This window comes from Podarcis pityusensis, assembly GCF_964106645.2.
Source record: "Podarcis pityusensis genome assembly, chromosome: Z".
NCBI lineage: Eukaryota > Metazoa > Chordata > Lepidosauria > Squamata > Lacertidae > Podarcis > Podarcis pityusensis.
The window spans coordinates 43,907,496-43,979,584 of record NC_138044.1 but is presented as its reverse complement, the minus strand read 5'-3'; the positions used below and the strand labels follow the sequence as shown (position 1 = coordinate 43,979,584).

The window sequence follows — 72,089 nt, the reverse complement described above, 5'->3', positions numbered from 1 at the left end:
CTCAGCATCAGTCTCAAGACGGCAATATGGAAATTCCCATGCTAAAGAAAGCATCACACATGCCACCTCTGTGGATCGAGGAGACCACTTTCTCCCTGTCTCTGTCAATTAATTCACAGTAAGAGTTCTATAGTTCTGAAGACTACTGAAAACTATATGAAGAAAAATAAATTGTACCCTTATGTGAAAACAAGTCACGATAGGATTCCACTGAGATTGGTATGAAGAATGCACTTACTTTTACAGCCAGTGAACCTCCCTGTATTTAATGAAGGAGAAGGGAGGAAAAAGGAGGACAGCTGTAGTGATTATACATAGATTTGTTTTCTTCTTTTTAAAATATGTCTTTTATCTGAAAATTTGGCTTATTTTATTTTCTATTTCAACATTAAGAAAAAGTGTCATGGTGTTGTATCACATAGAATCAAGAATAAAATTTATTAAACAAAACAAATAAAAATGCATCACAGATTAGTGGCTCACCTCTCAGGGGAAACCTGAGTGAACAGGTGAGGCTTAATCAGGGACCTAAATATATATATGCAAAAGGCACCTGTCTCAAATTCATTGTATGCATATTGCAAAGGGCAGATGCCACTACACTCAAGGACATGGTTTTAGTGGATATAAGCTAAACTTTGGAAGCATAAGGCATTATTAATATCTCTTTCCCCAGGATCAAAATGACTAGGCAGGGTGTAATGGTTCTAGGGGTTGCTTGTGCGTAAGCAGGTGCCTATCTCCCCGGCTGGGTGCAAACACCTGGCTGGGTTGCCAAAGTGAACCTTTTCTGTCCGGACAGCCACTCACCTGTGGCTGACTCAATCACTGGCAGAATCTGTGAGTGGGCGTTTCTTAAACTTCTTCCAGCAAAGAAGTTCTTTGACGCCTAGTCACCGCCTACCCTCTCTGCGCGGAAGCCTTCTGCGCAGGGAGGGCATGGGCAACGGAGGACCCCTACTCTCCCCGCTGGTCCCAGGCAAGGAGTCATGAGACCGCCTTGCCACTTCCCCCAGCTGCCCCCCTTCTCCACTGGTGCTACGCTGATTCTCTTCCCCAGAAGATGGGCTGCTCCTCCCGATCCCCGGACGCTCTCTGGAATCCCTCTGGCTTTCGCTCTCCCCCTCCAGTAGTGATGGCAGTTCCCTGACACAGGGGTATATAAGATATGGCAGTCTCAAAGGTAACCTGTTCCCAAGTTGTTCAGGGCTCTATATGCCAATAGCAAAATCCTTAAACCTAGCCTAGTAGCAGATTATAGCCAAATGTCCCAGCACAATGGTCCTAGGTTAGACCAGAAGGTGAGACCAGGGAGCAGAAGGTGAACAGCTGGTGGAGGCATCATCATTCAAGGCTGTGCTCATTGAAGTGCTGGTGGCAGTAGGCACCAAGCAAGGTTCCATAAATGGAGCCATGCTAAGTGTGCACTAAAATCTTTCACTATCCCTCAGCTCAAGACATCACCTGCCACTTTCTGACTCATGGCCAAAGCAAATGGCTCTCTGGTTTAGAAACAAGTCTATCCAAAGAATGTAAGAAGAGCCGGCTGGATCAGGCCAATAGCCCAAGTATTACTTTTTTAGCAATCACTCATAGTTGAGTAGGATTGCCTTCCATGAACACAGTCTTAATGGTGTGTCAGTGGGTGACTGTGGAGGCCTGTTATGTAGTGTAGTTTCACCCTGGGCCAACAGGGGGATACTGTATATAGTTTTCACTCAGGTCTGTAGATAGTTTTCACTCAGGTCCGCGGCAGTTATTTTAGGCGGGAACTCTGGGCTGTTGTGGTTACAATGTTGACAGCCGGCTGCCTATAAATACAGGCCGGCTGAGCTGTTCGCAGTCAGTTCTATTCCAGCTTACCATAATAAAGAGCTACTTGAAGAAATCGTTGCCGCCGGTTGCAGTTCGGGGTGAGTGTGGCTCCTGGCATCTTCCAAAGCCTTATGGAGCGTCTCCTGCAAGGGCTTCCGGGCGTGGTACCATATTTTGATGACGTCTTGGTGTCTGCAGACTCACACCAGCAGCTGTTCGAGCGCCTCCGTGCCGTGCTGACCAGGTTCCAGGAGGCCGGGCTCAAGGTAAAGAGGGAGAAGTGCCAGATCGCCGTTCCACAGGTAGAGTTCCTGGGCTATCTTATCGATGCCTCCGGTCTTCATCCAACCACATCCAAGATCCGCGCTATCCAGCAGGCCCCCACCCCAAAGAACAAAACGGAGTTGCAGGCATTCCTGGGGCTGCTGAACTTTTATAACATGTTCCTGCCCCACAAAGCCACAGTGGCTGAGCCTCTTCACCGACTCCTTAGCACTAAGACGCCTTGGGCCTGGGGTCATCGGGAGACGGCGGCCTTCAACGCGGTCAAGGCTCTCCTTTCTTCAGACAGTGTGCTGGTACAGTACAGTGAATCCAGGCCGCTGGTCCTTGCCTGCGACGCCTCACCTTTTGGCATCGGTGCTGTCCTTAGTCACCGTTTTCCAGATGGAAGAGAAGCACCGCTCGCCTACTTTTCCAGGACACTATCTCCGACGGAACGGAATTACAGCCAGCTCGACAAGGAGGCATTGGCACTTGTGGCTGGAGTGAAGAGGTTCCATGAATACCTCTATGGCAGGACTTTTGACCTCATCACTGACCACAAGCCACTCCTGGGCCTCCTCGCCGGTGATCGTCCAACTCCACCGGTCCTCTCACCACGCATGCTGCGATGGACTGTTTTCCTGGCTGCCTACCACTACCGGCTCATCCATCGCCCGGGGAAATCGATGGGCCATGCCGACGCCCTCAGCCGTTGCCCTCTTCCAGCATTTGTGGAAGACCCGGCTCCAGCTTCATCGCTCCTTCTGATTGAGGATCTTCCGGCAGCGCCTGTATCGGCTGCCACTGTGGCCTCCGCATCTGCCCAGGATCGCACCATCAGCCGGGTGCTCAACTGGGTGTGGAGGGGGTGGCCACAAGGGCCTTTTGCATCGGAGTTCCAGCCCTTCGCAACCAGACAACATGAACTCTCAGCTCATCGCGGCTGCCTGCTGTGGGGAGACCGCGTCGTGATTCCCCAGGGACTCCGTCAGCGCGTCCTGGAGGCTCTGCACGTTGGCCACCCGGGAATTGTCAAAATGAAGGCGTTGGCTCGGTGTTACGTCTGGTGGCCTAATATGGACGATGCCATCACTGCCTGGGTGTCCGCCTGTCAAGCATGCCAGGAGTCGAGGCCTGCACCACCGGCAGCTAAGGGACACACCTGGGAGACGCCAAAGACACCCTGGTCGAGGGTGCACATTGATCTGGCTGGCCCCTTTCACGGCCGGACCTTTGTAGTGGTGGACGCCTATTCCAAATGGCTGGAGGTCGCCCTGATGCCCTCCACCACTACCGAAGCTGTCATCCGGGTGCTGCGAGGCCTGTTTGCAACGCATGGGTGTCCTGATGTTCTTGTCTCTGACAACGGACCGCAGTTCACGTCAGGCACGTTTGAGCGGTATCTTTTGGGACTGGGCATCCGCCATGCCCTAACGGCACCCTTTCATCCATCCAGCAACGGGCAAGCGGAAAGAATGGTGCGCTCGACAAAAGAGGCACTGGCGCGCCTGGACCGGGGAGACTGGCATGAGCGGGTCGCCGAATACTTGTTCGTGCAACACATCACCCCTCATGCGGCCACAGGGAGGAGTCCTGCTGAACTGCTTATGGGCCGCCGCCTCAGGTCACCGCTCGACCGGCTACACCCAGACTTTGCCGTGGCTGAACCCCCAGGCTGTGCCAACGCACCACGGTCATTTGTCCCAGGAGACCAGGTCTTTGCCCGGAACTATGTGGGGGACATCCCTTGGGTGCCAGCCACAGTAGTGGGAGTCACTGGACCTCGCTCGTACCAGGTGGCACTCGAAGACGGACGCTTGTGGCGACGGCACATAGACCAGCTTAGGCGCAGGGTTGGGGACTTGGACACTACCGAGGTGCCCCCAACTGCGCTTGCGGCTCCAGAAGAGACACGTACAGATGGCGAGGCCCCACCTACACCTCCCTCGCGAACTGCCAGCGTGGAGCCGAACCAAGCCGTTTCAGAACAGGCTCAGACCACTCCACTTGCGGAGGCTCCACCCACAGCAGCGGATCCAGGGGAGTTGGTTCCAACGCCACCTAGGGTCGCACCACAGCCTCAGCGAGAACTGTGTGGCCCTCTGGACTTGGCTACCAGTCCCCGGCGGTCTGGCAGAGTTTCCAAGCGCCCAACTTATTTAAAGGACTATGTTGTTGGACAGGTATCACTGTTGGTCTAAGTATGGGAAATGTAACCGATATGCTTTTGTGCTTAATTGAACCATTACGCGTAGTGCTGTATATAAGGAAACCATTACGATTGTAACTAACGCCTTATCTCGGTGGGGAGGGGTGTTATGTAGTGTAGTTTCACCCTGGGCCAACAGGGGGATACTGTATATAGTTTTCACTCAGGTCTGTAGATAGTTTTCACTCAGGTCCGCGGCAGTTATTTTAGGCGGGAACTCTGGGCTGTTGTGGTTACAATGTTGACAGCCGGCTGCCTATAAATACAGGCCGGCTGAGCTGTTCGCAGTCAGTTCTATTCCAGCTTACCATAATAAAGAGCTACTTGAAGAAATCGCTGTGCCGGCTGCTATGTCAACCCACGACTTAACAAGGCCAATTTTGGATCCATACGTCCTTCCAAAGTGGGGACATAGGTTTCCAGGTGGGAGTTGATCACAGTGAGGATTTGCCAAGTCTGCCTTCCTCTTAACTTGTTTCTCCCTTTCATCCTGAGTTTGTGCTTCTTCAAAGTCCATGACACCTTTGGTAAAAGCTATTCTCCAATTGGAGTGCTCGCAGGCCAATGTTTCCCAATTTTCTGTGCTTATAAAGCATTTTTTAAAGATTTGCCTTGAGAGAGTCTTTAAACCTCTTTTGTTGTCTACTGGCATTACACTTTCCATTCTTAAGTTGGGAATACAGTAGTTGCTTTGGAAGACGATAATCAGACATCTGAACAACATAACCAGTCCAACAAAGTTGATGTTGAAGAATCATTACTTTGACACTGGTGACATTTCCTTCTTCCAGTACACTGACATTAGTTTTCCTGTCTTCCCAAGTGAAATTTAGATTTTTTTCAGAGACACCAATGATGGAATATTTCAAGAAGATGGAGTTGTGTTTATAAGTGGTCCATGTTTCACAAATATACAATAAGGTATAGAGGAAGTCCTGTTTAGGGAAGTTTTTAATGTTTGAAGTTTTATCGTGTTTTTAATATTCTGTTGGGAGCCACTCAGAATGGCTGGAGAAACCCAGCCAGATAGGTGGGGTATAAATAAAGTATTATTATTATTATTATTATTATTATTATTTCGGTAGCTTATATTATGTTATATTATATTATATTATATTATATTATGTAGCTTTGTAAACAAGCATTTTGGTTTCCCTGTCAATGTCCTAGTCCTCAAACACTCTGCGCTTCAATCTGGATAAAGCTGCACTAGCGGAGCTCAGACGGTGCTGGATTTTGGCATTGATGTTGGCCTTTGTGGAAAGATGATTGCCCAGGTAGGAAAAGTGAGCGACATTTTCCAATGTTATACCATTAAGTTCGATTTGTGGCACTGAGGAGGTTGATTTGTGCTTGTTGGTGCAGCACTTTGGGTTTTTTGCATGTTGAGCCAAGCTTTATTAAAGGTTTTTGTTTTGTTTTTTATATTGTGCCCAACTAGTCCAGCATCTTGTTCTTACAGTGAACAATTAAATGCCTTTGGGAAGCTGAAATAACAGGCACTAAGAACAACACTCAACTCACTCACTTCACCAACTGGCATTCAGAGACATGCTGCTCCCAGCATTGGATGTAGATTTTAGCTATTCATGGCTAATAGCTGTTGATAACTTTGTCATCCATTAATTCATCTAATCCCTTTTCAAAGCATTCCAAGTTGGTGGCCATCACTACTTTTTCTGGCAGTGAATTCCATAGTTTAACTATGCGCTGTGTGAAGAAGCATTTTCTTTTGTCACAAATCTCCCAACGTTCAGCTTCATCAAACAACCTACTTGCCCTAACTTTATGTAGCTATGTATCATGGTACACACAAGGTCCTGTGAAGTCGTTAATCACCCAAAGCCTGCTTGATTTGGAAACATACTTACCAAAGAGAATTTGCGTATTTTCACTTGAGGGAATACTTAGCTTTAATGTGTTCGTTCATATTCCTATTGAGCTTTCATTACATAGGGCCTTATCAAATAGCTTCGCATCCCGGAGCGTCGGTTGTTTGCTTCAAAAGGCCACTTTGAAATGGAAAGGCATCATTTCTCATTCCGATTTCTGATTCTAACACTTGCTGGCAATTAAGATGATTCAGAGCATGTTCCCCAGTTCCTGTTTGTCACCATAGAAACCTGTGTTGAACAGGAAACTTGCAACATTGTTTAATTAAAGCGTAGTTTCTTTAACCCCCCCAACCCCCCCCCCCACCAAACCAGAAGTCTTAATTCGGACATGGCTTGGTCAAAAGAATGCAATTTCTCATCTCCTTGTTGGCACACGAAATGCCATCCATTGGCTTTTCATTTCCCATGGTAGTGGAACAAACTGCTTCAGATTACTAAACAAGCAGATTAAATTTCTTTCCTTTTGACTTTTAGAAATGCCTACATTTATCCCAAATTGGAGCCAGGAACACAAATTGGATATAAACTCTCTGGACTCAACATCCTTCATTGACCATTAAAATCTGTTCTATCCTCACAGCTTGTCTAGGGGAAAAATTCTTACATACAGCCAACAAGGTCCCCATTACAGATCACTTTATTAGAATTATGAGATAAAATATTCTGATGACTGGGAATAGCCTTCGTCTTTGTTTTGAGTAAACTCATATTTTATTTGTTTCATTTATATCCCTTTCTGCTAAGAGCAGGGGTCCCCAAACTAAGGCCCGTGGGCCGGATAAAGCCTGAGGGACTCGTTTATCTGCCCCGCAGCGACGCCCGCCACCTGCTGCTGCTGCCCACTCTTACCGGCGCTGTGCTGCACGGCTGCCCACTTCCGGGTCGGAGGAGCACCAGAAATAGCTTGTGTGCATGCACAATCATCATTTCCGGTGCACATGCGCACAAGCTATTTCCGGTACTCCTCCGACCTGGAAGTGCACTGGAAATAGTGTGTGCGCACACGTATGGGCGCACACTCCCCCGCCCTCCGGCCCACCACATGATCAGCGCTGGAGACATCGGCCCAAGGTGCGGCACGTTTGCTGACCCCTGGCTAAGAGTCTCAAGGCAGTATGCCCCCTACCATTTTAATCTCACAAAAATCCTGTAAAGGGACCCTGTGTCTACAAGACCCCATGTCTGTACAGATATAAATCCTATTGAATTCAGTGGGGCTTATTCGCAGGTATGCAGGGTTAGAATAGCAACCTACAATATTCTTCAGATATCTGAGGATACTTTTGTCATGCTACACTTTCCTATTATGTCAGAAACAGTTATTTCTGTGAGCCACAAATGTTTCCCACCACCAGGATAACTTGGGGTGGGTTTAAAGAGGAGATGGTGCCCTCTCTAGTGATATGTATGTATCTACATCCAGAGAGACACACCAAGAATTCTGAAGCCCATGTAGGAAGGCATCTTTCATTTTTGCTCCCCCCCCCCCAATTCCTTTGAAGTAAACTTCATCAGGGTATTTGGCTGTCTGTCTCTTAATGTGGTTCCAGTTTCCATTTATTGAGAAGGGAAGGGATCAATATGTGTTTAGAAAGGACTGTTCACCGGTGGTGGCAATAAACTGCTAGAGAAGCAACACAGACAACATGTTGGTTCTGTTTGTGTATGTGTATGTTTTCTCTCTCTCTCTTCTGTTCAAAAAATTATATCAGTCTCTGTCCTTGAGGCTTGGTTCCAATACAAAGGAGATCCAAAGAGTGGGGTTGGAAAGCAGTTCTGTCTTTTGTTCAAGGAGTCTAGCTGAGACTTCAATCTGGGTTTTTATTTTTCTAATGTAAACATTTGAATGGGGGGAACAAAGTAAAGTAGCTAAATCCCCATAAGCAGCAGTCACAGCAAATAAATCTGTAAAAAGCAGCAAAAGGATGCTTTATTTGTTGGAAATTAAAAGCTCCTAACCCCCCCCCCCCCCAAAAAAAAACCCTGCAAGAAACCTGGCACCAAAGTTAGCAAAAACTGAATGCCAAGTGAATTTGATTAGAGGTCTGGGAGCCACCACCAAGAACTCCGTATCTCTGATAATCATACACAACACAAATTGAATTATCAACAACAAAACCAACCTCAAAAGACATGGACATCCATACCAGGACCCTGAATGAGAGCTTTCTGTGTTTTTAGATATCCCACCCCATATACCTTTAAAACTTTCCCTCTTTTTTCTGGTGTCATCTGCTTTTTCAGGAAATGCTAAAACATGTTCCCAAAGAGCAGATAATTCAGCCACTTGGGTATGATCCAAAACATTGAAGATCCAACAACCCGCACCACAACTGCACAATTTTGAAGCATAGATTCTCCCTGTTTAACAGGTTACAAGCACAAGTATCCAGATATTAAGTAAGTGCCTCCTATCAAAAGGAGAAAGTTTGTTTACAGTATATTTACATGCCCATAACTCAGTGGTAAAACACATGTGCAGGGGACAGATGGAGTACACATGCACATTCAACTGCCTAACAATGTCTGTGCCACCCCACCCCCCATGCAGCCCTGGGAACTGGCAACCCAAGCTATGCCACTGGCTGTCCCTGGTCATTTTTAGGCATCTTCTAAGAACTGCATTATTCAGACAGGGCTTTGAAACCTGAGATTCTTTGCTAAGCACCTCTTACCAAAGTGGTTTAATATATTTTATTGCAATGCTGTGGTTTTAGTCTGCATATCATCTTGTGATACTGAAATAAAATAAAATGGCCTCTCAGTTATTCTGACTGGGGATGCCTGGGATTGAACCTGGTGCCTTCCACATGATGAGCATGTGCTCTACCACTGAGCTATGGTCCCATCTGAGGCCATCCAGATGTTGCTGAATTACAACTACCATCGGCCCTAGCATAAGGTTACCAGATTTTTTTCCAGTGAATTTGGGGACACTTTTTAACTTCCGACTAAATAGATGGATTTTGTCAGGGGACTGATTTGTAAATCTGCAGACTGTCCCTGGGAAATGGGGACATCTGGTAACCTTATCCTAGCAGGTATGGCCAATGTACAGGGAAGAAGGGAGTTGTAGTTCAGGAAAATCTGCGGGCCCAAAGGTTCCCCACACCTTCCATAAAAGAACATGCAGGAAAGAGAGGAGGTATGGAAAGGAGCAACATAATTTACCGAAATACATGCAAAGAATAACCAGTCAAAAATTTGGGTGACAGGTCTCTCTTTCAAGGTTTCTAGAATTGTGTTCCAATTTCTTTAAATGTTTCATTTAAAGTAAAATAGTTTTGAGAGACAGGGGGAAAGTGGATTAGCTTTGGATGGTTTCAAACAAACTCCTCTCTAAAGTCCTATTTCTAAAACTAGGTGCTGCTTTCCAGCCTCAATTTTACAGCGGAGTGGGGGAAGAGAAATGAATTTGTTCACACAGATTTGAAAACTAAATAAAGTAAAACATAAGACCAGGAATTACACATCTAATTATAAGGGATAAGTAAAATAATGATTCCTTCAAATCCCATTACATCAGGAGACCAGGGTTAAAACCTCTTGCAAGTCACAAGTGAAAATTAATTTAGGCCAGGCTGAAAGTAATCTGTGCTTGACATTTGCTTGTCTTGCAATACTGTGTGAGTGACACATTCTCTCCATGAGCAGTTCAGGATGTTAAGCATAATGGTGGTATGTCTGTCTACACACACACTCAGCGTCCTCCTGCCCATAAGTAGGCTTACGGGCAGGGTGGATAGCATCTTCACCACCATTCTTAGCCTGTGACCAGGACGCCACTTTTTACATCCCTACAATGGCCTGGCAAAGCATCACTCCAGGGTGCTAATCCAGGGATAGCCGACATGGTACCCTCTAGGTATCATTGGATTCCAACTCTCATCAACCCCAGCCTATCTGGCTCAGGGATGGTGGAAGCTGTAATCTAGCAGCGTCTGGAGTGTGCCATGTTGGATTGAAAAATAGTAATTTTAGGCTGCTGTTCTTTAGTCGTGTCTGACTCTTCGTGACCCCATGGACCAGAGCACGCCAGGCACTCCTGTTTTCCACTCCCTCCCACAGTTTGGTCAAACTCATGCTGGTACCTTCGAGAACACTGTCCAACCATCTCATCCTCTGTAGTTTTAGGTAATTTTAGGCTAGCTGAGAGTAAAGCTTGCTGTTCTCAATTGTGAGTCCCAGGGACAAAGCTGAGATGTGGCAACCATACAAGTGTGTGTTTGGGTGCGTGTGTGTGCATGAATGCCAGGACACTAGGGACAGGCATATATGCCCTACATTCTTTTAGGTGTATATACACTAATATATTTTTTTCTTTTTTTAAGAACAAAAAATCAATGCAACAAACATAGGATTGAATATACATAGTGTTGGATTCAAAGGTTCCTTTCTTCTAACAGATGGAGTCCACCCAGCAGCCAAAGACTTCCATTTGCAATGTCTGAAATAAATAAGCACCAGCATTTTATCTTTCAAATCTTAAGTTCTCCATATTTCCACCACATTTTGTGATTTATTTAGTTTTTATATATAAAAAACAACCATGAAAATTCAACAGAATTTAATGACAATGTCTCCTAAAATATACATTTGTATGCAATTTTGTATGCAATTTTCCCTAATAAATAGTTTTTCCCTCCAAAGCTATTTTCCCTATCATAATGCAATTTTGTGTGTGATTTTCACCGATATATGAATTTATATGCACACTTCACCCTGGTATATGCAATTTTGTATACATTGCTTGTACTGCAAAATTCAGAGAAGGGTGAATTTCAAAAGTTGGCTTTGTGTAAATGTGGTAGATTCACCTTTAATTTGAACTACATGTAATTTCTTCCCCATTCCTAATGTACACAGGCATGTGAAATGCTGTGCAGCCCTCAGTATGTGGTTTATATGCTGCACTTGTCTTGGAGGTCACAAATTGTACACAGGCTTGCAGTAACTGTAAATGGAGACCATGCTGGTCTTCTCCCATGGAGTGGTCCTCTGAACATGGCTGAGACCTGGTTTCTTTAAATTTAGTAGCATTGTGGCTCATTTAATCTCAGGGAGTCTCACTCTACAAGGTGATCATTATTCAGAACTGCCAATTAACCTACTTAAAGGTCACCCAGGTAATTGACACTAATCATGTCAAATCTCATTATTGGAATAATAATTTAATCATCCAGTCTATCGACAGAAGACCAGTGACTCTGAAGAGCTAATTGAACAGCAAAAGAAAACCAACATCTTAGCAAGGATAGCACTTAAAACCGAAACCAGTCAGAACCTTCCTGTTCCAAGCTATATACAACTGAGAGAAGTTCAACATTTTTAAAGCAGCTAAATACCCAAATTAGGATATGCCCAGTGGAACTTTTATTCCCAGGATTTCTTGCTTTACCATTCCACACTCATACACACCTGTGTAAAGTCTGCAAAAGATATCTGGGCATGCAAAGTTATTAAGGTGAATTAAAAGATTGCAATTGAAAACAGCATATAGCAGAGATGAGGAATCTCTGGCATTGGGGCCCAATGCAGCCCTCCAGTCCTCTCTGTGACCCTTGAGGTTCTGCCCATGATACAACCACCAGCCCAAGCTGCACCCTGATCAGCCCTGCTTTGCACCCTACAATATAACTAAAAACATTGCTCTGCCCACTTTTGTCACTGGCCCCAGTCACCAGTGCCATGTGACCCCAGGAAGGTGGCTCAGGTGGCTCCTGAGCTTAAAAAAAAGTCCATCACCCATGACATATAGGTTGTAGCTGTAGACTAGGGCAAATCTGTTTACTACCGTATTTTTTGCTCCATAACACTCACTTTTTTCCTCCTAGAAAGTAAGGGGAAATGTCTGTGCGTGTTATGGAGGGAATGCCTACGGGTGGTGGTGGGATCTGCTGCAGTCATGAGCAGAGGATCCATGGTTCCCCTTCCTTCCCTCCTCCGTGGCTCGCTTTGAAACAGCAAAGCGGGAGAAGAGTCGCTGAGTGGGGAGGAGAGAGGGACAGAAAGCCTGCTTGCTTTAAAGGAGCAAAGCAGGAGAGGAGAGTCCAGTTGGCTCCTTTAAAGCAAGCAGGCTCTCTGTCCCTCTCTCCTCCCCACTCAGCTCACTACATAGCAGCAAAGTTTTTCAGCTCGCTAAGCCGGGGAGGTGGGAGAGAAGCAGAGCCTGCTTTCTTTAAAGGAGCAAAGCGGGAGAGGAGAGGAGCCTTCTCCTCTTATACCCCTCTTCTACATTATTAGCAGCATCCTTTCTCCACACACCCCACGAGTGCTCCTTGTCCCTTGAGTGCTTTTCCTTCCCTCCCCACTTAAAACGTGGTTACAAAGCACGGATCCACATGGATCCTCAGGAGTTTTGCACTGGGTCACCCCAAATTCACCATCAGGTCACATAGCATATCCATGGCTACAGCTTGCACCAAAAAAATCACGCACCCACTGTTGCCTGGGGCCTCAGTGGTGCAAAAATGTGGTTACAAAGCATGGATCCACATGGATCCTCAGGATTTTTGCATTGGGCTACCCCAAACTCACCGTCAGATCACATGTCTGTGGCCACAGCATGAGCCACAAAAATCATACATCCACTGTTTCGTTTAGAATATTTTTTTTTCTTGTTTTCCTCCTCTAAAAACTATGTTGGGCACTGCTTCTGACCACCTCCCTCTTTTGTGCACTGATCTTCCTGTGGGCCAACTCTTCATTCTATGAGCTGGGTGGTGGCAGAAACAACAAATGCCCAAACTGGCTGAGGAAAGGGAATGTGGCCAGTAGCAACACAGGACAGCCTAGATCCTGGAGGCAGAGAAGTCCAGGGTTGGTAGGCTGAGGAGCCAGCAGAGATTAGGGCTGCTGCAGCCTGTTCCTCTGTGGCTCACCTCAGCCACCCATTCACCTCTTTCCCTCATGCTGTATTTCACAGCATCAACAATCTGTGACCAAGCAAGCTGCAGCATGATGAAAGCCTTCAGAAAACGCACACACACACACACCTGGAGTTCACCCAAGCCTGCAGATACAAGTCTTTGTGTCATTTGGACTAGTGTACATAAAACCCCAAATGAATTACTAATAGTATATGCAAGTAATTACTGTTAAAATACTAAAGGAAGGGATTAATGAGTCAGTTTTGGCGATGACATAGAAGTAATTTTCCATACCCACTCAACACCCCCCCCCCATTTTGTTTTAAAAACTTTTTATACCTTTGTTCATTGGGGCATTTATACATCCCACTAAAACAAGTAATTTGAAACAATATATATCTAGATAAAGTGTGGCATGACAAATGACAACACTGGGTGTAAATTTCTTCACTCTTGCTATGTGATCAAATTTTGTGAATGGAAGAGAGACGAGAGACAAGGGTTGTAAAGCCTAAGGACTCCATGGAAGCCAGCTGGTCATCCTCTGAATCTATTATCATGAGCCCTGTGTGCCTTCCTCCTTTTACAAGGACTGGCAAGACCAGGCGAGTTCTGCAAACCTATGATGTGTGGAAGTGACTGTGAAGTTGGCAGAGATTCAAGGGCCCCTGACTGCTACTTTCCATATATGGGCACAGGCAAAGCATGTTTTCATGTATCCAAAGAGGCAGGAATCCAAGCGCAGTGGGAAAGCTAGCCAGCTATTTATACCCATGAATCGAGTGTAGGTGAACGATGAGAGCTTGGAACTTGCAGTTGGCTAGATCTGAAAGCCCCTTAACTGCAGCGCCTCAGGCTATTATTTCCTTCCGTTCCCAAACAAGATGTAAGCATCTTAGAAAATCAAATTCTCATTTAGCCCGAGAGTCATGCATAATGTTGCAACTACTGAGTTGTGATGTAAGTAATTTTTTTTAAAAAAATCACAGTGCATTGTACACCAGTGCTTATTGAAACTGGTGCATAATGCATAAGAAGACACTGTTGAATCTGTTAACATTTTCATTTAATCTATAAGAGCATTAGAACTACCATGATAGATTAGCCCAGAAAGTCCATCCAGTCTGGTATACTGTTTCCAACAACTAATGCTTTGGGGACATTTAGAAGCACATGAAAGGAAAACCCTTCCCTCATTGTTTGTCCCATCAACTAGGACTCAAAAAGCATACTGCTCCTGAACTTCAGTTTCCATTTAGATAGCCATAGGTATGGTGTATTGTCCTCCATTAATTTGAAGATTGTTTACATATTTTTGCTAACAAATCAGTCTGCTGTAAACTAACGATTTACAAAGATTAAGATATGGTATTAAAATGGGGGAGGGAGAAAGAGACAAAAGGAAAGGTGAATGCAAGGCACAGTTCTGTTTGTTTTATAGTCCAAGAACAATTCAATTTACTTTCTTAGCAAAATCTAATTAGCTTCTCCAGGTCATTGAAATGCTACAGAGGCTGTCCTTTGCTACGAAAGGATAGGCTTGTGATTCAAGGTGATTTTGATTGAAAATAAAACTTACAAAGCTAACCAGTGCTTTTCTTTTTGGTACAAGCTCTATGCTCAACTCACAAATCAGATTCTTGGGGAAATTGGCAATGAATTTCATTCTAAAAAGTTTCCTGTGCTAGACAAACAATCTGGTGCATGTGAAACTACTCCTTTCATCTTCTTATCTTACTCAGTGCATCAGTAATTCGATATGGCAATAATTTCTGAACATTCTGCCTTCTGGAAATCCTAGTCTACTTTGGTGCTGTGCCAAAATCTATCCTCTGATTTCTCAAAAGTTTTCTTTAACTGCTATAAAATAGGTTTCCATTTCTCTGCCTCATTTTCAGCGCACTTTAAAATTTCTTCAGAATTTTTGTAGGCACCAACTTTTGAGCTTTTCTCACCAGTACAAGGTAGTCAAGGTGTGTGGGTGTGCATGTGGGTGTGTATGTGGGTGTGCACGTGCGCACACACACATCACACATTTTTCTCACCAAAAAACATTTCTCCAGCATCTGTTAGCCTTCTTGGCTGCCTACACTTCCTAAACTGAAAATGTCCTATGTGTTTTCTTTTCCCATTAATTGATAGAGAATAAATGGGAGCAGGGAACTGGAATAAACCTTTAGTATAATGCTGTCAGTTACAGAACCCCTGAGTGTAGTACAAGCTTCTAAGGAGTTTCTAAGGCAGGGGTAGAAAGCCTTTGGGGATATAGCATCAGGTCTAGAAGCTGCACAGAAAACTGGGGATAAAGCTATAGTGGGAGAATAGTAGCTGGGGGCAGATGGTAGTCTTTCTGACCCCTACCTGGAAACTCCTGAATTGTCCACATGCAAAGAATGTGCTATATTACTGAACAATAGCTTTATTTCCATTTATTTTACCCATTACTCAAGCAACTGATATAAATTCCCTTATAGCACACGTGGTATGAATTTGTTCAAGACATGTCCACCATTTGCAATTGTATGGAAGTCACCATCTCTTAATGATTTTGTCATCATGTCCATCCTCTAATGCCTTCAAAAAGCTGACATTCTGATCTGCCATCCATAAAAAGCAATCTTGTCTAGCATGGCCAATGGTCAGCAGGGATGAGGAAGAAATTTGATATGGTTCACATTTAAAGTGGACTTACCTAATTCTCACTTTCCAAAATGATACATGAACCAAAATACAGCCATCTTTTTCAATTCACACATCACTTAATTTTTTAATACAAGACATGTACACAGAAATACATATACTAGTTCAAAGTGCATAGTGCAAAGTGCATAGCACACATATTAGCTAGTTTGCAAAAAATTGTATATAGAGGAAATTTTTGCATCCCAAGGCAGGTGAATTTCATTCAATGAAATGAGAAATTGAGAGAAAGCAAACTTGATAGATTTGCCCTTCTCTAAGGGTTACAAATTATGGGAGATGCAGTCCAACAACATTTGGGAAGCTAACTCTATATAACTGACTATCTACCATTGACTTCCATGGGGGAATGCCTCTAAAATATACAGAATTTCCCCCTTAGCACTACCACCCCATCTCCACCCTCCTCAGTTATGATGATAGCATCACACCCTTAACAATCCCAGAAAGAGAAGCGAAACTAACTACATCAAGGCAATGAGATATTTTCAATGGATTGCCTGTGCTCAGTGATAGTATTGCCCCTCTTTTGAACAGTCTTTGATGCATTCCAATTTGCTTTAAAAAGCGACAGCAACCCCCTAAGTCTGCTTGCCTATTGTCTCTGCACATCAAAAGGACTTTGGGAGCCTGTGAGAAATGAGAAACGAAATATACTGCCACCTTGACGGAAGTCTGGGGAACTTACAGTCATTCACGTCTCCTTTGGCAAAGGTTGAAGTTAGCTCTCACCCACACTGAGCTCAGACATTCAGGTTCCAAAATATCCTCCTGGTGCAGATTCATTGTGCTTCAGCCTAGATTGTCTCTTGGTGTAACAACAAAGCCTTACATAAAATCAGATGGGAATGTACTCTTCTCCTCTGCTCCCCCCACCCCTTTAGGGCTATATCTTCTGAAATTCTATTATGCACAGAATTTTTGCTCTCACTGGTAGGAGCAGGGCAGGAGTGTTGATGGTGGTTCATTAAATTCAGGTCAGGTTACCTGGGATGTTTGGGGTTTTTTGTCTCTTAAACGCCTACCTGTTACTATTTTTTGTCTGCCAGAGAGTTCCCTGCCAGAGGTTGTCTTGAAAAGTCGACACAGTGTGCCCTTACAGTGCCAAGCACAATAAATCATAATCTGCCTTCTGTGCTGGGAGCTGAATCCAGATAGTAGGGCTGGGCTGGCCTTGTGAAGGTTTTGGAAATGCACAAACAAATTAATTCTTCAGAGTTGCATCAAGACCTCTTGGTCAGGAAAGACTGTATTTTTCTGATGCACTTGTCCCTTGAAGCCAAAGTGGAAATGTCTGTCCGTGTGCATGTGCATGCTATGTAGCATAGATAGGAATCTGGATCTAGCTGATGGGCATGATCCTTATCTCCCTGCAAGCCCCATGGGCCAAGTTTGACCCACCTGTCAACCAACTAATGTCAGGTGGCCTGTTTTTGCCCACACAATATGAAATAAAACTGTGCTGGCAAAGGCAATGTAGTCTCAGCAGCCACCAGATGATCCTCAGTGCTTGAAAAGCCAAATGTGCAGCATTTGCGCTTGTAATGTATCAGGCACCTGAGTTGCTCACTCAGATAATGTGTGGTTCCCAGGACAACACTGCTTTTGCAACTGGATGTGCTTTATTGGATTAGGCTGCCAGTTTGCTTAGACTTCCCAACTGGAGATTGCAAGTTGTCAACAGATTCATTAATTTTTAAGTTCAATCCCATACTTGTCCACTTAGAAGCAGGTCCCATTAAGATAAAGTAGGGTTACTCCTCTCAGGTTAGGTGGTGTAGGATTACTGCCCATGTTATCTTTGAACTGATTAATCAATGGCTAGCCATGCAATCCACTATGTGTATGCTCAGAACTAAGGCCCACTGAGCTCAATGGGATTTACTCCCCAAGTGAGTGTATATGGAATGGCACTCTTTGTTGATTAAATGTAAAGCGGTAGCCAGACTACCCAAACTGAAATAGAGATGCATTTTCAGAACACCAAGACAGTACAATAGAAAGGGATAGTGATGGCACTGAAAGATAATGTTCTGCACTATTAAAATAACAAGCGGGGGCTACAGCAAAACGTTGCAGCATGGAGTGCTCATGTTCAGGGTTCCAACCACGCAATAATTCCTTTTTCCAGGAATACCATTTTGTTCTCCCTCACCCCAGTTTCTCCCCGTCCTGGACACTCAGTATTCTGTGGCCACTGACCATGTTCAATCCTCATCAGGATTTTTGATGGTGGTGGTTTTGACCCCCTGAAGGTTTCTTTCTAAAGCTTTTCTTTTTTTAAAAAAATGCAAACCTTGGGGCATTCCTGAGGCCTGCAGGTATCTCCTACATGTGCATATTCAGTCCCCCTTTGGGCCATGCATGCATAGCTTCCCTTCAAAAATTCTGGGAGTTGTAGTTTGTTTAAAGGTATTCCCCCACCCAGAGCTATAATTCTCAGAGTGGTTTAACGATTAATCCCTCTTCACAAGGAACTCTGGGAATTGTAGCTCTGTGTGGGGAGTGGCTCCCTAACAACTCTCAACCTTATTAACAAACTACACACACTCCCCCCCCCCCCGCAATTCTTAGGGGGGAGCCATGACTGCTTAAAGTTGCATCGTTGCTTCTTTAAATGTATGGTGTGAATGTGGCGAGAGTCTCAGAACATTTGGTTCCTCATAATACATTTCCAAAATGGAAGCAGATAAAAGGGGGGGGATCCTTTGTCAGGCTACAGAAGAGGCACACAGAACTCACCCCCAGGACTCTGGAATAGAGCCCACCTAGTGGGTTGATAGCTGGGACTAGCCATTTCCCAGTTTGCCCCTCCGCCCCTTAAGTCTCATCCAGGAGAAGCACACAGATCCTGCGAAGTGACTGCTGAGCGCCAGATGTTGTGACAAAAGCAAAGATTCAGAGGCATCAACAGGCAAGGTGGGCATCTTGCCAGCTCCCTGCTCTCTTTGCCCTTCATGTCAGCTTCACACACCCCTCCCGTTCTCCCAAAGGATGCTAGTGACAACAGGGTCCACCTCTCTCTCTCTTCCATACACACACTGCAACATTCAGACTGTGTGCCTTTGCTTCTGTCTGGCATGGTGCTTGTTCTGTTCTGTACAATTACGCTGCAGGCTGTTTACTGCTAAATGCAGTAACTGTTGATTTTCTTAATAATCGTCGTGGGTGAGGAATAAAAATATCTCACCGTGCAACAATAGCAACACTGACTACAAAAGGGAGATGGGCACGCAGGCTCCTGGAGATGGTGATAGCACGTTCCACACCTTTGCAATATGGGAGGAAGTCCTTGCTGAGCACTCACAGAGAGAACTGCAGGGATGCACAAGCCTCAGTGACACACTAATGGTGACATGCACAGGGCATTAGAAGGACCAGAATAGCAATATGCTCTTTCTGTAGCTATACAGAAGGAGCTTGTTTACACAATCAGGTGCCAAGTTACACCATTACTGTCTATAGTGCTCTGCCTAGTAGTAGAAGTTATTTCTGAAACGCTTGAGAGTTATTGCTAATGGGTGAGCTAGATGTACCAGTGATCTGAGTTATTAATATAAGCGGCTTCCTATGTTTATTTTATTTGCTCACTTGTTTAAAATTACTTATATACAACTATTCATAAAATGGTCAAAGCGGATTACATAAAGCCATTCACACACACAAACTTGTGCGCACACACATAAACACACCAGGAATCAGCCATTATGGAAATAGGTATTCTTAATTGCTTGGATAAATTTGATGGAATATACATGTTTTCAGCAGGTATTTAAAATTTGAAACACTTGCTGAAAGGTAATTCTGTGGTGACCAATGTAACACTAGTAAGCTTCCTTACATAATATCTTGTGTTTTAGCAAGTATTATTTAACTGCAACTAACATCAAACTATTTCTCATTAAGCAACTTGATCTTCTCTACAAAAACAATCAAGAAGAATGACACAGGTAGTTTAAATGCTTCCTTTCTATTCTGTTTTAAAAGATGTAACCAATGTAACAGTTTTGCAGCCTCAAGAATTTACCTCTAACTTGGGTAAGTGTTTTCTCTAAAAGTATGAATTGTACAGTTGGAAGGCACCCCAAGGGTCATGTAGTCCAACTCCCTGTGATGCAGGAATATCAGCTAAATCATGCATGGCAGGTGGTCATCCAACCTCTGTATAAAAACCTTCAAGGAAAGAAAGTCCACCACTGTGGAACTCCTGTTGCTCTGTCCCAGCTCCTGCCAACCTAGCAGTTCGAAAGCACACCAGTGCAAGTAGATAAATAGGTACTGCTGTGGCAGGAAGGTCAATGGTGTTTCCGTGTGCTCTGGCACTCATCATGGTGTCCCATTGCACCAGGTTTAGTCCTGCTGGCCACATGACCCAGAAAGCTGTCTGCGGACAAACGCCAGCTCCCTTGGCCTGAAAGCGGGATGAGCGCCACAACCCCATAGTCACCTTTGACTGGACTTAACCATCCAGGGGTCCTTTACCTTTTATCTTTACTGTCATAAAGTTCATATTGATGTTTAGTTGGAATATCCTTTCTTGTAACTTGAATCCATTGGTTTGGGCCCATCAGTGGAAATATATTAAAAGAACTAATATTTCAAGGGCAATAGTCAAACTTATGGTAATGTTTACTGGAAACCCTGGGAAAAAATAGTTTTCAAAACAAAAGACCTGTGATCAGTGTAGCGTAACCAATGTAACATGTAACAATTCATTTATAGACACCCACAAACTAATGCCTCCTAAGAAAGAACCGTTGCATGAACACTTTCATATGCATTCACAAGTCGCAAGTCAGCACCAAACCTATGTGGGAAGCGTTACTACCCATGGGAATTTACACTTAGCTATGGCAACCCCTTGGTGATTTGTTTGTTTGTTTTTTTTTCAACCCCACATTTATCATTTGCAGTGAAGACAATTGTCACAGAAGTCCCCCCCCTTTTTTAAAAAAAACCAAGAATGTCATACTCATAAATATCATATTGCATTGTCTGGCTAAAAACAACAACCCTTTCTTCTCAATTTCCTAGTCTCACACTCAACAATAACAATGTTGCCAGCTGACAACAGTACTTACGTAGCTGTTTCTGCTTCTGCGCTTTCTTCCAGGTTTATCACATTTATCACAGAGGCAATATTTCTGGTGTTTGTAGTGTTTATTTTAAATTAGGATACAGTGGACCTCCATAAGCATTAAGTCCCCAATCCAGGCTCAGCTAGAGACATGCTGGTGTAAGTTGATCATGCCACTTCAACTGGTGCTTAGATGTTTGAGCTCAAGCCGGCTGAGCTGAGACTAGTGTAAATCTGAAAAGGGGGCGTCTTCCAGGCATGCAGTGGGGACAAGACCACAGAGGGGCTTAGGCTGGATCTCAAGCGTGTTCAGCTCAGTCAAATGACCTGGCAACCCAGCATACAGTAGATCACAATTTTAAACATGTGTTTCCCCTTTTCCAACTTAGGCAGTGCAGCAGCCCCACTGCTGAAAGGAGTTTGGACATGTTGTCAGTTTACTCTGGCTTAACTCACACCAGCTTGCTTTACACCAGTTTCTTTTGCATAAGATTTTTGTTGTTGGCAACCATCTGTCTTGAGAGACAATGGGGTGCGCCTCCGGGGATGATGAAGTCATACCCCTGCATTAGTGAATAGGATTGCTCCCCTAATAATTATTAAGGTTTTAGGGAAGAAATTAAAAAAGGTACAGGTAAAGGTACCCCTGCCCGTACGGGCCAGTCGTGTCTGACTCTAGGGTTGTGCGCCCATCTCACTTAAGAGGCCGGGGGCCAGAGCTGTCCGGAGACACTTCCGGGTCATGTGGCCAGTGTGACGAAGCTGCTCTGGCGAGCCAGCGCAGCACACGGAAACGCCGTTTACCTTCCCGCTATAAAGTGGTACCTATTTATCTACTTGCACTTAGGGGTGCTTTTGAACTGCTAGGTGGGTAGGAGCTGGGACCGAAAGACGGGAGCTCACCCCGCTGCAGGGATTCGAACCGCCAACCATACGATCGGCAAGTCCTAGGCACTGAGGTTTTACCCACAGCGCCACCCGCGTCCCAGGGAAGAAATTACAACAGTCCTAAAAGAAGTTTAAATGTCACATGTGGCAACACATTTATGCTGTGCAAGTTTCACCATTGTTGTGTTATATTGATCACGAGAAATGTGGCATGCCAAACACATTTCAGTTAACATCATAATATGTTATGTACTGAGTTGAATAGGATCCAAACTGCAGCAGTCTGATTGGTCCTAGAACAATAGGATCCAAATTGCAGCAGTCTGATTGGTCCTAGAACAATAGGATTCAGAATGCAGCAGTCTGATTGGTCCTAGAACAATGCAGCAGTATGATTGGTTGGCAGGAACCACCCAATCATGCTCCAGATATAAGTGAATCCACAACCTGATTGGCTTACAGTAGAATTCCAGAGAAGAAACCAGAGGCCTTTCTCTTGGGCATTGTCGGCCAACTGGTGCCAAAGAAGGACAGAACCTTTTTCATGTATGCTACAACAGCAGCAAGAATACTTATCGCAAAGTATTGGAAGACACAAGATCTACCCACTTTGGAAGAATGGCAGATGAAGGTGATTGACTACATGGAACTGGCGGAAATGACTGGCAGAATCCGAGACCAGGGAGAAGAGTCGGTGAAAGAAGACTGGAAGAAATTTAAGGACTATTTACAGAAATATTGCAAAATTAAGGAACTTTAGAAGGATGTTGGATAGAAACTAAGAGGTTTTTAGCTGTAATGCTTTAAGAGACATGGAAAAAAAGGTTAACAATTGGGTAAAAGATTAATGGTAAGGATTTGCTGAACCAACAAATTGAATTGGAATACAAAGAAGGGAGGTATGAGGAGGTCCGGGGAAATAAGAGTAAGGAAGATAGGTTATGGAACATTATTGTGTTTTTAACTGTTTTATTTTGTATGTTTTTTTTTCTTATTTTTTACTGTTTTTGTTATATCTTAAAACTTTATACTTTTTCTTTATTCTGTACTTTCATGTATCTTTAATAAATATCTTTAAAAAAAATAAAAAATACAGTAGAATTCCAGAATTAGCCAATCATGTGCAGCCCATTGTGTAAATAATGTATATAAAGCAGATACTTTGAGGGGACTTCCATTCATTCCTCCTCACCACTATGAGCTGAATAAAGAGCATGAAATCACTTTGCGACTCTGAGTATATTTCATAATACATTTTCTTAATGCTAAGAATCTTAAAGAAGAAAGTTAAAACATATGGTCTGCGTGTTTTCTTTTTTCATTTATTGAAGAGTGGTATGTATTTTTGTGACTAACATAGTATGCTCAGCCAGTGTAAGCTTCATTGTCTTAAGTTCCTCTGATCTTGTTAGTTCGCCAAATGAGATAGCAAAACTATCATTGTAATACAGGGTCATCAGCATGTTCTCTATTTTCTTGGAAAAGTTTTCAACTGAACTTGGGGGGGGGGGTGGAACCAAAGAAATTCTGAGTCATCTCTCATGTCACATTTCTGGTTGTTTTACTTACATGTTTCCAGATCTTGAAACTTTGGAAGATTATCTTTAAAATGATATAGATCATGTGAGCTATGCATTAAAATGAAAAATGAATCTGTAGGTTGACATTTTAATACAATTATCCTGAATCTCTATTGGCAAAGTATTGCACAAGACAAGACCAATGAAACTAAAGGCTTAATTTCTTGTTGCTGTCAAATCAGTCTTGTGAACTTGTTGAATGACCAGTGATGCTCCTTCAAGTATTCTCAGTGATAAAGCTGGGATGTAAGAGTTCAGGCAGTCCCTAAGCAGTTCAGGGCTTTGTAAATTAATACAAGGACCTTGAACCAGGCTCAATAGTCGATAAGCAGCCAATGCAGATGTTTAAATGGTTGTTGGCCATCAGCAGTCTATCTAGCCACCCAGAGTGGCTGGGGAAATTCAGCCAGATGGACAGGGTATAAATAAATTATTATTATTATTATTATTATTAATAATAATAATAATAATAATTTATTATTTATACCCCGCCCATCTGGGGTATTATCTGCACTAGCTGGTTTGTTATATATGTTCCCAAGAGAGTCACCAACTTTCTCTGTAGACCAGACTGAGATAGATGGACCTATGGCTTGATTCTGGATAAGGCAGTTTCCTATAGTATTCTTCCAGTCTAAGGCCCTTTGCTAGATAGTTATCAATTAAACAACAGAACAACATAAGAAGCAAAAGCAATGTTTCACCCTTATATTCACTGAGTCTAGGATCTGCATGTGGAAACTCCAATTCAAGCAGATTTTAAAAAGTTCAAGCAAGCATTTGAATAGGGTTGGGATGGGGAATCCAAAATGAATATTGGCAGGAAGTTGGCACTTTCAAATTGCGCTATGTTTTCCATCTGTGCACATATTTGCTCCCCCACCCAGTTCTCACTGCAACATTCAAAATGGAGCCAAAATAGGATTCTGGGCCAATTGTTGTATCCAATGCAAAGACGCAGCACCAAGCTCTCCCACCAACCCACCACCAGCATTTCTTTTCTTTCTGTGCTTTTTTTATGTTGTGAAAGATCATTGGCTAGACAGCAGGTTTCAGAGCCCTAAGAGAACCTGCTGGGTCTGTCAGTTGCTTAAGCTGCAGTGAGAGAATGCCAAGGCTCAGAAGTTCTCTATGGTCCAATGAAGCAGGTTACAGTTCATCCTTGTGCATTTTCAATAAGTAAACTGGTTTTTTTCCATCAGTTGATCCAGTGGAGAAGGATGTTAAAATATTCCACAGGGCAATATAGGGATCAATCTGCACCCTCCCTGCCACATGACTAAAGCACACATATGGCCCAGAAACTCTCTCCAATGCTGTTTTAAGCATTCAAGTTCCTTAAAGCCCAAAACATCTCTGGGTGCCCTTGGCTATGAACACTCGAAATGCAATGTCCCAGCAGTCAAAGTTTACTGTGAAAGGGTAAAGAAAAATGATTAATTTAGGCTACTTATCTTAGATGAGATCCCATTCCATTGTACTTTACACGAACAGAAGCAAAAGAGAACATGGATCTGCTACCCTCAACAGCTGCATGGAAGGAATGTGAGATTGAGGAGAAAAACTAAGTGACTGCTTAATTTCTTTCTTCAATACCATCGCTGTACAAGGAGTGCAGAAGTCCTCACTGGGCCCTCAAGGACATGGAGTTTCTCCATACAAACAAATAGTGCATTGTTCCGAGGCTCAGTGCCCTAAGTACAGGGCAGCTGCCTGTTCAGGTCTCCTTTGCATTTGATTACCCCATCTCAAGTCTAACCTGTGCAGGGAATTCTTTGCATAGGCCAGCCTGTCAACTCTGCATCTTAGTTGTGGTGGAAAAGGATCATCATATAGGGCTGCTGTTGCACAGAATAGTGAACTAACATACATGAAAGATGAAAATATTAAACTCCTTATTAAACAGTTTTAACAGACATGTCCTCTTGCCTAACTGAAGAGGGATGAATCATAGATCAGTGGTAGAGTACATGGTGTTTTTGTTTCTGCATGCAAAAGATCCCAGGTTCAGTCACTGACATCTCCAGGTAAAAAGAATAAGGGTAATGAGAAAGTCCTATGCCTGTAGAGCCAGTATGTGCCAGAGTAGACAATATTTAGCTTCAGTCTTAGACCTGAGGTAGGAATATGGCCCACCATACCTCTTCATCTGACCCTTTTAATACCCCCCCGACCCTCCCTGGTCCATGCTTTACACTCTGTATTTTTGCCTGAATGGAATGTGCCCTTGAACTCTGATACTGACTCTTGCTTGTCTGAACGGATAACAAAGTGGGGTGCATGAGTGTCTGTGGAAACTAGTCTAAAGCAGAAAGGTGAAATTTTCATTTGTTCCTCTGCTCACTTTTGCCTCTGGCCTTATCCACCATGGACATGTGGCCATTGGAAGATTGTCCAGAAAGGAATGCAGCCCTCCAGCTGAATAGATTCCCCACTCTGGGCTAGATGAACAAATATGAAGTTATGTGAACTTTCCTAACTGTAAGCATCTCTCACATGCTGGCAACAGGCAGCAGGTACAAGTATGGTCCTCTTCCACCTCTTGTCTTTTGACTTCACAGATATTTGCTGCAGTGAGAGCAGAAGTCATAGCTGAGCTCAGTGGGAATGGCCTCCTAGGACGCCATAGCATTGCAGACCGAGACTGTGTTCCTCAAGCTTCACGTGCCTTCAGAAATGCCCTGGTGAAAGGCCAAACTTTGGTACCCCCCCAACCTCTTGCCTTCTGTTCTGCTCAATTCACTATGTCATAGTTGTGATACCCTGCAGCGCCCCACTAGGCTTGGAGCCCAGTGTGGTGGAACTGGTTGTGCTGCCCTTAATCTGCCACTGCTCACAGCGGTCAGCTTGGTGTTTTGGTGAACTTGCAAGCAGGGTATGCTTTCATCATCTGGTATTATTCTCTGGTATATTGCCCCTGTATGTTAACGTTCCACATAGCCAACCCATCTAGAATTTGTCTAGTACTCTTTGTTAATGCCAGCTAAGCAAGTGACCATCGTCACACCTTGGACTTAGGATCATGTCATATGAAGAATTTTCTATTGTCTGTGTACTGATATGCTTTAATAGTGCATCAGAGGAATTACAACTCCAGTTCTAATGGAACTTTAAAATGCACAGAGCTTTACCAAAGCCACACTGGTGTAAGATACACAGGTTACATTAGCCAGAGCAGCCCAAATAACATCTGAATAATCACTGTTGAAAATCAGTTTCTGGACTGATTTAGCAGGGATTTGGGTGACTTACAACAGCCTTTAGAACCATACTAATATATAGAAAGGCAGCAATTCAAAATCACACACACACACACACACACACACACACACCTTCCCAGAAGCAGTGTGTAAGGAACCACCTAATGTTTGGTGAGATAAGAATGGTTTCAGATGGTGCTTGAAGATTTCCAGTGTTTTATGTATTGTAGTGTTGCACCGAGATCATATTTATATCCCTTAGATGCAGTCAGTGCTTTTTTTCTAGGGGTACTGAGGGGTATGTAGTACTCCCCTACAAAAGAAAATAAATGTTAAAAGTATGGCACTTACTTTAACAGCTTCACAATGTACCAGAGTACTGGCACCCTTTTTTTCTTAAAGAAAAAAGAAAAGAGCACTGGATTCAATTAATGGAAATCACCAGTAGAATTAATCTAGGTTTTCAGGCAGCATCTCTGTTTGTGGTGGATTTGGCTTCATTTTGGGTATCTAAGGACTGCTTCAGTTCACTCATGACACAGTAGTAAAACCTAGGTGTGCCACCAAATGTGCACTTGGCAGAGAGGGGCATTTCTCTGTGTAAGAGAAATGTTTTCTGTTTGCCTTATTTAGTGTACACTAAATATTTTTGGTGTTTATCATAATGTACGGCATACCATGATGTGTGCATTGGCCATGATAAACATCCAGGGCACAGAGTGATGCTAAGTAAACACTCAAACTGTTAATGATGCATCAAGTACTACAAAAGGTCAGTGACACAGTCCATATCTAGAAGATTTGGGGCTGCACATACATAGCAAAACATTTCAATGCTGTGTGCTGAGCCAGACCATTGGTCTATCTAGCTCAGTGCTGCCCTCACTAATGGCAGCAGTTCTCAAGGATTTGAGGCACAATTCTCTTTCGGCCCTATGTAGACTTGCTGAATCTGGATTCTTCTTCATGCAAAGCAGATGTTGTACTCCTGAGCTATGGTATTCCCAGATGGAACATAGGAAGCTGCCATATACTAAGTCAGACCATCGGTATCATTTACACTGACTATCAGCAGCTCTCCAGGATTTCAGACAAGGATATTTCCCAGTCCTGCCTTTAGCTGTTGGTGAAGCACATCCACAGCCCCTGATTTCTCTACACTTGTAATCAGTGCTTTTTTTCTGGGGGAACGCAGGGGTATGCATACCCCTAAGCATTTTGTGAATCTAAGTTTGGCCTCATTGAGAGGCAGTATTTCAATTTGAGTAGGAAAATGAGAGTACCTCTAAACATTGTGTTTGTTTGTGTGTGTGTGTGTGTGTGTGTGTGTGTATTTAAAGGGGGGGGAACACTGTTTGTAATGATGTTCTGCCCCATCAATCAGTCAAAAGGCTAGCTGGTGCTAGGTTGTATGGATTATGTATGTGTTGCGCACACATACATTATTTCAAACTGTTGTAAGCTTCCCAGTGGTTCTTTAGGCCAAAAGGTGGGATATGATTCTTCCGAATGAATGGATAAATGATTTATGTGTGAACTGACTCAATCAAACAGCATTTGGGATGATGGAAGTTGAAAGGAAAACTCTTTCTGCAAAGGTAGAGATCTGTGATAGCCCATTCATACTGATCTCTTCTAGTCAACAGCAGGAGAATGTTGACAATGGTAAGGTGTGTGTGTGTGCGGGAGACTGAAGATTGAAAATCAGTGGGAAAGGGAAATAAGAGACGGACAATAATAGAAGGATGAAGGAGGAGGTAGCATGGTGTAGCAATAAAATGGATAGTCAATAGTTACAGGTTAGCAGAAAGTAAGGACTTACACCCACGATGCAGCATAGTTCATTTATGGAATTTGCCAAGATGTTGTGATGGCTAGGCATTGGTGTAGAGGCCTTAAAAGGGACATTGGACAGACACATGGAAGCTAGACCTCGGCCAGTGACCATTTACCACCATGCTTAATGGAGACTTTAGATTCATTGGCAGTGGTACCACTGAGTTCCAGGAGCTGAGGGGCAGCAGCTACTGCATTCACGCCCTGCTTGTGGGCTTGCTGGAGGGAAGGAGTGATAGCTCAAAGTGGTAGAGCATCTGTTTTGAATGGAGAATCATAGAATCGTAGGATTGTAGAGTTGGAAGGGACCCAAGGGTCATCTAGTCCAACCGCCTGCAATGCAGGAAAGTCCCAGGCTCCGTCTCTAGAGAAGGTCTCAGCATCGCCTGGTAGGGCTGCGGAGAAGAGGCCCCCGCCTGAAACCCTGGAGAACTTGGTTTTAGTGGCGGCGATGCCGAGCTAGATGGACTAATGCTCTGATTCAGTATAAGACAGCTCCTTGTCGTTCCTATCTGGTTGGCTATTGTGGGGGGAAGAGATCTGTCCCTTTGATCTGATCCAGCGGAGCGATTCTTTAGGCTCTTTGAAGAGCCGCGATCGAATTCTGCCAACAGCACAGAAGTGGAGTTGGGGCGGGTGGTGGGGTTCTTCCCCCGTCACGCTCAGAGTCCATAATTCGCTTTCATTGCCTTTCTCCTCCCTCCCCGGAGGAGGGTGAGTGCGCGCGTATGATGGTCCACAGGAGTGAAGGAGACCCTGGAGCCTTGGAAGAGCTCAGTCGTTTGTGCCAGTCTGGAAGAGCGACAGGAGTGGGGGGGAGGGGGGAATCTAGCCTTTATTTTTATTAATAATATATTTTTAAGCAAACAAACAAAAAAAAGAGAGTCTCCGCCCCGTGTTTCCCCGGCTGCCCCAGCAACACCATCCCCGCGCGTGACGTCAGCCCCCAGCTCGGTCCAAGGCGAGCCTGCCAAAAGGCTGCCCATTCAAAGTGCTTTGGCAGCCGTCGGAGCTGAAGAGCGAGAAGCGAGCGCTGCTGCCTGCTTCTCCCGGTTGCCCACGCCTCGTCTACCGTTTGCTCCCAGCCTTGCCTATCCCAGCAGTCGATTCAGCAAGGGAGGCTTTGCAAAGGTCCCGCTGAGCATCCCCCGGAGAGAGAGTCACAGAGGAGGGGGAAAAAAACCATCCCGTCTGTGGTCCTTCCTTACCTTCTTGCAAGGCGCTCTTTTCGCTTCCTCCGGCTCCCAGGCGAGGATGCTGAAGGCGTCGTGGCTGCGCGAAGAGGCGAAGGAGGGCAGGCTCCGCTCCTCCTGATGAGTGAGTACCGCAGCCCTTGGCTCTGGCGCCAGCATGCCTGCCTCCTTCAACACCCCCCTCCAACCCGCTTCCGCCTCGGCTCTTTTCACCCGAAGCTGCTAGAGGGGTTTTTTTAGGAGAGGGGATTTTTGGGGGGTGGCGGTGTATTATTTCTGTAGTATTCCTGACCTTGCGAAAACCAACATAAGTGGAGAAGGACAAGGGATCTGAGGGAGATGTGGGGCGGTGGAGAGCTAGAAGGGGTCTCAAGTCGTATTTGATCTCCCCACAACCCCTGTTTTCTCTGCGGAAGAGGAGCCAGGCAGTGGTTCAAAGGAAGCGCAGGGCACTGGAGAGTTCAGGAGGACAAATGATTTGGGAGGGGAGAGGCACGGGGAGGGGGGGAGAGTTCAGTTTTGGGTGTCTGGAGCTGACTTTGGTCCCTTCAGCTTTCTCCTTCCCCCATGGTGTGAGGATGCTTCAATTGTACAGAAGGGGGGGGGAGTTTAGGGGTGCAGAGTTCTCAAATGCTTAGATTTTGTCGGGATTCTCAGATGTCTGATTTTCTTTAAACAATTACAGTATTTATTTATTGAAGAGGTGGAAGAGGATATGATGCTTCCTTTGGATTTTCCCTTCCCTGAACTAGAGGTGCAAAAATAATAATGCTGGAATAGGTTTTAGAAAAGATTGAGTGAAGAGAGCAAAGAAGGTCAAAAGGTTTACAGCAGCAAGGTCTACAGTCATCAAACATGTGGTGAGAGAAGTGGAGTGGACTTCAGTTCCCACCCCCAATAACCATCTATGTCAGGTAATTTAAGGCTGTGCTGAAATCCTGTTGAAATTTTGGAGGGAGAGTGTTAAGAACAAAAGGTTCCTGGGTCTGCAAGGTTCATAGAACATTTTTTAAAGTGTTTGTGGGGGGAACATCAATTCCATTACACTCACGTACCTCCTTCCAACCTTCCTATTGGGTAAACTAGGAAGTAATTGAATTATATACAAAGAAGAAGGAGGAGGAAAGAAGAGTGAGACAGACAGATCAAAAGAAAGAAAGAGGCAAGATTTCTTTTCTCTGATTAATTTTTCCTGCTCTTCTGGAAGATGACAGGACCCAACCAAGGCGTTGGTTACAGCTCTTGATGAGTTGATGGGATTGGTAGCGAGTGATCGGGATGGAAATTATGGGGCTGAGAGTCTACTCCACAGCACTGAGAGCTTTTGATTGCTGTGAAAATGTGGGAGGCGGAAAGAAGCAGGCAGGGCTAGCTGGGTAAAGCTGTGGGGGATGAGCGCAGCTCCTGCCTTGGACAAAAGTGGCAAGGGAGGGGTGGGGAGTGCATGGATTTTCAGAGGAGGGTGAAAGAGGAAAAGCAGAAATGAACTCCAGAAAACTGTCAGGTCAGGAAGTATTGCTATAATAATACAACCTGGCTGATGGAGGGTGGAGAGCTGGGATGCTCGAGTTAAGTAGGACATGGGGCTGTTAGCAAGCTAATGCTTCCCACATCTTTCTGATCCCCTTCCCAGGACTTCAGGGGTGGTGGGCAGAGCTGGCAGAGAACAGGAAAGCTTGGTAAAGAAGACCAAATAATAGAGGGAACAGACTGTAAGCCTGTGGAATCAAGGTGATGAGAGTCAGGAACCAAGAAGATGGCAGGGGACATGTGAAAGGTGGCAGGGGCCCTCTTGTTGAAAGGAGGCCCTGAAATGCATGCCAAGTTTAGCACACAAAGCTGTTGAATTTTCTACTTTGCCAGCTGGCCATTGCCAGTGTTGTTGTTGTTTAACCAGGGTTCTGATTTCCTCCCTCCACACTTCCCTCCAGGTTTGCCTGTCCGCGCAGAAGCTGGGCTGGACGGAGCATAAAGATGCTGAAGGGTGCTTGGCTGCTCAGTGTCTTCACAGTGGCTGGGATCTGGCCGACAGAGAGCCGCAAGCCTGCCAAAGACATTTGCAGCAAGAGCCGCTGCCCTTGCGAGGAGAAGGAGAACGTGCTGAACATTAATTGCGAAAACAAGGGATTTACGACCGTCAGCCTCCTCGTGCCGCCACCATCCAAGATCTGCCAGCTCTTCCTCAATGGCAATGCCTTCACTCGCCTCTACCCAAATGAGTTTGTCAACTACTCCAACGCGGTGACCCTGCACCTGGGCAACAACGACATGCAGGAGATCCGAGCTGGGGCCTTTGTAGGCCTTCGGACCCTTAAGAGGCTACACCTCAACAACAACAAGTTGGAAACCCTACGAGAGGACACTTTCCTAGGCTTGGAGAGCCTGGAGTACCTTCAGGCTGACTACAACTACATCAGCGCCATCGAGGCTGGGGCTTTCAGCAAGCTCAACAAACTGAAAGTCTTGATCCTGAATGACAACCTCTTATTGTCACTGCCCAGCAACGTGTTCCGTTTTGTCCTGCTAACTCATTTGGACCTCAGAGGGAACAGGCTGAAGATGATGCCATTTGCTGGAGTCCTGGAACACATTGGAGGCATCATGGAAATCCAGCTGGAGGAGAATCCATGGAACTGTACCTGTGACCTCCTGCCTCTCAAGGCTTGGCTGGACACCATCACTGTCTTTGTAGGGGAGATAGTCTGTGAGACTCCGTTCCGGTTGCATGGCAAAGATGTCACCCAACTCACAAGGCAGGATCTTTGCCCACGAAAAAGTGCAGGTGACTCCAACCAGAAGGAGAAGCATTCCTCCCACTCTGACACACACGCCCAGAGATTTCCCCCAACAACTAATTCTGCCGTTGGTGCCACCAGAGCCCCGAAATCCAGTCGCCCACCCAAAACAAGGAATCGCCCAACTCCACGGGTCACAGTGTCTAAAGACAGGCAGATCTTTGGGCCTATCATGGTTTACCAGACCAAGTCCCCAGTGCCACTCACTTGCCCAAATGGCTGCGTCTGCACTTCTCAAAGTTCTGACAGTGGGTTGAATGTCAACTGCCAAGAGAAAAAAATTGGCAACATCTCTGATCTCCACCCAAGGCCCAGCAGTCCAAAGAAACTCTATCTCACAAGTAATTACTTGCAAACTGTCTACAAAACAGATCTCTTGGAATACAGCTCATTGGATTTGTTGCATTTGGGAAACAACAGGATTGCAGTGATTCAAGAAGGTGCCTTCTCTAACCTCACCAGTTTACGCCGACTCTATCTCAATGGTAATTACCTTGAGATCCTGTACCCTTCCATGTTTGAAGGGCTGTATAGCCTGCAGTACCTCTATTTAGAGTATAACGTTATCAAGGATATCCTGCCACGTACCTTTGATGCCCTGGGGAACCTTCACCTGTTATTTCTGAACAACAATCTGCTGAGGTCCCTGCCTGACAATGTGTTTGGGGGCACAACCCTGACCAGACTCAACCTGAGGAACAACCATTTCTCATACTTGCCAGTGCGAGGGGTCCTTGACCAGCTTTCAGCTCTGATTCAGATTGACCTCCAAGAAAACCCTTGGGATTGTACCTGCGACATCATGGGGCTGAGGAATTGGATTGAAAGAGTCACAGAGCAAAACAACCAGCAGCTGGGGACCCCCGTTGTTATTAATGAAGTCATCTGTGACTCTCCAACCAAGCATGCTGGAGCACATCTCAAGACCTTGAGCAAGGAGGCCATCTGCCCTGAGAACCCCAATCTGTTAGATTCTTCTTTTCTGTTGCCAAATCTGAACACAGACATACCACAGGCCTTCAGTATTTTTCCCAGCTCCTATCCAGAAATACGCACTGAAGTCCCTCTTTCTGTCTTAATTTTGGGCCTTCTGGTCGTGTTTATTTTGTCTGTCTGTTTTGGGGCTGGTCTGTTTGTCTTTGTTCTCAAACGTCGCAAGAGTATGCCAAGCGTTCCCAGCAGTGCCAACAATCTTGACGTAAGCTCCTTCCAGTTGCAGTATGGGTGCTACAATAGCGAGGCGCACGATAAAGCAGAAGGGCATGTATATAATTATATCCCACCTCCTGTCGGCCAGATGTGCCAGAACCCCATCTACATGCAGAAAGAAGGAGACCCAGTGGCTTACTATAGGAATCTCCATGAGTACAGCTACAGTAATCTCGAGCCTAAGAAAGAGGACTCTGCCAGCCTAGCATTTACCATCACTGCAGCAGAAATGCTGGAGAAACAGGGCTTTTCGAGGGAACCGGAGCTGCTGTATCAAAACATAGTGGAGAGGGTCAAGGAGCTGCCCAGTGGAAGCCTGGTCCATTATAACTTTTGCACCCTCCCCAAAAGACAGTTCACACCTTCCTATGAGTCAAGGCGACAAAACCAGGACAGGATAAATAAAACAGTTTTGTACGGGACTCCCCGGAAATATTTTTCAGAGCAATCCAAACCTGAACTTCCTTTATTGCAAGAGAAACTACAGACTGAACCAGACTACCTCGAAGTTCTGGAGAAACAAACTGCCATAAGTCAGCTGTGAAGTGGAGCCAGGGTTGGGGAAGGCTGGGCTGAGGATTCATTTGCTGGGGGAGAAGTCTTTTTTTAAAAAAGAGAAAGAAAGAAATGAATGAAAGAAAGAAGGAAACACTAACCCAATTCCGAACTTGACAGACCAAGGCAATGTGTCAAATCCTCAAGAGTTTCCACATTTTAAATTCTCAAACAACCCTTCTACAACGCCAGGGCTACGATGGGTGCTTTTCTTTTTCTGCTATGTCCCTTTTAAGTTATTGCTTGGATTTCTCCACATCCCATCCCTCAGCCCTTTGGGGACTGAGGCTGAACCTTAATGTTTTTACTGGAGCAGTTTTGCCTACATTTCTTTCCGGGGTGCGGGTGGGGACATAGGACAGTGAAAGGATGCTGGGGGGAAGTTTCCCCCCTCCCATACACTTGAAAGGGAATAAATATTCTCCAAAAATTCTCTCCTCCCCAGACTTAGACCATTTCTTCTCTCCCCCCCCCCCTTTTTTTTGTAAATAATATTGTCAGTACAGCTCTTTCAATTACCAAGTGCAGCCACAGGGCGTCACTTCTTTTTTCCTTTCCCTTTTTGGCATTAAAGTGCCTTTGCACTTTAAGTACCTTATTACTTAAGTGTTGCGCTTAGCTTTGAGAAACCTGAATCTATTTTAATGTGTTGTGTAATTTTTTTCTTTTTGAAATTATTTTAAAAAGAAGGAAATGTAAAAAATAGATCTCTTATGTGTCGGCTGCATTCAGCTGAAAGGGGCTGCTGTTTCACTGACAGCAAAAATCAGCCCGTCTTTGTTAAGTGATTCTAGTTCAAAGGCTTTTTTAAAAATAGACTGAATTGTAAATTGTGTAAGTTTCACTCTTTCCCAGCCCCCATCAACATCTTCTCCCCTCCCCATGTCAGGTTTGTTATTTTTTACCTGGAAGATTGCAGTCAGCTAAAAAATTAGCAGTGGGTTGGGGCACTCTGCTGCCCCAGTTGGGAGTGATAGTTCATTAATAAAAAGACATTTAACATGATAAGGACCCTATTCAACCAATATCCCATCTTTGCTACACTGCAACTCCTAACACCATTGTAGTTTTCAGTGTTTTCATTTCCCCCCTCCCCAGGTTATTTGTCTAATTAAGAGAACATTACTCTCTACCTGTAAATATTTTTTTCTGCAGTAAAATTAGATATTTTTATACGTTTAATGACAGGAGTTTACCTTACTCATGCTGGAGGATAAAATTTAAACTGCGGGGGAGGGGCATCTTCATCCCCCCTTTTCTTTCCAGGCATAATATTTTATTTATGCTAAGCATGTCTACCAGTAGGTATTTCCATATATCACCCTGAATAAGGAAAGTGCTTGTTTAATCTTGGACAACCTTGCAGAGGATTTTCAGCGTCTGGAGTAGAACTGGATTAAAATCCCTTTCCCTGCAGAAAACCTACGGAGTGTCCTGGGTCTAATTCCTTTGTGTTAGATTTTACTGAATCTAAATACGCACACCCTGTCATCCATACACATCAGAAAAATGACAAGGAATTAACATATATCAAAGGCAGCAATTCTGTATGCCTGGGAGGGTATACCAGGGGTCAGTAGGTCTGCATCCAATGTTGGTCTTATTCAGAGCAGGCCCATTGAACTCAATGTACATGCTTAACTGTGGCCCACTAAATTCCCTAAGGAGAATTTAGTTGAACACCAACCTCCCCTAAGGATGTTCTGGGTTGATTTCTTTGAAGGGAAAGTGAGAGGTCTGCTTACAGAGACAAGAGATCTTACCTCAGCAGGCCTCTCTCCTCACCACTGCAGGATAGTAGAGGCAAAAGGGGTAATTCCTTTTCTCAAGGGCTGGATCAGGGATCCTTGTATCCAAAACCTTCCCATTCTCCCCACACACCTCTGAAAGCCTACACCAATTGCTCCAGTTAGAAATGCACGAAGAACACATAGATTCTCCCAGTACTGCCATGCTGCTGTGTGCTGTTTGGAGAACTTGGGTCCTCCTGTCTCACTTTCCCACCTATACCAAATTATCTAGAACTAAGCCTCATTGAACTCAATGGGCTTTACTTTGGTGTTGCCTTGGCAAGACTTGTGCTGTTAATTGGACAGAAGAAATGACCAAACTCTTCAGAACATACAAAGCTGCCTCACAAGGAGTCAGGTCATTGGTCCATCTACCTCAGTACTATCTACACTGTCAGCTCTCCGGGCTTTCTGACAGGGGGCATTCACAGCCTTCCATGGAGATGCTGGGGATTTAACCTGGGACCTTCTGCAGGGAAAGGAGATGCTCAGCAACGCAACTTCCCAACTGCTAACTTTTGCTTCTCATGGTGAGGGTTCAGATACAACTATAGATAGATATAGGTGTCAGCTTGTGCAACAGTCCTCCCCACCTGCTCCTCTCCTCACACATACCTTATGCCTTTCCATATATGCTCTGGATGTATGGGGGGGGGCATTGAGCAGATTTAGGATGTGCACGGGGAGGGAAGGGGAAAGTTCCATTCTGCAAGCAGAAATCCTTGCACAGAGGGAATACATTAGTAATTCTACAACTCAATAGTAACATACTGCTATTATCCCTGCCATCAGCCTTACAATGTACAAAGACAGATCCACAAGGAAAGGACAGCGGATGGAAAAGATAGAGGAGGGCAATCAGTTTCCCAGCGACATAACACACCATTGAGCTATATGAGAGCATCCAGTCCTACGCCAGGTTGATCTTCCCTTGCTGGTGTTGCTGCCTGAGTAGCAGTTGGTGGCTCTTGTTCCTTTGTATGGCATATGTTTTAAGTAACTGGGGGGTGTGCTACAACCCAAATGTTAGCATCTATTACATTTTGTTGATTCCCGTAAGAGAGAGTCACACATTTGCTTAATTCTCCCAATAACATCAAAGGGTTCTGTTGGTAGGGATGTGGAAATCCAGGTGCCCATCACCTCTAGCACCTGAAAAATTGGCTGTGGTGCCACAGTCACTGCTGAGAACAGGAAGCAGGTCTGCCCTCCTCCAAGAGTGTTGCTAGGTTTTTAAAAGACTTATTTCTCCCCCTTCTCCTTTCCAATGACTTGCTCTTATTTATAACAAAACCAGTCTTGTTCTGGTCCCTTGTGTATATTTGCTGCAGATTTGCCCATGATACAGATTCGCATAGAATGTGCATATGCAATGATATATGCAAGTTAGGTCCCTGAGCAAACAGAGATGGTGAAGTGTCTCACTAGAAGCATGCTTTTCAGCATGCCCTGCAACCAAGGAGGGACAGAAATTCAGTTCAGTTCACATTTAAAGGCGAACCTACATAATTATCAACTTTCTGAAATGATACATGAACTGAAACTCAGCCATCCCTCAAAATTCACAGATCACTGAATTCTGCAATGCAGTTCTCCAATCAAGTAATGTGCACAGAAATGCATTATATTAGAGAAAACTGCTTTGCAAAAGTTTTCTGTGTTGGGCAAATGATATGTTTTTACAGAGCAATTCGCACTAAAATGCTGACAAATTTTCATGAGCAGGGGCAGTCATGAACTGCTGCAGAAATGTGGAGAACTGAATTTGATTTTGGAAAAATGAGGAACCAAAATTGATAAGATACACCCGTCCATAGCTGCAGCCCAGTGGCGCTGCTTTCTATTGTAAGGGCAATAATACTAGTACATGGGGACCCAAGGATCAGCACTTACTGTAAGTCCCAAACCTTTGACTTCCATCCTTTAACACTACTCTCCACCTTTTGTTGTGTGCTGTTCAGTGTGCAACCTGGTTGCCACATTCCCCTTGCTTCTGTATCCCTGTAGTCTCTGCAGTCCTGCCCACCTGTCAGATTTGGCCAGTGGTGGAGCCAAAAATGTTCTTCACCTCTGCACCAGTGGAAAAGTTCCCCAGTCAGATGCTGTGACTTCCTGAGCCTAGCACATCTCCATTAAGCACTGCCCAGGAGGAAGAGGGGGAGGGACTGAACACAGCCTGGGAACACAGACACTCTCTCTCCTTTTCCTGGCACACTTGTACCTCCATCTCTCAATCTTCCAAGGCGGCTCCTGCAAAATCTACACAAAATGCAAAACAAGCAAACAAAAGCCAGGAGGAGAGAATCCTAATGCATGATAGAAATTTGTCCCTACATGTTTCAGGCTTGCTGTTCTCTATCAAGGGCAAACATCTTACCACTCTGTTTGTAAAACAAACAGGCAATATCTTCCTTTTACTCTCCTCTATCTTTACATAAGCAGGAACTCTATTTTCTATAGGATTTCTTATTTTCATCCTGACAGCTCATTGTTTCTAGCTGCTTAAAAAACAAGTTGGGATAACTAACTCCAACATTTTGCAAACATATTTGCAGAAAAAAAATTAATATAAATTTTATTTGGGCCATTTTTTTAAAAAAAAGCCTAATATCAGTCCTTCTTCTCTACATCTATGCTTTGGTTTGTGTCTTCAGTTTAATCTTTTTTCCTGGCTGCTTCAAACACCTATTCATTTCCTTAGAACACAGAACCTCATGCAACTAACCAAAGCTTGATAATTCCTTATTAGGCTCTAAATCATATTTGCCTCCTTCTTAGGTGCAAACATAATTATGGAAGTCCCCCCAAACCTTCTTCTTCCCAACAAATTGCTCTTATTTACAACAAAACCAGTTTTGTTTTTGGTCCATTGTAAATCCTTATGCAACTGGAATGGTGCTCAGCATATAAAGTAGGGCAAGCCTTTCAATTCCTTATTAAAGCAATTGATGGCTTCTGAAAGGAGTCCACTGTTTCCTTTTCATAAATAGGTTACCGGACATAATAATCCTTTTATTATCATGCGGGTAGGGAACTGGACCCCGCTGGATGGAATTTTCAAGCTTTTGCAGTTACTGATTATATCTTATCTACCAACTGGGAACAATCTTCAGCCACGAGATTTTTTTGATTATAAATGCTGGCAGTCAAAGCTGTTTTAATTGGAGTGGTGCCAACAGGAAGTAGCCTTATGTTAGGGCACAAAACACAGGCCTCGTGAGAGAGTCTGATTTATCAAGTGATCTTCTCATGGCTTAACGCGACATCTACATAAACACTCTCTTGAACATATCTTCTTCTTTGCATTTGGAGTCCAGAAGTCCCTCCCCATTTGCAGCCCATTAGATTGACTTTAATAATGGAAGAGCTGGTTGGGGAAACAGTCCTCCAAACCCATATAGACTTCAAGAAGGAAAATAGTACCCCATTAGCAGAAGTTGGAGTACTAAACTGGAATGGCATCTGACCTTCAGTGAGCTCCTTGTTTGAGGACTTCTGAAAGCATCTGATAAGTGATTCTGTCCTTGGGTTTAACAAAACAAATTTCTCACTTAAATAGCTTGAGAAAAACAGGTAGAGAATGGTTTTATATATATATAAGGCATTGGGTAAGTCAGTTTTCTATATTTCTCCTTTCTGCATTTATTACTGTTGCTGTCTTATGAGAGCAATCCAATTTTACATAGAGAGTGTTTCAAGTAAACATTTATTTTTGCAAGAGGCATTGGTCTATTTATTTTCACTCTTCTAGAAAAAAAAGAAATACTAATAATCTCAGGGCTAGTTTAAAGCTTCACATAGCTTGCTGCAGTGTAAGCATGTTGAAGGCAATGAGACTTCTATGAATCAACTGAAAATGCAGAATAAAGTTGAGCAGGACATTTGAAGAAGGGGCTATATTTGGTTTCTTCTTTTGGGTTAGAAAATATTTTTTTTTTTCAAATATGCTCTGGTATAAGTTATTCCCACCGCTACACCCACACTATCATGCAAACCACATCAGCAACAGCTAACAATGCAGGCTGGATAGTGACAAAGACTTGTTGTTTGATAATATACTATTCAACTACATCCACACAATACATTTAAAGCACTACAGTTCCACTTTAAAATAGGCATGGCTTCCTCACCAAATTTTTGGGAGCTGTAGTTTGTTAAGTGTGCTGAGAGCTGTTAGGAGACCTTTATCCCACCCAGCCTCCCCGCTCACAGACCTACAATTATTAGAGTTGTCTAAAAATCAACCTCTCTTCGCAGGAAACTCTGGGAATTGTAGCTCTCTGAGACGAATGGGGGCTTCTAGGGCTGCCATATTTTGAAGAGCAAAAAAGAGGACACATTTGCCGACTTCTACTCTTAACAATTGATCACTTTGATGACTGTCATTTTAAATACCCCTACTATATGTTGGCTATAGAAGCTGTGATATATTGCTAGTAGCAATGCTTTTAACTTTCAACGACAAAATAATAATAATAACATATTGCTCCTTCGCTTGCCACATGAAAGTATTTGGGCTCATGTTCACATAAGTGTGCAGAGAACGTAAGTGTGCACAGAACAATTTATTAAATTGTTTAACATGTACATATGGACTATCCTTAAGGGAAGGGGGATGTTAACTCTTGCCCTCCCAGACTCCTTCATGTAGCTGAGCCAGCATCCTTTAAGTTTATCCACAAGAGAAGGGATTTATACAGTATGTATCTAGTTTAAGATGCTGCTCTGTTGTGATTCTCTGCTGCAGACCAGCTTAGCTGGGTGGCTTAGATCTGAGTCTGATGCACTGGAATTTTTTCAGTGTGAGCCAGTGTGGTGTGGTGGTTAAGAGCGGTGGACTCGTAATCTGGGGAACCGGGTTCGCTTCCCCGCTCCTCCACATGCAGCTGCTGGGTGACCTTGGGCCAGTCACGCTTCTCTGAAGTCTCTCAGCCCCACTCACCTCACAGAGTGTTTGTTGTGGGGGAGGAAGGGAAAGGAGAATGTTAGCCGCTTTGAGACTCCTTTGGGTAGTGATAAAGCGGGATATCAAATCCAAACTCTTCTTCTTCTTTTCTTGGGTTACTGTAAACAAACAAACAAAGTAAAAAAATAACCCACAACCTTGACATTTTGCCCAATTTTAAAAATCTGACTAGAGACAAGTTTTAATCTTGAAAAAGATGTGTCCTGGAAAAATAGGACATATGGCAACCCTACTAACAACACTCAGCACAATTAACAAACAGCACCCAGAATCTTTGGGGGGGGGGGAACATGTCTGTTTAAATGGTATCCTACGCTTTAAATGCATGGTGTAAATGTAGCCATGATCTTCTTTCATTCCCATAACTAGCACACACATACACATGTACCATCAGCAACAGCGAAGAATGCAGACAGGATAGTGGCAAAGACTCAGTAATATGTTCTTGGTGAGGCTAGGTTGATGGATTCTGATTATACTCAAGGTTAGTTCATGCAAATGTCAAATGAAAAAATACAACTGTTTCTGGATGATACAAATTTAGATGGCAGGAATCGGATTACTTGGCTAAATATTCCCTCATAGGAGAAACATAAAAAAAAAATTCATATACCTAGGAAATTAGCATATCAGAGAGAAAGCTAAGTTGGAACTCTCGTCTCTTTTTCATTTTCTCTCTCTCTCTCTCTCTCTCTCTCTCTCTCTCTCTCACACACACACACACACACAAAACTTGCAATCTGTTTCCTGCAGTCCAAGATGGTACAACCAGGGACCCTGAAAACTCATATTAGGGTTGTGCATACATGCCCCATCTGATCTGGCACTTCACAGTGGCCCCAAACCAGCTTTGGGAGATCTGAGTCCAACCTGACCTGGGTGTCTCCCACTACATGTTTAATCAGGAGGGAGAAGGAGATGCACATAGGGGGTCTGTGTGTCTTTGTCACCTTCCTTTAACTGCCAGACTGCCTCCTCTTCTGATGGTCCCATCCTGCTCTGGGTGGACTCAGCCATACCTAGGGCAATCCAGGACTGTGTCAGCACAATCCAACCAAATCCTAGGATCATAGGAAAATAAAGATTTGATGGAGGGGGAGGGGCACCTCTGTAAGCAGAAATCCAGCCATTTTAGATATCATTCCTCTCTGGCCACATCACCATTAGCCCCCACTGTTCTCAAAGGAAGGTCTGCTTTTAAGCTACAGGCCAACACCACTGATGGCTACTGAGAGAATTGCTAATGGAAGTTAGACCACTGAATGAATACCCTTTCCGACCATAGTGAAGAATCTCATTTTGAAGTAGTCTAACTCTTCAGGTTCCCAAGCTAAGAAAAGGGCCAGGAAAGAGAGTCTATAAGAAATATAATGAAGAAAAGGATCGGAAGAAATCAGACACCATTCTGCTATCTGCCTGTTCTTGCATTTCAAATCACATCCTCCCAACAAGGATTTGCAGTGGAGAAGTAGTACCCAGGCGTTTGGTATACACTGTAGACTGGAATCCAGGAATTCTGGAAAATGTAATGCAGTCCATATTTTTAAGAAGTTGAGCAAATTTTCACTGCCTGAATTAATACAAGGATAAGAAGGCAGTTCTGCTTCAGACTGCACACTTCTCTCAATTTTACAGCACAACTCTCAGCCCCCCCCCCCAAAAAAAATGTACTTTAGGGAGAAATGCAGAAACATGAATGTTAGGTGGGAATGTATCAGGGAAATGCATATTTTAAGAAAATGCATAGTGTGTTGTACTTTTAGTGGTCAATGTCTACAATTTAAATATGTGCTGTTGTTTTTAAAAGAGATGAAAATGGGCTGGAATGGACATATGATTGAACAGGTTTGCTGCTGACATGGACAGATCTAACTATCCCTAGTGTTTCTACCATAAATGTATAGGGTTTTGCTTGCTTCTTCTTCTTCTTCTTCTTCTTCTTCTTCTTCTTCTTCTTCTTCTTCTTCTTCATTTAGATATAGCTGGCAAGCAAGCAAGCAAACAGGGCACATTGAAGCCAAAACTACCAGTTCTTATTCATCCCTATTTATTTCAAGGTAAAGCTAACCTTCTCCCATAGACATCAATGTGACTTACAAGAATAGGAAATGATAACTTTCCATACCCTGCCACTTACAGCAATGTATACATCCCAGCTCAGAATAGGTTGTGGAATTAGATTTTTAAAAATGAACAATGCCTCAGACCCTGAAGAACCGCTGCCAATTAGGGGAGACAACTTTGAGCAAGACAGGCCAATCACCTGACTTGGTATAAGACATATATTTGATTAAAATGCTTTGGAAGTGGTCACACCTCTGTGCTATAGCAGATGCTTTGTGCATAGTAAGTTGCAACTTCAATCCCCGGCAACACTATTTAAATTGGGGTGGGAAACTGAATCTACCTGACAGACCTACCCCACCAATCAGCTGATCATTGGAACTTGTAAAGTGACATACACAGAGCTTCACAGGTCCTGATGTTCACCCACAATCTTCCTTTGGCTCTACCTCCCATACCTGAGGTCAGGTACTTATGACATAAGGTTTATATGACATAATGGATAGAACAGGTATGTGTAGTTTGGCCAAAATGTACTTGCAGGCCAAATGGAAAGACTTGGCAGGCCCTACCCCTGATTGATTGATTTATTGATTGACTGATTCCTAACAAAGTTAGGATTTATCTGTGACTACTAACCTAGAGATATATGCGCAGTCAGAATAGGAGTACTGGACAAGTTGGACTAGTGATCTGAGTGATTCAAATTAATGCAAGGTATTAAAATTTGTGGTTTTTTTAAGAAGAAAAAATAACCCCTGGCTCCCTGAAAGACATTCCTCAGGAAGAAGAATACTCTGCATTCCCAGGTTTTCCTGCTCAGCTTAGTCTTAAAGGTCAAACTTGTTTTCATTAGTCACAGATGGAAAGGAAGAAGAAAAAATTCCCTCCAACACAAAGAAAAACTTGCATCCTTCCCCACTATTCAATTCTGAATACAGAGTTTAAGGCTCATTCTCTAATTAGTGTACTTGACATAGCAGATGTCATAGGGACAGTTCAGATGTAGCACCAAACCATGGTTTGTACTGATGTCTAACCCAACTCCATCACACTGGAGATCAGCAGTTTCTCCAAAGCAGCCTCAGATGTGTGTGTTGGATGTGTGCGTGCTTATAAAAGTCCACCTCAAGTGAGAGGTGCTCTTTGAAAACTCTTAAATTATTCTTTGTATTCATTCAAAAGCCAAGCCATGGAAGAATTCCTGACTTTCCCAAGCCCATCCATGCCAGCTGTCATTTCCAAAAAAAGTAACTGCCGGGATGCATTCATTAGTCAATTCCCACATGCATGCAGGAGTGGATTTGGGGTTGTGCGAGTGGTCAGTATACACTGGTTGCTTAGCCGAGAACGCCGTCTCAAATTCCAATAAGTGAGGCACTGTTCTTTGGGAAGGAGGCATGAAGGCTCTGTCAGGGTCATACATTCCTCCTGTCCCCTTCCTAAAGCTGAGTTAGTGCTTTCCCAGCTTTGGGAAGGAGGTGGGAAGGTTCTAGGATGCTGCGAGAGCATTTACACCTTCTTCCCCAAGCTGGGTGCCTATTTACCTGCCTTTGGGAAGACAGTGCAAAGGCTTTGTGTGTGTGTGTGTGTGTGTGTGTGTGTGTGTGTGCCTACATTTCGCCTTACACAGAGCATATACATCAGTTGATACCTCAACACATACTAGCCAAAAGATGAACCTGCCAATTGACTCCATATTATTATATGAGTATGTGAATGGGATCTGAATTGACTCATCCTCACACGCAAATGACAGATTCCTGCATTGCAGGGGGTCAGACTAGAAGATCCTTTGTGGTCCCTTCCAACTTTACAGTTCTGTGGTTCTATTATTGCTCCTGCATTCCAAAATCAAATACCTGCAAAATAAGCAGAATAAAAAATAGCAAAAATAAAAATAGCAAAAACAAACAAACATATCAGGAAAGAAGTGTACTAGTCTAGGCTTCTCTCTGGTATGAGTTTTCTATATGCAAGCATTTTTATTTTCTCCACACCCATCTTTGGGGTGGTGGTGCAGTAGAATATTCCATCAAGTTATCTCCTTCTTGCAAGATGAAGTACTGTAGTCTAGAGCCCTTTGTAAAGCCTGGCAGAAGCCTGGTAATTGACTGTTGTGGAAAACTTGCAGGGGCTCTTCAAGACTTGACAGATTAGCTGATGTTTGCGTGGGTCTTGCAATCTCTTCATGGAGTGCTTTTGTCTGAGCCAGGCTTTGACCTGCCCCATACCTGATAAAATTAGGTGTTGGTCAGGTGGCTGTGCAGAAATGGCCTTGCAGGTCAGATGGGTAAGACTGGTGGGTCTCATTAGGACTGTGGGCCAGAAATTCCTTACTCTTGGACCAAACACATGTTTACCTTCTCACTAAAGCCTTATTCGGGTGTTCAGTACCCATGGATACCATGTGAAGGGGTCCATTGGGAGCATGCAAGATTTACCCTAACCCTTGCCAACTCCCTGAGTATCAGCTGGCATCCCTTGCTGACATTTGCCTCATTTGGTTTGAAATACGTATGTCACTTCCAGGGGGCTGAAACCCTGATCCGTGGTTCCCAACCTTCTAGAACCCATGAGCACACTGAAGTGGGTCTCACTAAGCTGATCAGGAGTTGGCTAGGGAGCATCGGTAGCACTCAGGGAATAGTTGTGGAAGCCAGTGTAACCTCTGAGGCTTGAACCTGAGACAGAGACCTGAGTTTCTATTAAAAAATTCAAAATGGCATAAATAAAAGCTTTATTTCAAGAAAATTGACCTTCCCTTAGAATACAATTGCTGGATTTTCAAACTCTTCATGAGTGAAATGAGATAGTAAAAATGTTAATGAAACTTTTTTTGGAGTAATCACTGATACAGCTTGTGATTTTTTAAATTACCACTGCGGCACATTGCAAATGTCATTTAGCACTGGGGAGGGCAGGGCAAGAAGAAAGCTCTTTTACATCAAAAAGTATACCAGAAAACAAACAAACAACAAAATCTAGCGCTCTCTCTCTCTCTCTCTCTCTCTCTCTCTCTCTCTTGCATGTGCATCAGTTCTTTGTTTTAAAAAGTGCATAGCGCAGATAGAGAAATGTAATACTTTCGAAAATGAGTTGTTAAGGGAGGAATCCTATGCACAATAAACTGGTATAAAGCAAGCTGCTGCAAATTAAGCTGGCATAAAGTCAAACCAGATCCAGCCTCCCTTCAACAGTGGGGTTGCTGCTGTTCTGCCTAAGCCTGGCAGAGTGAAAACAAATCTTAAAAATAGTTTTACACCAGGTTGCCAGGTCATGTGACTGAGCTGAAGAGATATAGAGTCCCGTCTAAATCCCTCCCTCTTTAGTCATGCCTAGGGCTGCCATATTTCAAAAAGTAAAAACCAGGACACTCCAAAATTGTTGAGCTTGCCTTGCCTAAGATTCAGGACAAAGTGCCGCCTTTTGGAAACCGCCCCCCTCCCCGGATGTCAGTTCTTCCTTTGAAATCCCAGTAATGTCTGGGGAAATCTGGACGTATGGCAGCACGAGTCATGCCCTTTTTGGGGATTCATACCAGCCTCAGCTGAGCCAGCTTCAAATGAGCAGGCTGAATGAGAATGAGCAAGTTATGCTGATTTATTTTCAGCTGAGACAGGTTTGGGGAACCAGCTGAGCCTGGCTGGGCTGGGAATCAGCTGGCTGAGCTAGAGATCCTCTGCATCCTAAGCATATTACACGGATTCTGGTCTGAATGCACATGGCTACAATACCACAAGGACTGCCTCTCTCCATATGAGCCTACCCAGACCCTGAGATCATCTTCAGAGGCCCTTCTTTGTATGCCTCCTCCATGAGAGGTTTGGAGGGTGGCAACACGAGAACGGGCCTTTTCTGCAGTGGCTCCATTTGTAGAATGCTCTCCCCCAGGGAGGTTCAGCTGGTGCCTTCATTATATATATTTAGGTGCCAGGCAAAAATGTTCCTCTGTAACCAGGCCTTTGTCTGATGACATCCAGTGCCCTTTTGAATGTGTTGGGGAGGGGGGGATTATTGGGTTGTTCTTGTTTTTATTTTCAATATATATATGGTGCTTTTATATTGTGATTTTATGTTGTGAATTCACCTGAGACCTGTGAGTATAGGGTGGTATACAATTTTTAACAAGAACAACAACAACAAAACAACAACTGCTCATCCCAGCAATCTTGCTTTATGATTGCTGCCTACATCTATATTGATTATTGATCTGATTGTTTTTCTGATTAGGGAAAGCAGTCAGATATATTTAATTTCTAAATAAATAATCATCCAAGCCAATAAACCAGGTGAATTAGCCAGGTTATTTTTTTTTGTGTGTAGATATTTTCTGAATGAAAAGCATAAATTAACTTGCCTTAGCAAAAGTCATACGGAAGTATTTTGGCTGAAAATACGAGTATGCTTTGGGGTATCACAACACCTTCTGTTATAGAAAGGAGGAAATAATGGTTGTTCTGTAGGCATGCATTCTGCATGATTGCCATGGGGAGGAATGGTTTTTATGACTAGTTCGTGTACAGCTCAGTAGTATGGGCTGAGCACATGCTCTGCATGCAGAAGTTCCCAGTGATTCAGTTTTCGTCTCATCTCTAATTACAAGGATTTGGGCAGCAGCTCCAGAAATGACTCATGATAGAAGCGTCTATAATGGAATGGCAAAGCACATGCATTCTTAGGCTTATAGCAAGTGTATTTACCTACCCTTTCCCCACAAATCTGTGCTCAAAGTGGTTCACAGGCTACAATAATAGTGCATAACCTTACAAAGTAATCAAAGTTATAATGTCACTGCAACATAACATTAACAATTCAAGAATTAACCATTCATTTAAAGTGCATAATAGTGAGCATAAAGGTCATTTAACAATATCCAAAACCTTTGCATCTCAAAGCCATTGTCATTATGATCTGGGCGGGAGCCAGGACACCTTACATTTTTTTCATTAGCAAGTGCTAAACTATCAAAGGGTGGGGAAACAATCTCAAACCACTAACGTAATCCTTGCTTATGATTCACTTTTCAGGATTTCATCTGGACACCCTCTTTCCATAGATGAACAGTGCATTGTTGCCCACTTTCTGATCCTGCTAATGAACCCTCTGCGTCTTGGGAAATGACACCGATCCATAATATGCTGCTTGACCTTGAAAGCTGAAGTCTTCCACATAAGCCGGTGGTGCCATTTGAGATGACTAAGATTAATTGCAGTTGTCTTTACATGAAATTGCCTTTGAAAATGATTATGAAATGTTTTTGCTGCCTGCGGCACATGGTGCTGTGGCTAGCAGAGAGGAATAAGCTTGGGTTTGTGGCTTCACAAAAACCAGTCCTCATTTTGCACATGCCTTCCTCAGTTCCTGATTCTTATCTTCATTCCTAGAAATCATAGATCCCAATTTTAGTTTATAGTCTTCTTTAGAGAAGCTCCTATTTATTCCTTTTTAGAAACATGGCTTTTTAAAAAACAGACTTTCAGTGGATATTATTTTGGGGAGTTCATTGTAGCTTCACACATACACAAAAAAGTGATTATCTTTTAGGGCCCAACCAAAACAAATCCTCAGATGAAAAGATGCCCTCACTTTCAGAAATTTGGGGCTGATCTGAAGCAGTACTTCTAATTTTTGTCCCTCTGATCTAGGAGGATGTAGTGATTGTGTCCCTTCCACCTTCAGAACCCATCCAGAGTTGATTTTATTTGCCCTCACTTATGCTGTCAGAATATCAGCTTTGGCATTTTGTGGCAATACCATATATGCAGCATGATCTCTGATTGGCTGTGGTCAGGAAGTTGAGGGGGTGGAGAATAAGGAGAAAGAAGGAAATCAGGTAGGTAACACAAAAATAGTAAAGCAGCTGTCCAGAGAGGTGAAGAGGCCCTTTAATTGCTGTGTTGCAGCCCTGAGATGGTGAAACTTGAGTTTTGATCCTCCACGCCACAATAGTAAGCTCTGGCAGTTGCAGGAAGCCAGCGTTGAGGCAATTTGTTCCATCTCCTCTCAGCAGCAGGATTGCTGCTCAAGGTCCTGAAATTCTTGCACCTATATCTGACCCATCCTCTTGCCCCTGTCCATGGTCCTGACCTCTTTCTAGTACAGTGGTACCTCTGGTTACATACTTAATTTGTTCCGGAGGTCTGTTCTTAACCTGAAACTGTTCTTAACCTGAAGCACCACTTTAGCTAATGGGGTCTGCCACTGCTGCCGCACCACCGCTGCACAATTTCTGTTCTCATCCTGAAGCAAAGTTCTTAACCCGAGGTAATATTTCTGGGTTAGCAGAATCTGTAACCTGAAGCATATGTAACCCGAGGTACCACTATACAAAATTGGTTGGATCTTACCCCCCCCCCCAACACTGCATCTTCTTTGAGCCATTGGCTTTTTCTGGTTATAGAGTTCGCAATAAATCAGGACCGGGGTAGGAATCAGGCAAATGCCGCACCCTCTCAGGATATCCCAAACCTCTCTCTGAATTAACAGCTTTGCTTTGCTTTGCTTTGCTTTGCTTTGCTTTGCTTTGCTTTGCTTTGCTTTGCTTTGCTTTGCTTTGCTTTGCTTTGCTTTGCTTTTAAGTCTGTAGCATTTCTGTTTGTACAGATATATGGGAAACACATACATATCGTATTCTACTCAGTTGCTCACTGTCAATTGATACAATTCTATAACTTTCAACATATGAAGGCTACCAGTGCTGCAATTATTCCCCGATCCATTAAGCCTCCTCACAACAAGTTATCTTGCTTCAAACCTGAAATCAAGCAGAGATCTGTGGTGGAAGAAGAAGGGCCTTACTCCACACGAGTCTCTCTTTTTTTCATCTCTGCAACATGGGGAGTTGGGGTGTTTGCACCAAAAGCCCAGGCAGTGACAGCTCTGTCTTTTCTTCATCTTCTTAATGGACAATCTTCCCATTTCAGACCCATTCATAATTTCATGGGTTCATTTCCCTTGTGCCAGAATGCTGGCAACAAAAATCTGTTTCTTTCATTATATGCCCTTTCAAAAGAAGGAATGCAGCAGAGTGTGTGTGTGTGTGTGTGTGTGTGTGTGTGTTTAGGGAGGAAGGGGGAGTCCTTTTTCATTCTAGAATTATACAAGCACAAGTCAGGAGTAATTGCAAATAGTTTTGATCATCCTTTGAAATCCTAGATTGAGCAGTTTTGCCACAGTCAAAGGCTTCCTCAGGAAACCTTTTGATTTTATTTTGCATTTGCTTAGAAAGCTTCTTTTCTTCTGTGCCTTATAGGCTTTTTAACTGTGCCAGTGGATGTTTGTTCTCTGAGATGCATTTCCATGAATGAAAGGCTAAAGCATCCCTCCCCCCATCTCCTTTTGACCAACATTTACTCAGTAAACAATCCAAATGGACTGTGGTGAGGTCTGTGTAAAATGCAACAAATATATTTAGCATTTGTTGTGAAACCTCAAAAATGCCCGGGAATGTGCAAAATTAAAACATTGTCCATAGGCTGCAAGTATCTAGTTTAGGATTTTGTCTTAATGGGATTAAAAATAGAGATTTATATGCTCCATGCTAAACATTTAAAGTTCTCCATCAAGAAGCTGAAATTTGTAGTCTTTGTACATTTTGTAAAATGACTTATTATTATTTTATGTTATTATTATTTAAATCCATACAGCAATTGCTACTACTTTGTATAACATATTTTGCAAGTTAAAAAATGTCAAGAATCTAGGCTGGCATTGAAGTCCTTTCACCAACTGTCAGGGATTCTCATTCCTCTGGCTTCTGGGGGAGCTTCTAGACTGTCACGATCTTTGCGTGGGATTCCCTCACATACCTGCAAAATTAAAGCTGCTGGAGAAGCCTTGCACAACAAATCCACTTTCTGAAAAGACTGGGCATTCTGCTATAAGGAAAGCAATGAGGAAAAATATTGGGAAGTGTGGGATAACAATTGCTTGCCAGACAGAATGTAATCTAGCTTTCTGTAGCCTTCTGTAATCTAGCAAGCAAATTAGAATGAATGCTCATTAAATAGCCAATGTTGTTTACCCATCTGCAGTATACATTTGAAGCATCACCATACCACTTTAAACAGTTGTAGCTTCCCCAAAGAATTCTGGGAGTTGCAGTTTGTTCAGGCTGCTGAGAGCTGTTAGGGGACTCCTATTCCCCTCACAGAACTACAATTTTCAGAATAGTTTAACAGTCAATCCCTCTTCTCAACAAACTCTGGAAATTGGAGCTTTGTAAGGGGAATAGAAATCTTCTAACAACTTTCAGCAGCCTGAACAAACAGCTCCCAGGATTCTTTGGAGAAAGTTATAATGTTTAAAGTGGTATGATACTGCATTAAGTGCATAATGTAGATGGGCCTTTAATCTCCCTGAAAAGAAATCATAATGAATGTTCAGGTCATCTGGAAGCACCCCAAGGTTCTGACAGGGAGACATTGCAGATGTAATGAAAAGACCTATAGACTTGAAAGCTGCTTAAAATGAAAGCAGAGGGTATACGATAGCTGTGCTCCCCTGCTAGAACATCCAAACAAGCTCAAGGTCCATTTGTAGGAGAATGTAGGGTAGTCAAGCTGGATAAATTTGCTGGAGTTCTGTGGCATTGGCGATACTGATTTTACTTCCCATAATGTTACACAAAACAAAAGCACTTTGGGATATTTTATGGGGAGTGATTCATCAATGGAAACAAGGAAGTAAACAAACAAACCATGCATTTCCAATACAGTCAAGACTTCCATGGAGTAAGTATGAAAAGGGCAGATTCCTAGAGATGGCACACTGACAATATGTGGAGAAGAGTCTTATTCAGTTGCATTTTCAAAGAGTGTGGGAGGAAAGGGTGTTTAGGAGAGAGTGGCTATAACTGAGCTCTGATTTGTGCCCCAAAGCCTTTCTTCAAGGTAGCACACTAGCTTATGAACAATTTAAAAGATATTTACCATATACTCTTGCCAGGAGTACCAACTCTTGGGTCCCAAGCCCTTTTGGGATGCCCAAATATTTTTGGGGTGGTGGCCGCTTCCTGCCCCCAAGTCCAAAAAGCACAGAGGCAAAGCTTGCAACTGAGCACAGTGTGGCTCCAGTGGCCAGTTCTTTCTCCTCCTCCTCCTGCAGGGGAGGGGAAGGAGGATCAAAGCAGCCTCTCACCAGTGGCGGTGCCAGGAAAAGGCAGAGGAGGAGCCACTGGCTATTGAAGCTGTGCAGCCGCCATCTTCTGCTCTACCCCCAGATCCTCCTGACACTGATGTCATGCACACAACATTGGCTCCCACGATCGCCCTCACAAGCCAGCACCTCTGAGTCTTGCAATCTCAGAATCTGGTGTATTGGTGGGGATGATTGGGGAGAAGAACTCTGAGAAGGCCTGAAACCAGAAGAAAGAATCCAGAGGTTCATCAAAATCCAGTCCATTCTCATTCTGGCTAACCAGTTGCCTCCATGAAGCCTTCAAGCAAGACCACAGAATACTTGTGGTTTCAAGCATCAGGTATTCTTGGGCAAACAGCCTCCAAAAGCGGAACAGAATATGGTGATCTATTATGCTTTGTTATTGCATTGCGTTGCATTGCTTTGCATTTATTTCATTTATTTTATTTTATTGTAAAATACCTCGTGGCTTGTGAAAAAGCCAGTATATAATAAATAAAATTCTGTCTCTCAAACTTGCGACCCTTTCTCCAGCCAAACTTTAGTCCTGTGGAGTTATATCACACTTTTAAGCTGCTAAACCTTTCTTGATAGTGACTTTTTGAATGTATTTCCCATGAAGAATTCCAAGTGACTCTAAACATCTTTATATGCTGCAGTGAGAATTTAAGGGTGGGCAAGATTTGTGTGTATGAGCATAACAGCCTCATTCTGTCATATTTGTTTGAAATGTGTACTCGTAAATGAAAGTGCTATATTTCAATTGATAAAAATAAAATAAAATTAAGAAGAGTTCCTCAAACTGCTTCATTCCATTAATTCTTTGATAGAGCATCCATTGTCTCATAAATGGATATAATTATCTCAGATGCATGTTAATGTTAATGTTATTTTCTTTAATCATTTGTTTGAAAAGAAACTCTGCTTTATTGGGTCAATAAAGTTTTTTGTACTGTGATGCTAATGGATTAATTTTCCTGAGAAATGCATTCATGGGAAATTTTAAAAAGCTAATAATTGAGTGGCTGTATGGAGTGAAAACGGCATCTTTTTACACAGCTCTGTTATTGTCAATCAATCAAACATCCATAAATGATATAACATATAACATTTTATTCTATTATCAGTGGAGACTTATTTGGTTTTTCTATGTACCCCACACACAATCTTGATAAATTGGATTTTTTTTTTGTTTTGTTCCTGAAAAGCATTTCTTGAGAGACTGGTTTCATTCCAAAAAAAGAGAACATTCAGCCAAAAGGCCTAGATGGTGCTGAGATGGCAGGTTGCCATGGGAGCAAGAGAGGCAGTGTAGAAAAACCCTTGGTACCGATTGGTGCTTTCCTAAGAAGGGAGGCAGGATTTGGTCCCTATTTAAGGAACAGTCTGCCTCCCCTCCAGCCTCTTCATTTGCAGCACCACCTGCCACCCCTCCCGGTCTCCCCGTGTGCTTCGGGGTCACCACTGGGGGCCATGTAGGATCCCCCCTACATTTTGGATCACAGATTGGTTTTCTGCCTACTTCACACTGAATAGCGGGATGGAGTGCTAGATGGTCTTCTGTGTTGTTTCAATAGGTTAACTCGGTCACTTTGGGCAGTTTAGGTGTGGGGGAAAAAATAGTTTGGGTTAACGTGGTGACACCATTTAGGCACCTTTAGGTGATGGGTTTGCCCCAAGGCTCACTTCTGGGAATCTGTGGTTAAGGGAATGAGATAGGTGCATCCTTTGAGGCCAAACTTTCACATCTACCTGGGATTCTTCAGTCCCATGGGGTGGTGATGAGGCATGCCCCCCCCCTTTCATCTTCTGGGTGTGGCCCGAGAATCAGGGCATGGTAGGGAGTCGTGCCCTAATTCCTAATTCTCTGTCTGTGCATGCACCTGTTAGAGCACATATGAGTGGTGTATGTGTACATGTGTGTGGTGTGTACAGAAACATGTGGTGTGTTTGCATGTTAGTGTGGTATGTGTGCATTAATGTGAGAAGGGATCAATACATAATTTTGCCATTCTACCCATTGAACTCAGTCTTGTTTCCTTTTTCTTTTTACTATTCTTTATTTTCTAACGTTTAAGCGTTCACAGCAACTTAGAATTCTGAAAAACAAGCTATTGCTATGGGCTGTCTGGAAATTATCTGGTAATTAAAACCAAATTTCTGAGCCCATAGTCAACATTTAACAGTGACATAGTATTAGAGCCATTTGCAACAGAGAGTAGGCAGTAATTGTCAATATCATTCAGCATCTGGAACAACCAACCATTGCTGGCCCTTTTTTTGTACCCCAAATGTTTTTGCCTGGATGGGACATGTCCTTAAACCTTGTTAATGTTTTTGGTCTGGGTGGAGGATACAGAAGGCTGTGTGAATGTGTATAGAAACTAGCCTATTGTGCAAAGGTAAAATTTGCATGTATTGCTCCACCCACCTTTGTATCGGTTCCTACCCAGCACTAGCATGTGGCCCCTGGAAGGTTGCCCAAAAGGAATGTGGCCCTCAGGCTGAAAAATGTTCATCATCCCTGTTGTAGACCATGCCCACTTGCAGATCCATCAAATAATCAAGCAATCACATTTACATGGCAATTATTCATCCCACCCCTATTTTTAGACACTTAGCTAATTGCTAATTGAACAGCCAAACATGGAATAGCTTCCTGTAATTAGGTATCAATTGGCAGAATGGAATCAGTAGCAATTAAGAACAGCTTTTGAATGGCAAAGATAAAAAGGAAGGGGAGAACCCTAATCTGCTTGTGAAATGAATATCTGTGCAGGCAGGCAGGTAGCAATCCTCACATTTTAATCTACACAATAACCTTCTGCTGTTTATTGCAGAAGGCTCATTTTCACCCCATTCCAGTGTGCTCAAAGTACTACATCATTTGGCAACCAGATCACCAATTCTCAGTTGGAAGCTAAGTGGGTAATACCATGCTATAGTGGTTTTTTGGGGGTTGTTTTTTTAAAATGCAAGTCAGGCATAGCATTCGATGAGATTGCCCATGAAAAATTGATGGAATGAGGTGATGACACACTTCACACCATGGTGCCAAAGCTGTTTAAGGTTTCTTCCTGCCTCAAGTAAGTATGAGGAACTTGTGGTCCTCTATATATTGTTGAACATTAGCTCTCACAAGGCACAGCTGGCATAGGCAATTGTAGGAGAAGACTGGATACCTAGGGCAGGATTCAGTTAATGAGCGCCATCACCAGAAGCCTTATGCAACTAGGTTTCCCCCCATGTGATCTCCACAGTCCCAAAATTGGTTCAGGGGAATGGAAGTAGGGTGAATAGAACCTGTGAAACACTGTGGAGGGAGGAGGGGGTATTTCTATCTGGCAAGTTGAAATGCTTGCTATGATTGCACAGTCACCTTACTGGGACATTGAATTTCATAGTCTAGTAGAACCTGGACGGTACACCCCAGGTCTCTTCCCTGTCTCAGTGGAGTATACCGAGGGGTGTCTGAATGTGCATTGAATTCAACCTGCTGTGCAAAGGTAAAATTCACACCTGTTGCTCCACGCACTTTTGCCTCTGACCCCATCCAACACTTGCATGTGGGACCCCAGAAGGTTGTTCAGCAACTGCTGGACTGGAAAAAGTTATCACTATCCACCACATAACATTATCTTTTATGCTCTTGTTGACTTGGAATTTATACTAGAAATGAGGAAACTGTGGCTCTCCAGATGTAGTGCTTGAGTTGACTCTGGCTGTTCATAGGCTATTGTTGGTGATTCTCACCCATCGGCCATCATTTACTGCATGATGCAAAGGAGTACTTGCTTGGAAATGTGTGCCACCTGTTAAAATCCACTGTATGCAAATGCTCACTTCCTTTATTTCCCCATCCTCATCTTTTTCAGGATGATGATGATGATGATTCCCAGAAGTGCCTACTAATCTATTATTAAATGGCTACTAGTCATGATGGCCGTGTTCCCCGTACATAGTTGGGGGCAGTAATGCTTCTGAATACTAATTGCTGGAAGCCACAGGAGGAAAGAGTGCTCTTGTGCTCAGGTTCTGCTTGAGAGTTTCCCATTTAGGCATCTGGTTGGCCACTGTGGAAACAGGATGCAGAAGTAGATGGGCCATTTGCCTGATCCAGCAGGGCTTTTTTTGTGTTATTTAACTACCAGTTCTTTGCAAGTTAAAGGCAGCTTTCAAATGTTCTCATGTTCCATTAAAACAACAACGAAACATCAGTAACAAGGACACGACCCATCCAGCTACAGAATTACTTTCAAATCAATTCTATTGGCTTATGATAAACAGTTTCACAAATGTGGCAGATGAAAAGCAGAATGGCATCACCACTGATCTGGATCCTGAGCTGCCCAGTGCTTTTGCTTTTCATTCTAAGAGCTTTCCATCCATCTGTCCATCCCCCCTGCCACTACTCCCTGAACAAGGTCAACAAGGATCCTACTCTGCGATGAATAATGGTATTATCAGCTGAGGAGTGTTGATATGCATTCCTTTTGTTTTATCAACCAGCAAACTGTATTTATGTTGCTTATCTATGGTAAATGATACTAAATCACTGGAAGCGATAGCACTGATACAAGCAAGAGATTTGATAGCAAATAAGCTTGTGAAAAGAAATGGAAGCTGGTTAAAATTCAGTCTGCGCTGACATTAAAAGTTTTTTTTTTTTTTTTAAGGCTATTGGAGTACAATTGAATGCATTATTTGGTGAGATAAATGATACCGCTGCTGATGAATGGTCATTAACAATATCTATATACGAATGGCAGCTAGCTCAAAGCCATATTTTATTACTTTGTGGGGTTGTTGTTGTTTTTTTGGAGCTCTATACCGTTTTTCATTTACTTATTTTTTAAAAAAAAATCTCTTAAATGTGAATTCTTCACTGGGGTGAAACTTCCTGAATCAGGAAATTAAAATTTTAACTGTTTTTCGAACTTCCCTGGGGTGTCTAAAACAACAGATGTAAAGCTCATATTCTTTATTACAATTAATTACCGTATTTTTCGCTGTATAGGACGCACTTTTTCCCCTTCAAAATTGAAGGGGAAATGTGTGTGCGTCCTATGGAGCGAAGACGCCATAGCCCCGCGACCCTCTCCCAGCTGGAGAGGTGACGCGCGGCTATGGCAGGAGCCTCTTTAGCCACGCACCACCTCTTCAGCTGGGAGACCATGTGCGGGGCTAAAGAAGCCATAGCTCCACGACCCTCTCCCAGCTGGAGAAGTGACGTGCGACTATAGCAGCAGCCTCTCCGCTGCTCCCTGGCCTGCTCTTTCGGGCTGGTGGTGGGCTTCCCCCCGCCAGCCCCAAAGAGCAGGTCGAAAGGAACCTGAAGCCTGGAGAGCGAGAGGGGTCAGTGCACACCGACCCCTCTCGCTCTCCAGGCTTCCAAGGTAGCCGCCTGAACGCACCTTAAACGGCACCTTGTTTTAGAGTGGGAAAACAAGAGGGGGGAAATTCTCCCTCTCTCTGTGCAGCGCCTCCTGCCACTTCGCTGAAGGGGTGCTGGGCAGAGAGGGGGAGAATTTTTTTTCTTGTTCTCCCCCCTCTAAAACAAGGTGCGTCCTATTGTCCGGTGTGTCCTATGGTGCGAAAAATACGGTACATTTTTTAAAGGCCTGGATGTATTGGAGGGGGGGAATGTTTCCTTGAACAAAGGAAAAACAAACAAACACAATGGTAGTTATTAAACTGAGCAAATCAGTAATTCTTTCGCTCTTCAAAGAAGAGACATCAGAACAAGCAGAATCCTGGCTGTCAGTGAGCTATTGGGCCCAATGCAAGGTAGCATCTAAAGCCCTAAATGACTTCAGACCTTGAGATTGACTTCCTGAATATGAACTATCTCTGGCTCTGTGGTCAGCAGGTGAGGCTTTGTTGGTGGTGTCACCATAGAGGTCTACCCAGTTGGTGTTGCCCTGTGGCAGAACCTTTACAGTTGCAGTTCCCTGTTTCCTTGCCATTCCTTGGTAAGGTGCTTCTCTCTCCCTTACTGTTGATTCTCAGGAGGAATTTTAAAACATTCCTGTTCACCTAGGCATTTTTATGGCTGAAAGATACTGTTCTAAGCAACTCTGGGATCACTGTTTCCAAAGTGTTTTAAACTGTTTTCAGAATGTTAAAAAACAAAAACAAAAAACCCTTTACTGATGTGTGTGCTGAGCTCCTGTGGGAAGAAGGACTGAATATAAAATGAATGAATGAATGAATGAGCACATAAATTAAAATAAAGTTAACCATAGAGCTGCTGCCAGTCAGTGTCAACAGTATAGAGCTAGATGGACTAAGGGTCTCAACCCAATATGGCACCTTCCAATGTTCCTATGTTGTGTCACCTCCAAAGGGAATGTATGTTTGACCTTGGAAGGATCACATTTACTCTCCCCCTGTAGTTTCTCCAGCTGCAATAAATGAAATGATGCTCTGGAATTAGTAATGACAGCCTTGCTCCTAACATAGGTCTAACATTCACAAATCATTTAAGTAGCACTCCTTCATTTTACTCCCCACACCAGCTTTAATTAAAATTAATATTTTGAGAAAAGCATCCCCCACACAATACACTTTTACACATAAAACTCTGCAACTGTTACAGAGGTTGGAAGCCTAGCTTATCCCTGGACAGTTGGCAACCCTACCTACACTAAGCCATGGGGTTCCTGATTGCAGCTACCAGGCAGCATCTCTCAATATTGCAGTTATTATGGACTAGATCTGAAACCAAACTAAAAGCTTTCCTCTTCCTTTTTTAATTGGAATAAACGTAAGTGAGGGAAACTCGGTCCAAGCTTCTAATTGTGTGAGATACTCCATGCAAGCCTTCCCTGAAGGGCACTGGGAAGAAAGTCATTCTGGAGTGCAGTTAGTCACACTGAAGTTCCCAGAATGGATTGCTGATTACATCTTGTGTCCAATTTATTATTGCATGCCAAGTGGATAGTCTCTAGAGCTATTCATGTGTGGATCTATTGCTCCAGGGTTGGTGTGGTTCTCCTTTAGAAGGAGTGTTTCAGTTGCCAGAACAGTTCCTTTAAACCATTTCAACAACTGTGAATGTTCCCCATTGAGGGTTGAAATTAAAGTACTCACTTTGCATTTTCAGTAGCATCACAAACGTATCTCTTTCACATAATTTTCGTTTCGCCTCAGAAAGGGTTTGCCACTGTGCGATGCATTGCTCTCACTCAGAAGTCACTTTGTTTCTCCCCAGTGTTGCCAACTCCTAATCAAATATGATTGGCTATGTAGTTTCACAGGGCCATCCTAGTCAAGTGATCCCTGATTTTCTAGGATCATCCAAGTAACCAATACAGTGGTACCTCGGGTTAAAAACTTAATTCGTTCTGGAGGTCCGTTCTTAACCTGAAACTGTTCTTAACCTGAAGCACCACTTTAGCTAATGGGGCCTCCTGATGCCGCTGCGTCACCTGAGCACAATTTCTGTTCTCATCCTCAAGCAGAGTTCTTAACCCGAGGTACTATTTCTGGGTTTGCGGAGTCTGTAACCTGAAGCGTCTGTAACCTGAAGCGTATGTAACCCAAGGTACCACTGTACCAGACTCCAAGTTGACTATATTTGCCCTTTGTGATTTGCACATATTTGCACAGAGGCAAATCTGACTAGTTACATAGCATCATAATGCCACCATGTTCATTAGGTAGACTCAAGTATTTTCTTTAGAATTGTGATCTTATTTCTAAAGTGGAAGCGGTGCAGTTGGAATACTTCAGTGTAACTTTTTTTAACCTCCAAATTTCATACTGTGTACTACAGATGTGTAGTTAGCCACAGTCCTTAATCATGCTAGTGTTTTGATGATTGTTTTGGTGGTTTATTTTCTCCTCTGAAAGGTCTAAGAGTTCAGGAGTTGTTTGAGCAGAAAAATCAGAGAAAGGTAATCTGATTTCTGATGAAAAGGTTACTTGCATTGACAGAAAGGGCAGGAGTCAAAGGATGGAGGATGGAATGATGTTGGTGGTGGGCTGCAAGTCAGATAGATGGTTTGTGCGTGAAGAACACAAGAGGAAGATGGGACAAATGTTTCCTTGTCTGTCCAGGGAGCTGCACAAGAAAATGCAAAGAAGTGGAAATATTATTTCTCTTATTCTGTGAATGAATCAATACAGCTCCTACACCAGGGATTGGGGAGAAGGTAGGTAATTGATTTTAGTTTGGAAGGCCATGAAGGAAATTTGGCATCAAATGAAAGTTTTATGCAGGCGATCTTCAAATGGATTTATGCTTCTGCTAAAGGGGGAAAATATGGGAGGTCTTTAAAGCCATCTTGACAAATACAGACACTTTTTGTGATAGAACCAAGACATGAGGTATTTTTAGATCAGCAGTCACAGAAATATATATTATCTACATGGGTGTAGACAGCAAAATGGAAGCAGTGAAGTAAGAAGAAATTGATATGGGGTGGGGAAAATACAGACTGTAGTAATCACACTAAAACATAAGCATATTTGGAACAGCAAAAGCACCAACACTGCATTGCAAATGGTCACTTAGATGCATTTAAGCTTTAATGTACTTAGCAACTGTATTTTATACATTTCATTTCTATGTGATGTGATCACAATGTTACATACCTACACCATTGTCAGCTTAGCATAACACTTTGTTGTTGTTTAGTCGTTTAGTCATGTTCGACTCTTCGTGTCCCCATGGACCAGAGCACACCAGGCACTCCTGTTTTCCACTGCCTCCTGCAGTTTGGTCAAATTCATGTTAGTAGCTTTGAGAACACTGTCCACCCATCTCGTCCTCTGTCATCCCCTTCTCCTTGTGCCCTCAATCTTTCCCAACACCAGGGTCTTTTCCAGGGAGTCTTCTCTTCTCATGAGGTGGCCAAATTATTGGAGCCTCAGCTTCACAATCTGTCCTTCCAGTGAGCACTCAGGACTGATTTCCTTAGGAATGGATAGGTTTGATCTCCTTGCAGTCCATGCGACTCTTAAGAGTCTCCTCCAGCACCATAATTCAAAAGAATCAATTCTTCAGCGATCAGTCTTCTTTATGGTCTGGCTCTCACTTCCATACATCACTACTGGGAAAACCATAGCTTTTACTATACAGACCTTTGTCGGCAAGGTGATGTCTCTGCTTTTTGAGATGCTGTCTAGGTTTGTCATCGCTTTTCTCTCAAAAAGCAGGAGTCTTTTAATTTCGTGACTGCTGTCACTATCTGCAGTGATCATGGAGCCCAAGAAAGTAAAATCTCTCACTGCCTCCATTTCTTCCCCTTCTATTTGCCAGGAGGAGATGGGACCAGTGGTCATGATCTTAGTTTTTTTTTATGTTGAGCTTCAGACCGTATTTTGCACTCTCCTCTTTCACCCTCATTAAGAGGTTCTTTAATTCCTCCTCACTTTCTGCCATCCAAGTTGTGTTATCTGCTAAAGTTGACTCCATTCCATGAAAGCATATCTCATGCTGTGTTGTGTGCTATGACATCGTATACCTCTTTGGGGCCCAAAGCTCCTGAAAATGATGAACATAATATTAATGCAAAAGCAAGATACACTAAAAATACAATCAAATCAATCAAACCAACCAACCAACCAACCAATAATAGCAAAAATACAAAATACCCATCAGTCACACTGGATGTTCATAAACTGAATTCATGCTCTCACCATAGTTGCAAATTTCCACCTCTCACTTGGAACCCAGATTAACTACCACACCTCCTCCCCACAATCAAGCTTACCCACAACCAATATATCATGGAGAGTGTCCTTGACCTCATAACTCCCTAAATAACTGAACTAAAGGGGACGTGAATAACAGTGGTTGAAGATGAACCCAGCCTCCACCACCCTTGGTGTATGTAGCTTTTGGCATGTTGGCCTGTAGTCCTCCACAACATGCTTGGTTGATTTTGCAGAAGCCCACCAATAGCTACCCCACTGGAAAATGACATAACCAGTCCCTCAGCAATAAACTTAATTTTTTTATGTATGTTAATACTCGGATAGAGAAACATACCAATTGATATATGACTGAAAAAGTGGGGGAGAGGGGAGTCACAAGAGAACTTTTAAGCAACAACAAACAACTACAGCAACAGCAACGACAAAAACATTTATAAATAAAAGCAGCGAGTTTCTTTTTTCTAGTCAATGCATTCACACTTTGTATTTTTATGTTGTTAACCACTCTGTGATCTTCAGGTGAAAGGTGGCATTCACATGCATATAATATTCACAATATGAGTGATTTTATATTTAAAAAACAAGCAGCATTCTCACAAAACAATCCATATCATTCTTAAAAACATGTCCAGGTAGCAGAGGTCATTCTTTTTGCAGAATAAAAAGAATGTCAGCTGTCCCTTTGCAAAATGGAGTGTAGATTGAAATAATGTTTAGCTTGTTGTGACACCCCCACAGGCTTATAGCCTGACTGGACAAATGAGACACCCTTTCTGTTGACTGACTAAAAGATCAGCACTGGTGTCATTTTAAAATGTACCCATTATGCCCATTTCTCTTTACAAATATGTCAAAACTGCTGGTGGGAGGGGAAATTGTCACTCCAGACTCCACAGATCAAGATTGATGTGCTGGAGAGCTGGATGAGTTTCTGCTAGTAGTATCCACGCACAGCCTCTGGGAAGAAAGGGACAACATAAAGGATATGGGGGGAAAGAAAGAGCTTGTCTTATAAACATTTTCTATCTGTTATTCATTCTGCTTCAGAAAACTCAGAACTTCATACGTTGCTCCTCACAAAGAGCAAGGGTAGGCTGAGAGATGATAACCGGCCAATGTTACCCATAGTAGTGGCTGGTGCCTGTTGAAACTGGTAGGGTGATGGACAAGGCAGGGATGCAAACATGAATAATATTGTGGGGGGCCCAGGTAAGCCCTGCCCTGCATAATCGATCAGATGACACAGTGCATGGACACCATTTGAATGGAATTGCCAATTAACTTGGGGGAGGCAGGCCCCCGCAAATATTTTATGGGGGGGTGAAGACCCCTCAGCCCCTGGGAGTTGGCTCTTATGAAACAGGGACACCGAACTTCCGGGGTGGCGCCATCGGTAATGGCGGACTCCCTCTGATCCGGAGGGACTGGCTCTATGGGAATCGGGTCTGTTCCGCTACGGCGAAGCGGGGACCCTTGAAAAAATCACAGGCGGGTGAAGCCTGTGACTGTGGGACTCGGCGGGCACCTTTTGCGCCTCCCCCCAATCTGCAAAGGAGCTCAATTACGGGCTCTGGAGTGAAGCTGGGAAGTGGCGCAGTGCTGAGAGTCAACTGCTTCTTCCATGGAGTGAAGTCGCACAGCCGTTACCGGAGAGCACTACCTTTTTCCTGTGACAATTTGGCTACAAAACAACTACCTGTGAGTAGGTTAATTTCGGGGAAAAGGGAGAACAAAGACGTAATTTGATACCGAAGCGGGGAGGCATAAACAGGAAGTCTGCCTTCCGTTCTTTGTAAATAGAGTAAAGCAACGAACGTGTAAGCTAAAACTTTGAAAGACGCTTGAAAAGGACCACAATTCTAACATCAAAACAAGTGATCTCCCCCCCTTGGCTGCAGGAGAGGAGGGGGGAAAGGTGTGAACTGTATTTCCCTGCAAAAAGAGAGGAAAGGAAGCTAAAATCCACCGCTTAAAACCTGGGAACGGGATGCCAATGGACAATAAGAATGCCGTACTGTGAAATGCGCTGTTGGTGAATAGAGTACTTTTTGACAGCTAACTCTGCAAGGGAGATACAATGTTTCCGGCTAGCTTTTCCTGGTTTTAAAGTAACTGGAAAATAACTGAAATTGAAACTGTTGTCTATTTTGTGAATTGGGGGATTAAAAAAAGTTATTTTTTTTAAGGCAACAACTTCTGACTGCTACTGTGTCCCCCTAGAGGAAGTTTGAAACTATTACAATAACAATTGGGCCAGGGGAATTTTCCACTTCAAAACAAATTCTGGCCGTGGGACTGACCTTGGGCTTTAACTAGAGTGTTATGGCAGATTTGCCGCAGGAAAAAACAACGAGGTCTGGTAGATATTTTCGCCCAGACGTTGGGCTGCAGCGAGGAGCATCAACATCTGGCCCCTCTGGCCCCTCTACATCATCAGGGGCTGCATTTGTACAACCTAAACCTAAAGGAATGGCATCCGAAGATGTTTTAGCTCAGGCATTAGGTAAAATCAATGAATCTCTGGAAAAATTAAGTAAACAAGTAGCTGAAGCATCAATCAAAATTGACCAAAATACTACAAGTATCAACAATTTGGGACAGAAGGTAAATACCAATACAGAAACTATCGAGAAACTGCTACAGGAATCTACTTTGACCCGAAAGACAGCTGAAGAAGCAAAGGAAATAGCAGTTGCTGTAGAAGAAAAGATACCGCCGATACACAGGCAACTTGAAGACCACAGGTCGATACTGTCTATGATTGAATTGAAGGAGAAACAAACGAATTTGAGGATCAGGGCTGTACCTGAACTTGAGAAAGACAATCTGACTGACTTTCTTATGCAGGAATTTGCAGACTTTTGGGACCCAGATTTGAAGAAGGAAGATTTTAAGATAGTGAGTGCTTTCAGGCTTGGAAGAGGAGGGAAGAAGAACAGGGTGAGAGACTGTTTGATCACCCTCCGAACAAAAGAGGAGAGAGACAAAATCTTGAGTCTGCACTTTCAGAAGACTTTGGAAATACATCAGTCAAAAGTGGAGATATTTAAAGACATTCCGAAATATCTTTTGGACCTTAGGTCCAATTATGGAGATTTGGTTGGCCTGTTGAGAAGCAACAGAATCATCTTTAGGTGGGAATTTCCCCAAGGCCTATCTCTTAGCTTCAAAGGAAGAAAGATAAAAATAAGATCAGTGGACGACAAAGAAAGATTTTTGAAAGACCACGGAGAAGACCTGCAGAAAGAATCTGGAGAAGAGTTAAGAGCACTAGAAAGAGGAATATTAGACATAGCAAAACTACCTTTTGGATTAAAAGACTGCCCAGAGAAGGTGATACCAATGACAGAGCAGGAACAGGCACTTGGTGCAGTTGGAGGAAAAGTAAAGTAACTACATCATGGCTCTGCAACTATTAAGCTGGAATTGTAATGGTCTCAACTCCCCCCAGAAAAGGAAAAATGTGTTTCATTTATTAAAAAAGCAACAATTGGACTTGATTTGTCTACAGGAAACACATGTGATAAGGCTACATAGAAAAGTATTGATTAATAAAAGACTAGGCCAGGAGTTTATCTCATCGGATAAAGTTAAAAAAAGAGGAGTAGTGATTTATGCAAAGGAGAGACTATCACCGAAATTTATTTTTAAAGATGACCAAGGAGGATTTGTGGCAATTGAAATTCAAATACAAGGAGAGAAATTCTTAATAGTAGGAGTTTATGCACCAAATGAGGGGAAATCTGAATTCTTTAAAAAGTTGCATGAGACCTTGATGGACTATTTGGACTATAATGTGATTTTGATGGGAGATATGAACGGAGTGGTATCTACACATATGGACAAGGCACAAAGACAGGTAGTCACTAAGGATGGCAGACTACTGAAAACCTTTTTCGAGATGACAGACAATTTGGATTTAGTTGACATCTGGAGAACAAAGAATCCCTTTGCTAGAGAGGGAACCTTCTTCTCTGAAGCCAAAATGACATGGACAAGAATTGACCAAATATGGTTAACTAGAGGAATGGCACCAAAGACAAGAAAAGTGGAAATCTGCTGTCAGGGAACTGACATTGGAGCTAGAGGCGGAGGTGAGGCTCTCAAATGATGCTGGAGAAGGGCCCAGCAGGGAGAGAGGCAGCTCAGCAGATGGGGAAGCAAATCAGCGCAACACCAGAGATAAAGGGGGGCAGATGGGGGAATCGGCGAGAGGGCTCCAGGACTCTTCACCGGACACCAGCGGGGAGAGCACGGGTCCTCCGCTACCCACGCCCTCCTTGCGCAGAAGGCTTCCGCGCAGGGAGAGTAGGAGGAGACTTGGCGTCAAACAACTTTTATGTTGGAAAAGGTTTAAGAAACGCCCACTGACAGATTCTGCTAGTGACTGAGGCAGCCACGAAGTGAAGCGCTGTCCAGACAGAAAGGTTTAAACAAGGCAACATAGCCAGGAGAGGCGGCAACTTACGCACGAGCAACCCATACTCATTACATCTGCCCAAAAACCTGCTCCGACCATAATGCTGTGAAGATGGAGATGAAACTAACACCAACTGGCTCCTTCAGATGGAGGATGAATGACACCTTATTTAGAGATGAAGAAGTGACTAAGAAGGCCCAAAAAACCTTGAGAGACTATTTTGAGACAAATATGAACACTAATGTCGAAAAAAGAGTAATCTGGGACGCAAGCAAAGCTGTTATGAGAGGGTTCTTGATACAACAGAATGCAATAAAGAAGAGAATTCAAAATGAGAAGAAAGATAAAATATTGGAGAAAATAAAGGAAAGTGAAAAGAAATTGAGAGCAAAACCAAAGTCGCAATAGATCTTGAGAGAAATAAAGTTATATCAAGTACAATACATGAAAATGATGAATCAGGAGATAGAATGGAAAATTAAACAAATGAGACAAAAGACATTTGAGTCGGCTAATAAATGTGGGAAATTGTTGGCTTGGCAAATGAAAAAAAGACAAAAACTGAATACTATTATAAATTTAGAAGTGGAAGGAAAGAATATACAGAACCCAACTGAGATTAGAAACTGTTTCCAGAGGTACTTTAAACAACTATATACACAAGGGCCACAGAAAGAAATTGATGTAGACCGATTTTTGAAAATAAATGGATTACAAAAAATCTCTCAAGAAAATAAATTAATGCTGAACTATAAAATAACCGAACAGGAGGTAGAAGGTGCCATTCAGAATATGCAATTAGGTAAATCTCCAGGACCGGATGGACTGACTTCTAGATACTACAGATCTTTAAGAGAATGGTTAGTACAACCTTTAAAGGAAGTCTGTAATGAAATAATGGATGGGAAAAGGGCACCAGAGTCGTGGAAAGAAGCGTATATTACACTTATACCGAAAACAGAGACTGAAAAGACGCAGCTTAAGAACTACCACCCTATATCACTGCTTAATGTGGATTATAAAATCTTTGCAGACATTTTGGCTAAAAGACTAAAAAAAGTGTTAATGGAAGAGATTCATAAAGACCAAGCAGGCTTTCTCCCGGGTAGGCACTTGTCTGATAATATGAGAAACATAATCAATATTTTAGAAAAATTACAAGTGAATATTAATACCAAGGCAGTTTTGATATTTGTGGACGCGGAGAAAGCTTTTTACAACATTTCTTGGAGTTTTATGAAGAAGAATCTACAGGGGATGGGGGTAGGTCAAGGCTTTGGAAACGGTATAAGTGCAATTTATTCAGAACAAAAGGCTAAATTAATTGTTAACAACGTGGTGACGGAGAAATTTAAGATAGAAAAAGGGACACAACAAGGTTGCCCAATCTCCCCATTGCTCTTTATATCGGTCCTGGAGGTCCTGTTGAATATGATTAGAAGGGACCAGTTGGTTAAAGGTATACAAGTCGGAGCTAAACAGTACAAATTGAGAGCATTTGCAGATGACTTAGTATTGACATTACAGGAGCCAGAATCTAGTACCAAAAGAGTTTTGGAACTGATTCAAGAATTTGGTCAGGTTGCAGGATTTAAACTGAATAAGTTAAAAACAAAGGTTTTAGAGAAAAATTTAACAGCGATTGAGAGAGAGAGGTTTCAGAATGAGACAGGTTTAACAGTGGTTAAGAAAGTGAAATACCTGGGGATTAACATGACAGCTAAAAATGGGAACTTATTTAAAGACAATTATGAAAAATGCTGGACTGAAGTGAAAAAAGATTTAGAAATTTGGTCAAATTTGAAGCTTTCACTGCAAGGCCGTATTGATACGATAAAAATGAATGTATTGCCTAGAATGTTGTTCTTGTTTCAAACATTGCAAGTTTTGGACAAAATGGATTGTTTCAAGAAGTGGCAGAGAGATATTTCTAGATTTGTCTGGCAGGGCAAGAAGCCTAGAATAAAATTTAAAATACTAACGGACACAAAGGAAAGAGGTGGATTTGCCCTGCCAGACCTTAAACTTTATTATGAATCAGCAGCTTTTTGCTGGCTGAAAGAGTGGCTACTTCTTGAAAACACAGACATTTTTGATTTAGAAGGTTTTAATAATGTATTTGGATGGCATGCATATTTGTGGTATGACAAGGTCAAAGCACATATTTTTTTTTTTATAAATGTTTATTAGAATTTAAAATACAAATAGATATAATAAAAACAATATGACATATGTCTTAACATAGTTTCACATCTTCTTTGGACTCCCTCACATCTCCCGCTCCCACTTTCATCGTTATAACTTTTTGCCAGCAGTTTATCATCTTGTTTGCATTCTTATGTCCCATCTGTTTATTTTAACCTTGTAATTCTCAAAAAAGTTTATATTTTCTCAATCTCACTTATCATCTTGAATCATCTAATTTAGTGGTGCTCAATTGTTTATGATCTAGCATCCTGCTTAACATTCACTCAAATTACAGTATTTTTGTAGATAAATCTTGAATTTCTTCCAGTCCTCCTCCATCCTCTCCTCTCCCAGGTCACGGATTCTGCCGGTCATCTCAGCCAGTTCCATATAGTCTATCAGTTGCATCTGCCATTCTTCCAGTGTGGGTAGATCTTGAGCTTTCCAGTGCTTTGCAAGAAGTATCCTTGCTGCTGTTGTTGCGTACATAAAAAATGTCCGGTCCTTCTTTACCACCCCTTGGCCGACAATACCCAAAAGAAAGGCCTCTGGTTTCTTTGTGAAGGTATACTTAAATACCTTTTTCAGTTCATTATAAATCATTTCCCAGAACGCCTTTACTTTAGGGCAGGTCCACCAGAGGTGGAAGAATGTTCCTTCACTCTCTTTACATTTCCAACACTTATTATCAGACAGGTGGTATATTTTTGCAAGTTTGACTGGGGTCATATACCATCTATATATCATTTTCATTACATTTTCTTTCAAAGCATTGCATGCAGTAAAGTTCAACCCAATACTCCACAACCTTTCCCAGTCCTCAAACATGATATTATACCCAATGTCCTGCGCCCACCTTATCATAGCCGATTTAACCATTTCATCTTGTGTATTCCATTTTAACAGCAAGTTATACATCCTTGAAAGTACCTTAGTCTTTGGTTCTAACAGTTCTGTTTCTAGTTTCGATTTCTCCACCTGGAACCCTAGTTTCTTGTCATTTTTAAAAACTTCTTTAATCTGAGCGTAATGTAACCAGTCTCGCACTTTATCCTTCATTTTCTCCAAACTCTGCAATTTCCAGTTGTCTCCATCTTTTTCTAGTATTTCCCAATATTTTGGCCATTTGGCCTCCATATTGGGTCTTTTTCGGGCCTTAGCTTCCAAAGGTGAAAGCCACCTTGGAGTTTTATTTTCCAGCAAGTCTTTATATTTTGTCCAGACATTAAACAGTGATTTTCTGACAATATGGTTCTTAAAGGCCTTATTGATTTTAACCTTGTCGTACCATAAGTATGCATGCCATCCAAAAGTATTGTTAAACCCTTCCAAATCCAACACGTCAGTGTCTTCAAGAAGTAGCCAGTCTTTTAGCCAGCAGAAAGCTGCGGCCTCATAGTACAACTTTAAATCTGGCAGGGCAAATCCCCCTCTTTCTTTTGCATCAGTTAATATTTTAAACTTAATTCTGGGCTTTTTGCCCTGCCAGACAAACTTAGAAATATCTCTCTGCCACTTCTGAAAACACTCCGTCTTATCCAGAACCTGAAGTGTTTGAAACAAAAATAACATCTTTGGCAATACATTCATCTTAATAGCAGCAATTCGGCCTAACAAAGAAAGTTTCAATTTTGTCCAACTGTCTAAATCTCTCTTAATTTCTGCCCAACACTTTTCATAGTTATCCTTAAATAGACTTAGATTTTTTGCTGTTATGTTTACCCCTAGGTACTTAACTTTTTTAACCACATTTAGTTCTGTCTCTTTCTGAAACCGTTCTGACTCTGTATCTGTCAAATTTTTCCCCAAAACCTTAGTTTTCTGTTTATTTAATTTGAATCCCGCCACCCGACCAAAATCATGAATCAGTTGTAATACTCTTTTCGTACTAGACTCTGGCTCCTGCAGGGTCAAAACCAAGTCATCTGCAAAAGCTTTAAGCTTATATTGTTTCTCTCCGACCGACAAGGTCAAAGCACATAAAGCATTTAAAAATCATATTGTCAGGAAAGCATTGTTTAATGTCTGGATAAGATACCAGGATTTACTTGAAAATAAAACCCCAAGGTGGTTGTCACCGATGGAAGCGAAAGCTTTGAAAAAGCTCAATATGGAGGCCAAATGGCCGAAATATTGGGAAATTTTGGAACAAGAGGGAGACAGATTGAAATTGCAGAGTTTTGAAAAACTAAAAAATAAAGTGCGAGATTGGCTTCATTATTGTCAGGGAACTGACATCAGAGCTAGAGGCGGAGGGGAGGCTCTCAAATGATGCTGGAGAAGGGCCCAGCAGGGAGAGAGGCAGCTCCGCAGATGGGGAAGCAAATCAGCGCAACACCAGGGATAAAGAGGGGCTGATGGGGGAATCGGCGAGAGGGCTCCAGGACTCTTCACCGGACACCAGTGGGGAGAGCACGGGTCCTCCGCTACCCACGCCCACCCTACGCAGAAGACTTCCGTGCAGAGAGAGTAGGAGGAGAATGGGTGTCAAACAACTTTTATGTTGGAAAAGGTTTAAGAAACGCCCACTGACGGATTCTGCTAGCGACTGAGGCAGCCACGAAGTGAAGGGCTGCCCAGACTGAAAGGTTTAGCAAGGCAACAAAGCCTGGAGAGGCGGCAACTTACGCACGAGCAACCCATACACATTACAGCAATCCGTCAGTCCCTGACGTCGCTCGTGCACAGCGACAGGCAGGCGGCATCATGAGCAAAACCGGAGAAGCTGGCGCCATGGAGGGAGCAGCTGGAGGGCAAAATCTGGTGGAGAGGAACCGAGATTTGGAACAGCATGTGGCTCTGCTGACGGCGCGGCTGGACGAAAGGCGGTCTCAGGATGCTCAGGTCAGACCCACCCCCGTAGCAAGGAAGGTACCGGGACTGGTACACAAGTTTGGAGGGAAACCCCAGGACTACAGTGCGTTCTGAACGGAAATAGAGTACGCTTTGGAACTGCAACAGAATAATTTTGCAGATGATGGGGTTGCTTATATTGTCGGACATCTGCAGGATGGGGCCAGAGATTGGATCAGGCCCCTAATGGCAACGCAGAATGCCGCCTTGAAAGACCTGAGGAAATTCTTCCAGGCGATGGATGCGATGTATTCCAGTGATGTGCAGCAAAGTGTGACTCGGCGGGAACTGATGGGTTGCAAACAGGGGAACCAGTCAGTTAGAGACTACTGGTCACGCTTTGCCATGTTAGTCCACCAGCTCAGGTGGGATTTGGACTCTGAACCTATTCAAATGCTGTTCGAGGAGGGGTTGTCCCCAACGGTGAAGGACGAGCTTTCCCGCGCACCCCGCCCGCAGTCGATGGATCAGCTGACCAAGGCTGTGCTTGCGATTGGTGTAAGGCAGGAAGCGCGGGCCCAGGAGAAGCGGGAAGGGAGAGAGCAACGTTACCATGACTACCGCATTCCTGAAATACCAAGGCAGCCTTCCCCGCCGGCGGAGCCCATGGAAATAGATGGGGCGCGCGCACGGGAGATTTCAAACTCCAGTGTAGGTCGCAAGAGAGAGGGAAAGGATGGGAAAACCACCAAGAAGTGTTTTCTCTGCCAGCGGCCAGGACATTTTGCCAGGGTCTGCCCGCAAAGAAAGGCCTGGCAAGGGATGGTGGGAGCTGCAGGGGGTGAGGAGGAGATGGTAAAGGAGCAGGGAAACACCAAAGCTTGGCTGCCACTCAGCGGGCACAGCAGCCAGGCCAGCAACCAATAGAAGTGCCCAAACCAGACCCCCCCAGGGCGGCTATAGCCATAGAAGTGGTGCTA

At 43.4% G+C, this 72,089-nt stretch overlaps 1 protein-coding gene and 1 long non-coding RNA gene across 5 annotated transcripts; one reads left to right on the top strand and one right to left on the bottom strand.

Moving 5' to 3' along the window:
- The first annotated feature begins 29,299 nt into the window (after positions 1-29,299).
- On the top strand, positions 29,300-35,510 carry SLITRK2 (SLIT and NTRK like family member 2). 4 transcript variants are annotated; one of them, XM_080990085.1, is made up of 3 exons: positions 29,300-29,650; positions 30,228-30,440; positions 31,458-35,510. In XM_080990085.1, exon 3 carries the CDS (start codon positions 31,501-31,503, stop codon positions 34,072-34,074), a length of 2,574 nt encoding a protein of 857 aa, XP_080846211.1. In that variant the 5' UTR covers positions 29,300-29,650; positions 30,228-30,440; positions 31,458-31,500; the 3' UTR covers positions 34,075-35,510. The 4 variants fall into 4 exon arrangements, with proteins under 4 accessions (XP_080846211.1, XP_080846208.1, XP_080846209.1 ...); XM_080990082.1 differs by having other exon boundaries at positions 30,212-30,440; XM_080990083.1 differs by having other exon boundaries at positions 29,300-29,654; positions 30,212-30,440.
- LOC308468151 lies at positions 34,142-40,667 on the bottom strand. Its single transcript, XR_013981494.1, has 2 exons — positions 36,151-40,667; positions 34,142-36,115 (listed from the first exon to the last, which is right to left on the bottom strand). It is a non-coding gene; the product is annotated as an uncharacterized lncRNA (long non-coding RNA).
- Positions 40,668-72,089: the final 31,422 nt, after the last annotated feature.

What these genes read in the sequence shown, in the direction of transcription:
- SLITRK2 (XM_080990084.1), top strand. Translation starts at nt 31,501, where the DNA reads ATGCTGAAGGGTGCTTGGCTGCTCAGTGTCTTCACAGTGGCTGGGATC.